At 40.9% G+C, this 71,305-nt stretch overlaps 4 protein-coding genes across 6 annotated transcripts; 3 read left to right on the top strand and 1 right to left on the bottom strand.

Moving 5' to 3' along the window:
- The first annotated feature begins 16,028 nt into the window (after positions 1-16,028).
- LOC122090606 lies at positions 16,029-31,845 on the top strand. 2 transcript variants are annotated; one of them, XM_042660243.1, is made up of 4 exons: positions 16,061-16,563; positions 30,731-30,853; positions 31,008-31,121; positions 31,486-31,845. In XM_042660243.1, exons 1-4 carry the CDS (start codon positions 16,266-16,268, stop codon positions 31,611-31,613), a joined length of 663 nt encoding a protein of 220 aa, XP_042516177.1. In that variant the 5' UTR covers positions 16,061-16,265; the 3' UTR covers positions 31,614-31,845. The 2 variants fall into 2 exon arrangements, with proteins under 2 accessions (XP_042516176.1, XP_042516177.1); XM_042660242.1 differs by lacking the exons at positions 30,731-30,853; positions 31,008-31,121; positions 31,486-31,845 and adding exons at positions 19,405-19,853; positions 19,929-20,591 and having other exon boundaries at positions 16,029-16,563.
- A 537-nt stretch (positions 31,846-32,382) lies between these two features.
- LOC122091017 (pentatricopeptide repeat-containing protein At1g04840) lies at positions 32,383-35,037 on the top strand. Of its 2 annotated transcripts, none has more exons than XM_042660823.1 (2): positions 32,383-34,023; positions 34,153-35,037. In XM_042660823.1, exons 1-2 carry the CDS (start codon positions 32,814-32,816, stop codon positions 34,941-34,943), a joined length of 2,001 nt encoding a protein of 666 aa, XP_042516757.1. In that variant the 5' UTR covers positions 32,383-32,813; the 3' UTR covers positions 34,944-35,037. The 2 variants fall into 2 exon arrangements, with proteins under 2 accessions (XP_042516757.1, XP_042516756.1); XM_042660822.1 differs by having other exon boundaries at positions 32,423-34,023; positions 34,111-35,037.
- Positions 35,038-35,201: 164 nt separating this feature from the next.
- LOC122090648 (calcium-binding protein PBP1-like) lies at positions 35,202-35,832 on the bottom strand. Its single transcript, XM_042660288.1, has one exon. The coding sequence runs from the start codon at positions 35,630-35,632 to the stop codon at positions 35,279-35,281; it is 354 nt and encodes a 117-aa protein (XP_042516222.1). The 5' UTR covers positions 35,633-35,832; the 3' UTR covers positions 35,202-35,278.
- Positions 35,833-40,912: 5,080 nt separating this feature from the next.
- On the top strand, positions 40,913-57,792 carry LOC122091771 (GPI transamidase component PIG-S). Its single transcript, XM_042661902.1, has 13 exons — positions 40,913-41,295; positions 41,400-42,102; positions 43,543-43,627; positions 43,741-43,830; positions 48,106-48,179; positions 50,600-50,684; positions 50,786-50,875; positions 52,482-52,612; positions 53,745-53,826; positions 53,926-53,973; positions 55,682-55,754; positions 55,884-55,987; positions 57,406-57,792. Exons 1-13 carry the CDS (start codon positions 41,106-41,108, stop codon positions 57,520-57,522), a joined length of 1,872 nt encoding a protein of 623 aa, XP_042517836.1. The 5' UTR covers positions 40,913-41,105; the 3' UTR covers positions 57,523-57,792.
- The last annotated feature ends 13,513 nt before the right edge of the window (positions 57,793-71,305 follow it).

The following is a 71,305-nucleotide window of genomic DNA, read 5'->3' as shown; positions in this document are numbered from 1 at the left end:
GTAACACACTTTTGGAATTTTCTAACTTTTTTGGGCTTTCTTAATATAATATACATTATATATATCTTAGTGTAACTCAGCCACATGCAACTCGCCTCTCATAACTCCTGCCGTCCTTTCTTTCTCAATTTTCAGTTTTAATAATTGAATTAAGTTAAATGTAGCAAAACGAGGAGAGACCATCTCAACTCAAAATTTGACTTTAACTTGGATTTTAACCAAAAATTTGGGTTTCAGCAACCAGGGATTTGAAATTGCTAAACCTTATCAGGAATACTGAAGATTCAGAGAAAGAAAATAGGAGTTGTATACATATTTATAACAAAAACATATGCTATGTAGGTAACAATGGCTGCAGCCATGGCCTGGCTGCCCGTAGCTAGGGGTGTCAGCTGGTTGGGTCGGGTCAATTTCGGTTGGGGCTTAATCGTACCTGACCACTTGGAAGCCTTGCATAGTAAATGCCCATTTAGGTAAATGAGCTCAGCTTTGAGGGGCATAGTACAATTTATAATCGGGTCGGTCGATCTCGGACTTTAATTGGGCTTTCTTAAATGGGTCTTAACCGGCCTTAACCGGCCTATGGACATATTTAAGTATAAACGAGCTCTAAACGCGATTTAAATGTGCCTACCCGAAATTCTTTTCCTAAGTGGTTGAATGCCTAAAAATATGTGAAGTATATCTTTAATAAAAAAGAGAAATGATATGAGATATGGTTGTTCTTACAAAGAAAAAGAAGAGATTAGGGCCTTTACAACTTACAAAATAAAGCTTAATTAAATCAAATCCTATTACAATGTAAAGGGTAAAAAAGCTTAATTTATTTCTTCCTAATAGTGACAAAATAGGAATTTTATCCAGTATTAAAGGGGTTGGGCTAGGTCGGGCTGCAATGAGTCGGTTCAAGCCAGACATATAAACATGTCGGTTCGGTCGGTCGCCCAATGGCCTAGCTACTTGCACCATGAACACCCGTTTAATAAACGTGTTGAGCCCGACACATTTATTAAATTGGCCGGTGTCCAGGTCGGGCCGTAAATGTGTCGAGCTCGATCGGGCCTACCGGTGCGGCCTTAGAATTGACACCCCTAACCTCACGACCTTTTTTTTTTTTTTTTTTTAAATCAGAATCTTAGAGCACAACAGATAATTATAATTAGGGTAATTTACAACGCCACCCCTTGGAGAATGCCAATATTAAAGGAACACCCCCTCTCTTTCACCAAATTAGACTCGGACCCCCTGCCGTCAGTCACTGTTGAAACAAGAGATAAAATGACCGTTATACCCTTCTCACCAAAACACATTTTAACCCAATTCTTTTATTTTTGTTTCTCTCTTTCAGAGCGTAGGTAAACCTGCCGATGGCGGTGGTGCCAAAGTTGGTGGTGGTGGTGAAGGGGGAGCCTTTGAGCTGTCCTATGATGATGGGGATGGTTCAGGCCTTCATCTGCTCCCTTGGCTTTCTCCCGTTGCACTGATTGCACAACAGTAAGCGATGCCCTCCACATTCGTTGCAAACACCGGTCTCCGACACCAGGAAACCTTCGATGAACCTCTTCAGCTCTTCGGTCTCGTGAAGTTGTTGGATCTCTTCTGCTCTGCCTACGTACCTACCACTGATAAAAACTCTAGGTAGCATCAGCTCCTTACTACCTAAGATCGCATTTAGTTCTTCCAATAACCCAGCATCCATTGATAGATCCCTCTCATCTATGAAGACTTTGAACCCTTTTAGGATCGATCGAACAGTTCTACAGTTCTCTAAGGTCTTGCGGACCATGCTAAGGCTGGTGTAGTAGAAGACGATGCGTTTCTCAGCTCCTGGGAGAGAGATTGAGATTGGCGGCTTCCAAGGATCTGGTGGAGGCGGTGGCGATGGGGAAGGCAAAAGATTGGTCTTTAATGGAGGGAGTGATGCGGGGTAAGACAAGGTTACGGTGTACTACGTTGGCGTACTTGAAAGAAAGAACAGTTTTGGATGCAAAACCCATGGATCATCTTCAATTGTACTTGAGAGCTGGTTGAAATGCTCTCGCTTGGATACCATTCTGTGGATTCTCAAACTCAGCTTCGTTCCTTCCGTTTCTTTTTCTATTGCAGATCGTCTCTTCTTTTGGGTTACTTTTTATTCCCCTCTGTAGGTGTAAAGAAGTTCTGTTTTTTTAATCAAACTCGGGCGTTCTTCGGCTTTTGTTTCCAAACAGCTTTTGTCTATCAATTATTTTGATCGGTTTCTTTCAAAATGAACCATTGATGTAAGGACGACTCTGATGATTTTTCAAGAAAAAAATGTTTTTTTTTTTTTTAGGTTAATTGATTTTATTTGTTGATGAGAGAGTGGGAATCATGGGCGATAGATGCAGGGTACCTACGTTATCAGAGTTTCGTGTGGAAGAATATAATTTTGAATACATTGGAGTGGATTTGGACTTGGTGATCTTCTCCATAGTGGCCACATTAGGGGTGGAGAACATAAGAGAAAAAAGAAAAGACTCTCAATGAAAGATAGAAATCAAAAGCGAAACAGATAGGGAGAGGTAAATGGAGCTCTGCTTCCAATTTTTCTTCTTGCTTTAGGAGGCCTGGGAAGGTGGGGTTTGCTTAAAGTGGATGTTTTGCTAGGATGGGCGCAGTGGAGCTACGATCTACAAAAGGTAGGATGTTGCAGGTTTTGAAAGGTGAGGGTTTGGCTTTTTCTGTGAGGTCGTGCGGGTCGCCGGTCGTCGCCGCTTCTCTCAATGATCCCAGTGGAATGGGGAAAGAAATAGTAAATTATTATAAGGGTACTTTAGGTACTTCATATTTAATTAAGGGTATTTTTGTATTTTAAATAAAATATTATTGCTGATATCAGCATATATGGTATATTCTTTAACAGTGACTGACGGCAAGGGGTCCGAGTTTAATTTGGTGAAAGAGAGGGGGTGTCCCTCTAATATTGGCATTCTCTAGGGGATGGCGTTAGAGCACAACAGATAATTATAATTATAATAATAATTGAAAAAAAAACCCTTAATGATTTCCATGAGTAGGCTCTAATACCATTGATAGAATATAAATGCGGAAACGATTTATGGAGATCGATGAGCATGTACGATAAACACTACAAAGACATGTTTTAGGCATACCTGAATCTATGGCTGAAGAATAACAACTCCTCAAAGTCTTCTCGTATGCTCCTTGTACAACACGATCAATGTTGGTCTGGTCTACCCTCTTTCCCTTTAGTTTTAGGTCATTAGCCTCATTTAATGGGTCAGTGATAACTATACATATGGGTGAGGGTAGGGACTAACCCTGCACGGAAATTAGGGGTTTCTCCCCATTAAGGAAAACATATATTAAATCTACACATAGTAATATATATTTCATACCATTAAAGTGTGCTAATAAAATCCAATATCTCCATAGAGATCACTTACCATTATTGGATTCTTTCTGCTTACTCCATCTGTAGTCAATACCACTAAACTGATTTTTGGAAACAAACATTGGATTATGCTAGCCCATCTAATTGGAAATCTTACAAATCTTTCTTAAACCTTTATAAAATTGCAGAGGTATAATTTTGAGTCATTAATCCAACTTGGATTTGCGAAAGGGGGGATACATAAGGGTGTAGCTGCAAAATTATCCTCTACAGTGAGTGCGGCTGGGTAGTGAGCATCGGATGGCCGAGAGGACCTCGAGGCGCATGCCCGGATGGTCTCGACCATCTGATGCTCACTACATGGCCGCACTCACTGCAGAATATAATCACTCGGGTGTAGCTTGGTGGTAGGCATTTTTTCATTTTGCTCTGTGTAAAAGGGGAAGAAGGTATCTTTGGTTTATCTTGGATTTGGCAGTAATATGTACCATCAGCCATTACATTTTTTTAAGGGTAAGATATTTGTGTTTAGTGTCAATGGTCAATTTATATGAACAAAACTAGAAGCAATGGTTTTTGGAATAAAGAAACATGATGAAAATGTTCTCTATGAGCTGATAAAGGGTACCCGAAAAGAAACTTCACAAACTGTTCAGATTTGCAATAGATTTATAGCCATCATGTCTCACATCCTTATGAAGGCTTTAATTTTCTCAATTGATGATTCTCTCTCGCTGCATGTTGTCTTTGATCCTCCTAAAACCATATAAGCTTTCTTTGTTCGGCCTTTCCCATGCCCTGTAGTAGTACATGATAACAAAAAATTAATTTTTAGGGATCAATTTACACTTTTGTAGCATAATCTGATTAAGCATAGTTTAGTTATGTTAAGAACTTAATTAACCAGCATAACTATAGGTAAAAAAAATTATAAAGAGATAAAAGTTTAAAAAAAAAAAAATACTAAGGGAACATGGAAGTGTTATATTTGTGCCTCAAAATATTTGAGTCCCCAGTATGACAATTTCATTCAATAATGATGATGATGATGATGATGATGATGATGATGATGCTGATGATGATGAAGACGAAGAAGAAGAAGAAGAAGAAGAAGAAGAAGAACAACAACAACAACAGAACGACGATAACAACGGCAACAACATCATCATAATGTCATCAATGGAACTCTAAATAAAGTATAGATATTTGCAAAATTAGTTGGTTTTTTATTTCCTGCCTGAGACTCTGAATACCGTTGTATAATTTATAGCTTTGTAAATAGCCATCATTTTTGTTGTCTGAGTTAAACTCTCTTATTATTGGACGGTGCAGAGATTCCATGTGTGAATGCAGTATTTCTTGGACCAAAACCATGTAAGAATTCTATTACATTATGTCTTATCTTAATCTTCAATATTACCCATATCTATTTATAGATTATAGGAGAATTTACTATCACTCCCCTACGCTTGGCCTATATTTACTAAAATTTTCCTACCTTTTACTTTTTTGCTGATACTTCTCTGCTTTTTTATTTTACATCTCTTGTTCCCTTTCTCTTTTTAAATACCCAGATTACCCTTCATTTTCACTTGTAACCTGTTACATTTTTTTCAAATTGATTGGTTTAAAATGTGGTTTGAATCAAACCACTTACAAGTTTTGTCTCATCCAGTCATCAAGGATATTGATATAGCTGATGTGTCCTTAAAGATATTTTTATTTATTAATATTATTTTTTTATTTTTTCTCATCCAATCATTAGGGATGTTGTTTATTTATTATTATTATTATTTTATTTTATTTCATTTTATTTTATTTTTTGTTATCTCATCCATCATCACATATTTAGCAATCTATTTTTTATCGGTATTAGATTGGTATCGGTCTCAGCCAAAAAATTAAAAAACGTGTGATACTCTATTGGAACATATGATACCGATATAGATATAGATCGGATACAAAATTATTCTGTTTTGACTTTACAATATCCTCAATGATTGGATGATATAAAACTTGTTAGTGGTTTGGTTCAAGCCATGTTTTGAACCAATTAATTTGAAAAAAGCCTGATAAGTTACAAGTGAAAATGAAGAGTAATATTGGTATTTAAAAAGAGTAGGGGAGAAAGATATGTAAAAAGAAAAAAATAGGGGAGTAACAGTAAAAAAGTAAAAGGTATGGGAGTTTTAGTAAATATAGGCCAAGTGTAGGGGAGTGATAATAAATTCCCCATGTTTTGAAGAACTGTCCTTTCATTTTCTGTCAGTCTTACCAGTTTCCTCCATCAATTTTGGCTAGAGTACCTTTAATGTGATAGGTGTATTTAGATTGAAATTTTGAATGCATATTAAGGGTAAGGATGTGTTTGTAAAGCCACTGAATGAACTTAAGAGAAACTCATACAAGTAGGAGTAAAACTTGTATGTTTGGTCTCAAGAATCTTTTGATTTTGCTTTTCAAGAAAAAAAAATATAGTTAATCACAGGTTTCTGATTTATTTAGGGAAAATTACTTTCACTTAATTTTGGCATGCATATATATCAACAGATGATACCATACTAGTGATTTTTTTTATTAAAATGTCTACCAACTAGTCCAGGAAGGTCCTTGAGCCACATCCAAAAACAATCCCAGTAAAACCCTATCCATATGGCTAATGCATGAGATGCAAGTTCAAGTCCAACTTACCCACTAAATGCTTATGTTTCACAAAATCTACTAAATAAAGCCATGCTGCTTGGATATATGCAATTGGATGGGTGCGGGTGTGGGTCTAGGTCAAGAGGTATTTATAATAGGATTAGGCTACTATTGTTTTCTTAAGTTTATGAACTAACGTAAAATTCATAACAGCAAAGGCAACTAGTCTAATCGCTCTAAACAAGAGTTCGATTTTATGAATCCATATTCAATTATTTTGAAAATATTATAGTTCTGCTGAATTTTTCATTATTAGCCATATCAACTAGATTTATTGACCTACCTAAGTGAGCCCATTACCTGAAGGGTTTTGTATATTGTCTTGCATCAGAGTTCAAGTACATTGTGTATTTAGCAACTAGGGCAAAAGCTCAAAACCATAGCATGGTATTTAGATTTCGGATACTAATCCAATTAGTGATTGGTTAGAAAACCATAAATCAATTACACTGTTTTTTTGTTTTTTTCAAGAAAGGGAAAAAACAAAAAAGTTGCACTCTTTAGTAACAAGAAAAAATTGGTGAGCATCCATTAGACCTATACAATACTTCGCAGTCCTAAAGTGATGAGCAATCAATATGCAGACTCTAACTTATGCTTAGGACAATTAAAGCATCTTCAGCAGCCTCAAAATTAGAGCATATGAAAAAAAAAAGCAATGATCCAAAACAAAAAAGAAGCCAAAAACAAACAAAAAAAATGCACTTAAAATTAAACCAAGGTCCAAGTTCAATGGCATCTTGATCCCACAGTTGCCCAAATAGATAAGGACATGGGCCATATATACTATACAAGAACATTACTTGTTTCCTAAAACTAAACAAAAGAAAATGGATTTCAGTACCCTGTCAAAATATTATCACATCATACTATTGATATACAATTTATCAACATAAATACACACTAAATGTGTTAGGTCTACTAATTTGAACATAAGTAACATTTTAATGTCCTTAGAAGGATTCCTTCAAATATACCATTACATTCATTAATAGAAATAATTAGCGTGATTTACATCAACCTCCCCTGGCGTTTGTCTATATTATATAATCCCCCCTAAAATTCCATTTATTACATTTAAGTTCACCTAAACTAAACACCGTAAGAGAGGTTTTAGTTTTTTTAAATTAAAAAGATTATTTTACCCTTCTTCCCTCCTCTCCCCTATTTGTCCTGAACTCACCCCTCTAGTTTCTTTAACCGGCATTTGAAAGAACTCAGACTTTTGGGCCAAACTGAAGACATAAGAAAGCTTATCAAATATCAATGCAAATAAACAACGATGCGAGTAAGATTTTATCAACAGAAATGCTCAAAATCGTAAAATAATATCCAAATAGTAGAAGAGTGTAAAATAAAACGAAAACAGTGACAGTAAAGGACCTGAGGTCGCAGGAGTATCATAGAAGACAGTCGATGCCTGCACAACAATAGCTTGCACCGTCAGCAGGGGACCCTCCACATCAAACATTGTGACGGCTTTTCCTGCTGATATCACCGATTCAGCGTCGTCAGAACTCAGGAGCCGGTAGGAGAGCAATGACCCCAGTGCCATTACCATTGTCTTCAGGGTAAGCGATAGAGATGGGTTTGGGAGCAGAATCGTTAGTGGAGTTCCCAGCCAAACGTCTCTTGATGGAGGTGTTTTGGGCTTGGGATAACGAGTTCAGGACGAGCCTACTCCAAGAGCCACTGAATCGTTTCTTCCTTGGATTTGTGACCGAGTTTCCGAGTAAGACGTAAAATATACACCGACGATACGCGAACACTGAAACAAATCGGCGAAGTGCATGAGGAGACTCAAGAGAAAGCGTCGAAAGATGAGACAGAGATCCAAGTAGATTAGAGCAGTGGCAAGTGGGCTCGAAGATGGTTCGTTGTACACATTTCCTCTCCTCCTGTTATCACCTTCATGTTGTGAAGGAAGGAGGGATGGAGTAGTGGAAGGCGGGTCATATTCCCTCTTTTTTCTGTTTTGCAGTTTCAAACTGATTAGGCTGTAGCTTTAATTACGGAGTACAAACGTGTATTGAGTGGTTCTTTCTTTCAGTAATTTGTTTCTTATTATCTAGATTCATTAACTGATTAATGGAATCTGTGTTTGGGATTTTTGTTTCAAAAAATAAAAAATAAAAAAAAGACGGAAGATATCAGAAGCACAGGTTGCAGGAATTCTGACCCTCCGGTGGTGACCTTCGACCGTTATGTGACGGTTTATGTAAACTCGCGGGCGTTTTGCCGTTTGCAGAGTCCTAACCACATTTCCGACGGGTTCTATTTCCATCTCGTATCTTTCATCAATTCCTTCCCTCCCCACTCTTGTTCTTGATCAGATTCTCCGTTCTTCTCTTCGATACAGAGCATCTGGCCATTTGCGTTGCGTCAAATTATTTGTAATCTATTATTTGTCAGAGAATAAGAAGAAGATGGAGAGAGAGAGGTAAGCTCTGGGCAAATGGAAAGGAGGAGAGGGAGGGGTGAGTTCAGGGTAAATAGACGAGAGGAAGAAGAAGGGTAAAATCATCTTTTTCCATTTTAAAAAATTAACATCTCTCATGTTAGTTTGGGTTAATTTAAATGTAATAAATGAATTTTTATGAAAAATTATGTAATATAGGCAAATGTCAGGGAGGTTAATGTAAATCAATCCAAACAATTAATAAATTTAAACCAAACAAAAAATAACATATCCAACCATTAATAAAATGCGCCTTGAAATTCGTTGCTTGTTATCGTTGAGAACCACGTAAAAGTTTCAGAACAATATAAAATTTTTTAAAAATCAATCTTTTAGTTGTTTTACATATAAAGAGATAGACAAGTCAAACTCAATCAAAACTTGTTTTATGTTGCAAAGCTCAATATTTTAGTTTAAAAAAAAAAAAAAAAAAAAAAAAACCCCTCAAACTTTTAGTTGTTTTACATGAATCTAATCCCTCTTGTCTATAATCTTAAAAAGCTGAAATGTTAAAAACCTCTCTTTTCTCTGTTTTGATGTGGCCATTGGCCAATAATAATGAAAATGGGAGTCATGTGTCATGACCATGCCACTAAAATCATTGTACCTCTATTTAATCTTAGACCTTAAAAGAAAAAATGATTGTACCTTCTTTGAAAAGCTTATCCTCTCTATCATGAATCCTTTTACTGTTATTTTGCTCCCCAAGTGTTCAAAGATAATATAAACCACTACTTTATAAGTAAATCAACTCCAATGCACACAACTCCAAAAACAAAAGGAAAAGAAACAATGTTGAACCACAGATGGGACCAGACTTCACACCAAACACCAAAGCAGACACTATGATCATCAAGTAAGAATTCCAACCTCTAATAGAAATAAAACCATCAGAACCAATAACTAAAGTTGATCAATCTCAACTTGATAAGCAAAAAACTATTTCAAAAGAGGTGGATTTCAAATGAAAGAAACAAAATGTAAAAGTATTTTTAGGATTAAGCAAAAACTTCTGAAATCAAATAATGTAAAACAGAAGATAATTGATAAACTGAAACATAAACCAACAACTGAAAAATCCAATGTAAATAATTTCTATCCCAACAGGAAAAAAAAAATGAAGATAGTTTGATTGAGGTTTAGATATGTGCAACAAAGACCATAAATGCACCAGTGAGACCATGAATCCTGGTGCAAATTCAAGGTGGTAAAAGGGGAAGGGTGATACGACCTACTTGAAGTGGTGACAGGGGGTTAAATACTGATGGATTTAAACAAGTGTGTCTCAGAGCAACTTGGATCAGGACATGAGAAAATCAGGCTTAAATTTGAACTCCATGGATCAGGTCTCATTCTGGGACCTATTCAAAATTCATTGACTGCCCAACCCAGCTCAAGCAGCTCAAGTTGGACCTTAGTGGAATGGTGAAACAAGATTCATGCAGTTGACCTTAATTAGTTAAGATAAAACTTAGTAGAGTTGAACTGAGTTTTTGCTCATATCCATGCATCTGACAACAAACTAGGAAATTAAGGCTGATTAAGGTTAGCTATTGCCAAAATAAGTTTCACCGGAGTAGCACTATAGAGTTATGCAAAACAGAATGCCCATATATCATTCAACCATCACAATAAAACTACATAATTTCCTATGGCAAACATAAATGTGGAAGTAAAGCTTTGGTTCTTTAGTCCTTGTAAATTTCTGAAGACCTTCACAAAATCATTTCAAATATTATAGAAACTTGAAAGTTCAAATGAATGGAAGTTGTTAACAACACCTATCCTTACAAAAAAATGAACATAAATAGCCACATATATAACTCAAAAAGAGACACCCACACATGAGATCAAATACTGTTGATCCAAAAATCTCTAACTAAAATCGTTCTTCATTGTATGTGGTGTCCAATTCATTTTTCGGTGCCACTACTACCTGAAAAATATAAGGCATAGTCCCACATTATTAATATTGCACTAAACATTTTTAAAAATTAATATATACAACGAGATCTCTTGAAAACACACCTTACAAGTTGCCTTGTTATGCTCTAACTGCCCACAATTGCTACATCTATTCTTCCTTCCAGTTGCCATCTCCATTTGATGTTTAGCATGACCTAAATTAGGTTGACCCCTTATGATCACATCCAAAAGAATATGGATATTACAATGGAAGTCATGCATAACATTGGCAGAGGGTAGTGGATCAACAGTAGGAGTTTGTATGTTTGATGCACCCAGTTTTCTTAAGATTCTTTGATTCACAATCCTCAATGCAGTCGTAGCAGATTTATATGCTACCTGTGAACTAGTAACTGTGGCTATCAAATTCCTCAAGGTATCTTGAAAAGCCCATGCAACTGTTACTGATCCAGAAGCTTCATCACTTAATCTGTCTATCTTATTCGTCAAGTCATTTCTTATATCCATAGTCCATCTTTTTAGGATATACTGGGAAGGAATATCCTTGCGGTATGTCTTATGGAAGATTCTCAAGATGTGTTTGCATAACAAACCCATAAACTCAAACAATTTACAGCTATAAGTTACAACACCCGTATCGATGTCATCCCAAACTTCACATTTATGCTCGTTAAGAATGTCAAAGGGACAGACCAAATACTTTTTCTTTTAACATGTACTTCCTCTTCTGTGGTTGTCAATACCAGTGCTATAAACCAGTGCTTCTTAAATATTTCAAAAATCTTCCTTGTATAGACTTTAGATGGATGTATCTCCAAAGGATTACCAACTAATAGTGGAGTTTTTCTATTGATAATGGAGAAATCACTACTAGCTTCCCTCTCCCTTCGTTTCTGTATAACATTTCATATTGTTGTGCAAATTTGTGCAATGGGATTGATTGCTTAAAGTACCCACGAAAGTAATAATTCATCCCCTCACTGTGTTGTGTGGATGACATGCAAGCAAAAAAAGTACCTTTAAGATATAATGGTACCCAAGCTCGTACGTTTTCTTCAACCACTCATGTTCAACGAGATTATAAGTTATTAATAACTCTTGCTATCTTGTCTCAAATTCATTCTTTGTCTTACAACTCCCAAAATCTTTTTTATATAACGGACTCGACCCATACAAATGGCTCAGGTGTTTTATAAAGTGTTTTTGCACCTGCCATGAATAGTACCTATGCTTTGAGCTTGGAAACACATGTGGAATGGCCCTCAATATGATGGACTTGGGTCTATAATAATTGCCACATGTGTTCGATTATCCATTGCTTTCAACTACGTAGAGAATAACCAAATGGACGACTCAATCGTCTCATCTGCTATCAACCCACATCCAAACAATGTGGTTTGACCATGATGATTTATTCCCAAAAAAAACCCAAATGGGAAGTGATATCGATTTTTCTTATATGTTGTATCAAATATCAGGACATCACCATATACATGATGTGCAGCTCTTATCTGTCCATTAACCCAAAATATATCTCGCATTGTACCATCCTCTGTTTCGACTATTTTGCAAAAGAATTCAGGATCACATAGTTTCGTGTGGTGCAAGTATTCCAACAATCTTTGTAAGTCCACCTAACTCTGGCAAACCCACCTTGGAGGCTCCACCTGACATAGTTTTTAAAACCTTATAAATAGTTGCCGATCCTATACCACAATCATATAGAGTGGTCACAATCTGTACAACCAAGTCTGAGAGCCATTGATGTGATTGAAGCTGATAAGTTTTATTGGGTACCACGAGGTTATGGTTGTGACCTGAAATGAATTGGTTAACAATCAAGCCCCTTTTGGCTGATTTTACCTGCAGACGAGCCGGACAACCAATTCTAATATTAGCTCGAGGGTTGACTTCTTTTCCTTCTTGCCTTTTATCATTGCAGTCCTTAATACCTTCCCTCCTACAAAAATACATGCGAAACAAGACATCCCTCTCTTCGTTCATTCCTTCTTTCCTTTTTATTGACCTCTCCACTTTAGATTTTCGAACTCTAAATCCCATATTCTGAGCATAATTGTTATAAAATTCATGTGCATCATTTTCATTGGTAAAATACTTCCCAATGCATTGTTCCTCTATATACTCTACGGGATTGTCAAAGTGTTTTGTTGATTCATCAACAAACAAACTTTCATCCCCATCAACATGGTCACTTGTTTCATACACAAAAACATCATTTTCTATAGTTTCATTGGTTCCCCCATTTATATCATCAACTACCATACCACTGCTACTTAATTCATTTTCAATAGCTTATATATCTAATCCAATGGCTTCCTCCACATCAGTGGGACCTTCCCTAGCGTACACATCCTCTACAAAACAAAATACACAATTAAATACAATATTACTTCATATCCTTTGTCATATCAAGTGTTTTCTACAAAAAAAAAAAGGTGTTCTAAGGGAAAACTCACCTAACTCCCTATATGGTATAATATTATTCTCTACTATAAGTCCATCGACAATAGTATCTGATATTTCACCATCATGTGTCATTTTCCCCCCTAAAACTCTACAAATATGCAAGCATGTCATAATTAAAAGCCACATAAAACGAGTAAATGAATGCCTCCTAATTAAAAAAGTAACATCACGTGTAGTCAATATCAAATTCTACCAATTGTAATCCACATGATTAGGAGAATCTAAATAGGTCTCACAATACTCTATAGTATGTACATGGTAAAAATAGATGCAGGTAGGGACAAAAAAATTGGGTTTGTTGCTATTCTATTTTTTCAAGATATGCCATATCTTTTATATTTTTTTGGTAAAAAGATACATCATAATTTTGGCCTTGTGAGTAGATGTCTTGACATAATTCCGACAGTGCTTTCTGAAGTGCCTATTAGGCACAATATTGTCATGCTTAAAACTTATACTTAAAGTCAAGTTGGTTCATTGGGTTAAAGTTAGGTGCAAACCACATTGCCCTTGTGATGTTGGCTGATTGTGGTTCGCAAACGGTCAACCTTATATCTTGACCTATGAGTTAACTTATTGATCAGTCCTTTTGATCATATGATCAGAACCATCTAAATAATTTTTTTGGATTTTGTCCAAAGGCCCAGGCACCGGTCAATGTTATCACAAAAAGATATAATATTAAATATCCCACCATTTTAACTCCTCTGGCTCTCTCTATATTAATACTTCCACCTTATCTCTGGTTTTTATTCACACATGCACATAGAGAGAGAGAGAGAGAGAGAGAGAGAGAGAGAGAGAGAGAGAGAGAGAGAGAATATCTTCGATACCAAAGAAGAAATTAAGAGATTTTCCAAACCACCATCACCATGTGTAACCCAAACACCATTGGTAGTTCATCATCCTAACTACTACCACCAACATGGTTGTGATTAGGAAACCGGATGAACAAATTCAATACAAACATGAGAAGCTATTAGAAGGTAAAACAGAGACAAATATGAAATACAAGCTAACAACAATAATGAAAATAAGGCCATTGCACATTTTCACTCACAATGCAAATAGGAAGAGAGATCAATTCATGCAATATAAAGAAAACTGAGCTATGTAAATGGTACTTGCCAATATCCAAAACATAGGAAATACATGTCCCATTTCAATTGAAAAGGTCTTATCACCATATCCTAAAATTGTGATAATATAACAAATACAATAGAAAGCATCAATAAAATCCAGCTTCTCAACTTTGTATTTCAAGATTGTCTCAACCAATATTACCAACAAAAGAATGATCAAGGTCACAACAAACTTGTATTTCACTCTATTATTCTTCCTTTTTTTCCTGTTCAACTTCAGCCTCATATTTTTGTTCTTCGATTAAATATCCATACATCCACAATTTCAAATATAAAGAGAAAAAAATGATACCATTTCTTCAAAAACTGCTCAGTTAATCTCCCCTATGAGAACCTAGGGATTGATATATGTGCCACGAAATGCCAAAATATTTGTCCATTTATTTATTTATTTTGGTAGAAATCTTCATCCATTCACCCAAAGAACAATGGTAAAAAGGAAAAATGCAACAAAAAATAAAGAAAAGAAAAGCAGCCAACAAACAACAATACTTCTCACAGTTAGACAAATAAGTTGCTAATGTTGCATTTGTATAGATCAAATATGGAAATAAAACGTACAACTAGGAATCTAGAGAATCCTTGAATACATTAAAACTCAAACTTGCAAAAAATTAGTTGGATTTCAAACTTAAAGACTAATAACTAGAGGTATGATGAGACTGAACTTGCCCCTCTCAATCCCACTATTCCAATCCCCTTTTCCCCCAAGAAGATATCGTGGTGTTCTTTTGGGCTTGTATGTTCTAATTTGTAAGACATCCTTAATCAACCTGAACTAGAACATCACTGATCACAGCAACGAAAGTGAACATTTTTATCTTGATAGGACTATTAGTGGCTAATATTATCCATCGTAATTCCCCATTTAATCGGTAGTTGAGGCTACTTATTTGGACCACTTAATTATGAAATCAAATAGAGGATGGAACACCTAATTGTAGTTACAAATAATAAAATACAGAGAGAATGAGATCAAAGACGCCTCTTCTCAGATTCCATAAAGAGAAGAGGTTTCCTTCATTTTATCAAATTTCATCAACATGCCTCTATCGCATCGTCCCCCTTTTAAAAGACTGTTTATCAATCGCTGCCAATTTCCTGGGTATTAGGTTTCAACACATCCTTCGACAGGGCAATTTTGTGGCCGACTATCTTGTCGGTTATGTGGCTTCCTCCTAGACCCCTCCTTTCCTGTTTCGATTCCCCCCTCCCTCCTCTATTTCCCCTTTTCTGTTTGCTAATGTTCCCTCGTTAATAAAGCTTTTTTACAGAGAGAGAGAGAGAGAGAGTTTTCTCTGAGAAAAACTTGCAAAGAAGAGAGAGACTTGTGCAGTTGAATGGAGATGGAGAAGAAGAGGAAAGGGGCACCATGACAGGGACTCCACTAAATAGCTTCAGATGGAGACTTGCCGAAGAAGAAAAGCCGAACGAAGATGGAGAAGACGTTGCAATCATGGTTGTAACTTCATATGGAGACACAGTGTGCTCTGAGTAACTCAGTCCCAATACTTCAAGTCTCAAGGAAGGGGATGGTTCATTCTCTAACGACAAGAGCTGTCAGAGCGAGGGAAGAAAAACCCATGTGAACTGTAGGTCAAGGATGAAATAGGGTTTTGAGAGGAAAAGAGGGTTGCAATGTTTTGATTTCTTCAATCTTGATCCATACAAACATACAAACAAGGTCTACGTAACTATATTTCATACTACTGAAGTACTATATATTGTTTTATTCTAAATCAACACATCATATCCATGTGTTTTAGATCCTACGGTGCGAAAGAAACCCCTCAAAAGATTCGTATATAGGGTGACCAACCAGAAAACCCCAACCCATTTCTTTAATGGCAAAATGAATTTACCCAAAATTTACTTATTTTTAATTATTTTTCAACTCAAATAATTTTTAGTATGATCCATCCGAGCCATCCCTTGAGCAATATATGATCCTACACCAACGAAACATGCTACCTTTCCTCTCAAAGAATATGAAAGCATTCAAGTAAAACCTGTTGATGGAAATAAGCATTAGACACTTCCAGAATCCATTGGAAAGCCATTGGAACTTAAAAGCAGGAAGCTCTGTCATCTTCAATATCAATCACCTCTGTACTTGAGAGGAACGATTGCAGAGAGGAAAAATACCGATAGAAGAACACAGATTGAACCATAAATGTCTGCAAGAAGCAGAACCATCAAGCTATTTTGTCCCTCTTTGTCGAAGCTGATTCCTTTGGTGGCTGTGGAAGAGCAACGGCTCGACCTCGGCTCTATTGCCCGGACTTTTGGGCTTGACCCGGCATCGTTGAAGCTTAATGGTCACTTCGTCAGTAGAGGTGTCGATCTTATCTCCTCGTCTGTCACTTGGAAGTCCCTGCTTTCCTTCTTCTCTTCTCGAGGTTTGTCTACTGGAGCCAACGATGCCGATGCTCTCATCGTCGATGGCAAACTCTGTAAGGCCGGAACCAAAAGTAGGTTTCTTTCTTTCTTTTCTAAAAAAATTTCGGTTTCATTGCTTTGGAGCTTTAATGGGTTGTTTGGGTTTTTGAAGAGCTGTAATGAGTTCTTTAAGAATGCTTTGGTAAAATTTTAGCAGCTCAGGGTTGATTTGGGTAGCGTATGTTTGGGATTTATGCTAACGTGTATCAGTGAAATGGTTCTGCTAGGCTCTATGTTGCGTGTTGTGTCCCTTTTGTTTTAGTTTCCAGGATGTGCGCAATAGTGCATATTGGAGTTTACCAAAAAGTTCACAACATATTATTATGCTTGCTGCTTATGGTGGCACTTAGCAGTTTGGCAACGATCTTATTATGGCTTGCGATCTCATTTTGCACATTAGATTTGGTGTTGTAGGTGTGTTACTGCCGAAATCCCCAATGAGCTAATCTTGCACAAGCACAGAAGGCAGAGGCCCAGAGGTATCTCCAGGATTAGTCCTCCGATGCCTAAGTTAGTGACCGGCAGAATAGTGTATTCACAGGAGTAATGGTGGGTGTCGGCGTACCTCCCCTGGGTCCCTTTTCGGTTTCTTCTTATAGGGTTGCTGGTCCTAGGGTTTCGGAAACCCCCTTTGGGAATCTTCCCCTCACGTGGTTTGGAGCCTTGCGGCCTCTATCGAATGGACGACACGTGTCCCTCCCTCAGTTGCCGCGTGTCATCGCTTTATTCGGTGACAAATTCTGCCGTATCAGCAGCCCCCTTACTTCCATTAGGAGGCTCATTCAGTGGGAGTAACCATCTAATTTATCTTGAGTGCCCCTTCGGTCTTAGGTTTCGGCGTTCGTCCCGAAAACATGGCCTTCGGTTGGTTATGTTCGGTTCTGGCCTGAGACACCAACCGAGGTTCCGACCTTCGGTCAGGTTTACTCAGCTTTGGCATAAGCTCCTAACCGAGATCGTGACCTTCGGTCAGGTTCACTCGGCCTTTGCATGAGCCCCCCACTGAGGTAGTGACCTTCGGTCAGGTCCACTCGGCCTTTGCCTGAGACCCGTACTGAGGTAGTGATCTTTGGTAAGGTCCACTCGGCCTTTACCTGAGCTCCGTACCGAGGTTGTGACCTTCAGACATGTCCACTTGGCCTTCGCCTGAGGCCCCTACCAAAGTTGTGACCTTCGGTCAGGTCCACTCGGCCTTTGCCTGAGCCCCCTATTGTGGTAGTGACCTTTGGTCAGGTCCACTCGGCCTTCGCCTGAGCTCCCTACCAAGGTTGTGACCTTCGGTCAAGTCTACTCGGCCTTAGCATGAGCCCCCTACTGAGATAGTGACCTTCGGTCAGGTCCACTCAGCCTTTGCTTGAGACCGGTACCGAGGTAGTGACCTTTGGTCAGGTCCACTCGGCCTTGGCATGAGCCTCCTACCGAGATAGTGTCCTTCGGTCAGGTACACTCGGCCTTTGCCTGAGCCCCCTACCGAGATAGTGACTTTCGGTCAGGTCCACTTGGTCTTCGCCTGAGCTCCCTACCGAGGTTGTGACCTTCGGTCAGGTCCACTCGGCCTTTGCCTGAGCTCCCAACTGAGATTGTGACCTTCGGTCAAGTTTACTCGGCCTTCGCCTGAGCTCCCTATCGAGGTTGTGACCTTCGGTCAGGTTCACTCGGCCTTGGCACAAGGTCCCAACCAAGATTGTAACCTTCGATTAGGTCAGTGCGAGTCTAGGCACGGTGATACGCTCGTGCGCTTTGCTAGAGTGTACTTCGGGAATCGCACGTAGATGACGTGTACTGCATTTAATGATGCTGGGGAATTGTAGCGACGCACTGTTGCTTACAAATAGTGTCACACTCTCATTTTGTCATCTTCTACTCATTTCTCTGACCATTCGTCCTTCGTCCTTAACTTCCTCTAACTTTGGTTCGGCCAGTCATTCAGAAGTAAGTCATGTCTAGCTCTTTAGGTAGTGGCCCCTCGTCATCCGAGGGTGCGGTCTCTAGCCGTCGAAGTCCCGGTCGGGTTCGAGGGATGTCCTCGGATTCATCCTCCACATCCACATCTTTGAATGTCTCCTCGTCCTCTACCACCAGTGACATGAGCGGTGAAGGTATTAGGGAGGGGCTTCTCGACTCCAGGGACTAGGCCAATGAGTCCTTGGAGGTCGAAGACAGGAATATAGTTTCGACCATGACCGAAGAGGAGTTGATGGAGCTGCGCGTGTTATGTGGCATACCGGACGAGTTCGTCCTTTGGGTACCGAGGCCCGAAGATAGAGCAAGCTACCAAAATCCTTAGGAGCTTTGCTTTTATCGGGATGCCTTCAAGGCCGGGCTTCGGCTCCCCCTTCACCCTTTCTTCAGCCAGGTGTTCCGGCACTATGGCATCTCTCTAGCCCAGCTGACCCCGAATGGGTGGCAGCAAGTCCTGAGTTTCATTGTCTTCTTCTCTCGGATGGGGAGACTTCTCTCCCTTCCACTCTTCCTCAACTGTTTGTCTCTCGATTCCAGCAAGGGGGACTTGGGCTGGTACTACTTCTGCCCTAGGAAAGACCTCCGATTTCTGAATCGATACCCAACCTCGATACACGGTTGGAAGTTGAAGTTCTTTTTCGTGAGGGTGTCCGAAGGGTTCCCCTTCGGTAATACTTGGGACATCCCAGACTTGAAGGACGTGAACTCTACACCTACCCTCTTCGGGACAGATGCAGAGTCACTGTCGATGCCTAAGGACAAGACTCTTCGTCGGCCTGTCGAGTCTAGTAGCCTCCAGTCGGATGCCTTCTTGTTCCAGTTCGGGCTTAGCTCGGGTGAGTCCTAGGTTTGTAACTGCTTTTGTTTCGGATTTAGCATTCTCTTACTGATCTTTATCCTCTTTTCTGCAGTGCAAATTTCGAGAGCAGAAGCAAGAGCGGCCGCGGCCGCAGCTGAGAGGCAGGCCCAGCTGAAGGAGGCCAGGGCCCGAGACGTCCAGCAGAAGCATCCGAAAGGTAAGAAAAGAGGGGCTTCGACTTCCCAAGCCCTCCCAAGGAAGAAACCTAGATCCGAAGGCCCTACCATCGAGGTAGTTCGGACGCTTGAGTCCCCATGCCGCGGCGCATCTCCTCCGAGGGCCTCTTCCCTTGGTGCCGACTTCCGAAGTCCGAGGGGCAGTTATTCTCGGGCCAAAGTTGGGTTCGTCCCTCGGTGGTCCATTAAGGAGGGCGAGACACTGACCATCGGGCGGGTTGCCCGAGAGCTCGTCCAGAAGGGGAGCCTGCCAGGAGACGCGGCCGAGGCCCAAAGCCAAGGGACCAAGGCAATGATAACAAGCACTTGCGTGTTTATGGCAGCGGTAATCTTCGGTCTTCGGCCTTCAGAAATTTTTTCCTTTTTTTTATTTTTTATTTTTACTGTTGATCTCTTTCAGGCTCAGACCCAAGTCGGCCAACTGACTATCCGGACCGAAGCCCTGGCCAGGGACCTCAGGAGTCTGGGCATGAAAAGTCGGCCCTCAACAAGGAGCACACAGTCCTCCTTAAGAAAGTGGAGCATTTGGAGGCCGACTTCATCCGCGCACAACAGGAGAGCGATCGGAAGCTCCGCGAGCTGGAGGCGCAGATGGTCACGAAGTTGAGGGAGGCCGAAACCCGAGCCATCGAGAGCTATAAGTCCTCTGAGGACTTTAGGGAGGTGGTAAAGTGTGCCATCGCCCCCGGATTCATCATGGGTGCCACCGATGTTCGAGACTGGGTCCTTAAACATCATCCCGAGGTGTCCTTCGAGGGGAGTGGCCTTATCTTCGAGGACACCGATGCAACTCCTACCACCACTGATGTCGTAGATGGCGAGGACAACGACAGTGAGGGAGAGGGGGCCCATGCTTCTCATGAGGTCCCTCTTACTCTTGGGAGAGGAGACTCCGATGTAGACGCTGCCGACAATGCCGGGGGCTAGGCCATCCCTCTAGTAGACGCTCCATGAGGCCATTTTGTAACTTAGCCTTTGTTTTTTTTTTTTTGTAATTTTGTCCTTCGGGCTTCATGTAATTTTGGCCTTCGGGCTTCATGAATGAAATGCTTCCTCTTTTTTATGTTGTCTTCCTGACTTGCACTTTTTTTTTTTGCAATCCCAAAGACCGATTTCGAATCCGAAGGGATTTTCCAGATCTTTGGCCTACAGGTACAGTATGAAGGTCGAAGTTCTCGTTCAAGTTCTTTTTTATAATCCCGAAAACCAATACCGAATCCGATGGGGTGTTTTAGCTTTTCGGCCTACGGGTGGAGGTATGAAGGCCGAAGCTCTTATTTGAGTGGTTGTGGGAGCTAACCTTTTTCACGAGGTTCGGTCTTGTTGAGCCATTAGTCCGATGGTGGGGGAATAAAGGCCGAGGCTCCCACGAACCTCGGGTGTCTTCCCCCGCCGCAGGTGCTTCCTTCATAACACCTACCTATTGTCGACTCCCAACTAGGGTCCTATCTAAGTTGTCGGGTCAGGTTTGCTCTGCTTTGGCCTGAGCTCCCAACCAAGGTTATTCTTTCGATCATGTTTTCTTGGCTTCGGCCCGAGCGCCAGACTGAAGGGAGTGCCTTATATTTGCAACCATCGGGAAGCGATAGCCGTAACCCAGCTCATATATTTACGAGATGAAAATCCTTCGGAGTGTTTTGGATGGAGAGTTACAACTTGGAAGTGCTTAGGAAAAAATTACGAAATGTCAATGTAAATGTAAATGTTCTATTGGTAGAATTTCCTCAAGTTCTTTGAGTTCCATGATCGAGGTACCTTTTCTCCCCCTGTAGTCTCCAGGTGATAGGACCCTGGTCGTATTATCCTCGAGACTCTGTAAGGACCTTCCCAATTTGGAACTAGCTTTCCTTGATGCCTCGGGTCTGACATTTCTGCCCTTTTGAGGACGAGGTCACCCATTCTGAACTCGTTTCTTGGGACTTTGGAGTTGTAGCGCCTCGCAACCCTCTGCTGATAGGCGGCGATCCTTTCTTGCGAGGTGTCTCTGACTTCAGTCAAGAGGTCTAAATTAGCTCGGAGTCCTTTATCATTTTCTTCTTCATTGTAGTATTGAATCCGATGGGTTACGGCGCCTACCTCCACTGGGAGTACAGCTTCGGTGTCGTAAGTTAAAATGAAGGGTGTTTCTTCGATGGCTGACCTCTCAGTCATGCGGTAAGCCCAGAGGATGTTGTAAAACTCTTCTGCCCATAACCCTTTGGCATCATCCAGTTTCTTCTTTATTCCTTGGAGCAGGGTATGGTTGGTTACCTCTGTCAGTCCGTTGGTCGATGGATAACCGACAGATGTTTTCCTGTGGTCAATGCCGAGGGCATCACAAAACAAGCCAAAGTCGGGTTGTCGAACTAAGTTCCATTGTCCGTTACCACCACCCGAGGGATTCCGAATCGATAGACTACCGCCCTCTGGAAGAAGTCCCTTACATTTTTTTCGGATATCGTCGCCAGTGCTTCGGCCTCTGTCCATTTTCTGAAGTAGTCTACCGCCACCACTACAAACTTTCTTTATCTCGTGGACAGGGGTAACGGGCCCAGGATGTCCATTCCCCACATGGCGAATGGTATTGGGCTTGATAGGGATGAGAGCTCGGTAGAGTGCTGCCTGGGGATGGGGGCGAACATCTGGCACTTAACGCACTTCCTGACGAACGATTCCGCATCCTTCCTCATTGTCGGCCAGAACAGGCCCTGCCGTAGCACTTTATGGGTCAAGGCTCGGGCTCCCAGGTGTTGGCCGCATATCCCTTCATGCACTTTTCAGAGTGCGTACTCACCATCGACAGGGTTCAAGCACTTGAGGTACGGCGTGGTGAACCCTATTTTGTACAGCATCTCGTCCTTCAAAAGGAAGTGTGTTGACCGCATTCGTACCTTCCTTGCCTCGTCCCTGTTCTCGGGGAGTGTTCCTCCCTTCAGGTATTCGATTATGGCATTCATCCAGCTAGGGCCATATTCACCTACGGGTAATGCCTCCCGGGGTTCTTCGGTGTTTGGATGGGATAATACTTCAAAGTACACAGATCGCCCAAGGTCTTTGAAGTCGGAGGTGGCCAATTGTGACAGCGTGTCTGCGTTGGCATTCTCCTCCCGCGGCACCTGCCTTACCTCGAACTCCTTGAAGGTTGTTACTTTCTCTCGCACCGTCTTCAAGTATTCGGCCATCCTTTGTTCCTTGGCTTCATAGTCCCCATTCACCTGTCGCACCACGAGCTGTGAGTCACTGTGCACTACTAACTCCTGTACCATCAAGGTTCGCGCCAGATTTATTCCGGCTATTAGAGCTTCGTATTCAGCTTCATTATTGGAGGCGTTGAAGTCGAACTATATTGCATACTCTATTTTGAATCCTTCGGGCCTAACAAGTATGATCCCAGCGCCGCTTCCCACGCTGTTGGATGCACCATCCACGTACAATGCCCAAGTCCTTTTCGCCCGAGTCTCGACAGACTCTTGGGGTTCATCTGGGAGTGTTGTCTCGGCTATGAAGTCCGCTAGAGCATGTGCTTTTATTCCGGTTCTCGGCTTGTATTGGATGTCGAATTCTCCCAATTCTACGGCCCAGTTTACTAGGCGGTCAGACATATCCGGCTTCTGTAGTATCTTCTTCAGTGGTTGGTCTATGAGCACACACCGTGTGCGACTAGAAATAAGGCCTCAGTTTTCTTGCCGCTATCACCAGGGCGTATGTTACTTTTTTCACTTTTCTGTATCTCGTTTCTGCGTCCAAAAGCGTTCGGTTGACATAATATATTGGTCGTTGTTGTCTTCCTTCTTCCTTTATTAGTACCGCACTTACTGCCACTGCTGATATAGCTAGGTATAACTGCAAGGTATCCCCCGTATTTGGCTTCGTTGGCAGTGGGGGAGCAGCCAAGTACTCCTTTAGTTGTTCAAAGGACTTTTCACATTCCTCTGTCCATTCAACCTTTTTGGATCCCTTCAAGGCTTTGAAGAAAGGGAGGCACTTGTCAGCCGACTGAGACATGAACCATCCTAGGGCGGCGACTCTACCTGTTAGCTCCTGGACTTGCTTCACATTCTGTGGTGACCTCATATCTCGGATGGCCCGTATTTTCACCGGATTTGCTTCAATTCCTCTCTCCAAGACAATAAAGCGGAGGAACTTTCCCGATGCTACTTCGAATGCACACTTTGTCGGGTTCAGCTTCACGTCGTACCGCCTCAGCACCTGGAACACATTTTCTAGGTCTTGAATATGGTGTTTTGTCTTCAGGCTTTTCACAAGCATGTCATCCACGTATACCTCCATGGTTTTGCCAATCATCCCCTTGAAGATCTTATTCACTAACCTTTGATAGGTGGCCCTTGCATTTTTTAGTCTGAAGGGCATGACTTTATAGCAGTACAATCTCCCCTCGATCACGAAGGATGTCTTCGGGACATCGGCCTCAGACATCTTGATCTGATTGTACCTGAGTACGCATCTATGAAGCTCAGCGCCTCCTGTCCTGCTGTGGCATCGATGAGGAGGTCTATCTTCGGCAGGGGGTAGCCGTCCTTTGGGCAGGCCTTGTTCAGATTGGTGAAGTCGATGCAGATCCTCCACTTTCCATTTGCCTTTGGGACCATCACCACATTGGATATCCACTCCGCGTATTGGAATTCACGGATGAACTGAGCCTTCAGTAACTTCTCTACTTCTTCATCTATCTTCCGTTGCCTTTCGGGGGCAAAGGTCCTCTTCTTCTGCTATATCGGCTTCTTAGTCGGGTTGACACTCAGATGATGCTCTATTACTTCTTAGTCTATTCTAGGCATGTCCAAGGCTGACCAGGCGAAGACGTCAGAATTGTCTCGTTAGAGGAATGAGATGAGTTTTTCTCATTGTTGCCTTGGCATTGTAGCCCCCACTTGGAATTGGTGAGTGTTATCCCCCTCTTCGGCTTCAACCTGTATCAGCTTCTTAGCTGGTTCCCTCCTTTGATAACTTGTGTCGTCGCGTAGATCTTCTATCGGGAGCGCCTCGCCCGCCTTTTCTTTTCCCCATAAGGAGGTGGCGTAGCACCTCTGGGATGCCTCCTAATCTCCTCGACATTCACCGACACCGTTCTTGGTTGGGAACTTCATATTGAGGTGTGGAGTGGAGATGACAACCTTTAGTAGGTTTAAACCAACTCTCCTTAGTATGGCATTGTACGCCGAAGTAATGCCTACTACCAGGAAGTTGATCATGATTGTTACTTGGCGGTCTCAAGTGCCGGCTCTTGCTGGCAACTCAGTCGATCCCTCCACTTTGATCGGGGCACCGGAGAATCCTTACAACGGGTATTCGACCTTTTTCAGCTTTCCCTCGTCCAGGCCCATCTTCTGGAAAGCTTTAAGGAACAGGATATCAGCTGAACAGTCGTTATCCACCAAGATCCTTTTTACTCTGCAATTGGCTATGGTTATGGTGATTACTAGGGCATCGTCGTGTGGCGTGTGCACTCCTTCCAGGTCATCATCCGAGAAGGAAATAACCGTCCCCCGTCTTCGCCTTTTTGTTTGACCATTCAGCCACATGCACGCTTCTCGCATAGGCTTTTGCTTTCCTAGGCTGAACTTTCTCCAGCGGCTAGGCCTCCACAGATTGTCGCTATAACCCTAGTTGGGCTTTTATTTTCGTCCCGGAGGTGATGGTTGGCTTCCTCGGGTGTCCGGTCCCTTTGTCGTTCCTGATTGCCTCTGCAGGCTGGTCCCCTTCTTTCATGGCGGCCTTTGCCGTCTCTACGGCGGTTATCCCTGCGGTCATTACCATCTTGGGCATCCTCCTTTTCGCGGTCTACGAATCCGCCTAGATATCCTCTTCGGATCATTCCTTCTATTTCCCCTTTCAGGTGCCAACAATCTTCGGTGTCGTGGCCGTGGTCCCTGTGGAAGTGGCAATATTCCATATTGCGTCTCTCAGGGTGTCGTCCCATCTTCCCTGGCCACTTCATGGCTCTGGCGTCCGGGGAGTCCTTTATCTGCATTAGCACATCCGTTCGTTTCCGATTCAGGGGCGTGTATTTCTCGAACTTCTTCGGTGGACTGGGTGCCCGACCACGTTCGGACTTTTGTCTTTTGCCTTCTTCGGAAGGTTTGTCATCTGCTCCAGAGATCCTTTTCCTTCGCGTCTTCTCTTCAGCTTCTTCATCGGTTTGGAGGGTTTCTTCCATCTAGATGTACTTATCACACTGAGCCCTCAACTCGGCTAGGTTCCTCGGTGTATGCTTCGCCAAAGACCTTTTTAGCTCCTTATTCTTGACGCCTCCCAGTAGGGCCATGAACTCTTCTTTCGGGTCCAGACCTTTGATCGTGATCTTCTTTTGTTGGAAGCGCTTTATGTAGTTTTGCAGTGACTCCCCTTTATGTTGCTTGACGTTAGTCAGGTTCAACGAGGTCTTCTGAAGGGGTTGGCTACTGGAGAATCCCTTCACAAAGAAGTAACTTAAATCGCTGAAGCTGTGGATCGATTTCGTCTGCAAGCAGTTGTACCACAACCTTGCCACTCTTCTGAACATCATAGGCAAGGCGCGATACATGATGTTTTCCGAGACTCAATGGAATTTCATAGCAACCTTGAAGCCTTCCAGATGGTTGACGGGGTCCCCAGACCCGACATAGGTGTCATATTTGGGCAAGCGAAAACTGATCGGGAGCGCGTTCCTCGTGACCTCATTGGCTAGAGCCGTGTCATTAGTGAGGTCTGGCTCGCGAGTTCTTGTTTAGTTTTCCGCTACCTTCCTGATCTCGTTTTTCAGGTCTAGGATCATTTGCTTTAACCCCGTGTCCTCGTGTCTCTGTCCGTCTCCTTGGCATGGTTCCCCATGCCTGGTCCTGGCGGCTCATCGCGTCCTTTCTTTGGGTGTGGGGCTTTCCCTCATTGCTCGGTTTTGATGATTTCGACTGGACCTTATCGATCTTGTACCACTCCGGTCCTCGTCTTGAGCGCGCTCTGGCTGGATATGGGGGCCTTGCGGTGCTCTGCCGGTCTTCTGAGAGACGGCTTTGAAGACTTGCTTCATTGCCTCGGCCATTCGGTCATACTTCTCTTGAAGGGCTTCGAACTGCTCCCTTATCACATATTCCTGCGCCCTAGGAGGGGGTGGAGGATTACTAACTCCGCGCACCGAATATCTGGCAGAACGATGGTTCCTCGCGGAACCTTCCTGATCATCGTTTCCCCGTTCTTCTCCGATTTTCGTCGAGAAAGGGAGCCCTCCTGGAGGTTCCTCCTCGTCCATGTTTATGCTCAGCGCTGCTCTTGTTTTCTTACAATTGTAGGTTTTCCCCATCATTATTGTCATTCCCACGGACGGCACCAATCTATTATTGCTGAAATCCCCTATGAGCTAATCTTGCACAAGCACAGAAGGCAGAGGCCCGGAGGTATCTCCGGGATTAGTCCTCCGATGCCTAAGTTAGTGATCGGCAGAATAGTGTATTCACAAGAGTAATGGTTGGTGTCGGTGTACCTCCCCTGGGTCCCTTTTCGGTTTCCTCTTATAGGGTTGCTGGGCCTAGGGTTTCGGAAACCTCCTTCGGGAATCTTCCCCTCACGTGGTTTGGAGCCTTGCCCCTTCAGGAACCTTCCCTTCACGTGGTTTGCAGCCTTGTGGCCTCTATCGGATGGGCGACACGTGTCCCTCACTCGGTTGCCACGTGTCCTCGCTTTATTCGGTGACAAATTCTGCCGTATCAAGGTGTAAGTACATTATTAGAGCTTATGGTATTGTTTTTCGCAATTCGCTTTTGCTAGTTGTTTTAGCATTATGGCTGTTTGTAATGTTATAGTTCTAATGAGCTTGTATTGGATTGGAGCTGCTTGCAAATTTTGTCATTGGTGGGTTTTGGCATCCATCACCATCTCCTTGTTTGGTTATACCTTTTATTTTTATTTTTATTTTTATTTAAAGGTGGTTCCTGCACCAGTGTTTTCTTCTCAGGCATTGCTAATTCATATGTCTTCATTAATGGTATTACCAATGCTAATATAAAGGTGACCTGATGTACTTAAGTTGTATTAAGTGTACTAGCAATTTTAAGGGCAAAAAGTTTGAGAGGGAAACCCCCCTCACGTTTGCATCTTTGAAATTGGATCCAAATATTTCAATCATAATTTTGTTGCAAGGTGGAGTTGGTTGAAATGTGGATTTGCTTTTGATAATTTTCCAAGCACTTAGCCTGACCTGGTCTGAAATTTGAAATGTAAAAAAGTTCAGAAATAGCCCAGGAGGTTTGAAAGGAAAACTTTATCTTCTTCTTCCCCCTTCCCCCCCCCCCCCCCTCCCTTCCTTTTGGTAAACATGTGTAAATTCACTAAGAAGCATGTGCAGAAAAATTCAGTAGACACTCTTACAAGCTGCTTGGTTCATTTATGTAATTCATAACTTGTAGAAACAATAACCAACTAGATGATTAATATTGTCAAGCAACCAAGAAATTAAATCTATTGGAAGGTTAATTGAGAGAAATATGTTTTATTTGAATGTCAAGATTTGATCAAGCTACTTTTTGGCCTCGCATTGGACAATGTGGAATGTTGGATCTATGATATGATTGTGTTGGGAACTGTATTTGTTTATGAGATGCAGAACATGGGAGTGTGAAATTGGATTAGAATTATTTTCCTTCCAGTTATTTGCAGTTTATACATAAGTCGACCTTTCATGAGATTCAACAGAAGTGGGAGAGTCTAGAGAGAGATATATTATTACTGGGAGGAGGCAGAGCCTATGATTCCATTAGCTACAAATTCAGAAGATCAATATGTTAGTCTCCATTTCTCTTCTGGGTTCTTAATGGATCTATTCATCAAAATATAGAGATGCTGTACAAAACTCTGCTTAGATTAATTAGATCTATAATATTTTGTGTGATAAAACACAGAGAAAGGGCTGTGAAAGAGAGATGGAGAGAAGAGGTGTGGTGATTGGAGAACCCTGTTTCTGTATAAAGAGAGAGAGAGAGAGAGTTTTATGCATGTGTGAGAAAGATAACATAGTTTTTATTCTTTGAGGTCAAAAGGACATATATTTGGCTGATTGATTGTTTTGTACAAAGTTATGACGTTTTCAGTATCTGCAAATTATCTGCCAAGGTACTATGTTTGAGACCTCTGTTGCAGTGAGTAGATTTTAATTGACAATTTATTTCTATCTTATGCTTGTAAGTTGAAATGAACCACCCTAACTGTCTCTAGATTATGCACCCAATTGTTAAGTCAAGGAAATGGAATGATGGGGTCAATCTGATTGGATATTTTCACCAAACATATATCCTTTTTGAAACTTAGGGGAAAATTGTATCGGACTGTCGTGTGCCAGGCTATGATGTACGGGTCGGAATGTTGGGCCGTTAAGAAGCAGCACATTGATAAGCTAGGGGTAGTGGAAATGAAAATGCTAAGATGGATGTGCGGGAAAACTAGAAGAGACAAGGTTAGGAATGTGCACCGGTAAGGAGGAGTGACTCGATTCAGATAGAAGGATCCAAAAGAGCTAGAGGCAGACCTAAGATGACCATAGGAGAGGTTATGAGGAAAGATATGCACAAATTAGGCGTTGTCCCAAGTATGGTTTCGAATAGAGCAGATTGGAGGGCTAGGATCCAGGTAGCGGACCCGCTTTAGCTGTGTTCTACTTTGTTAGTGTTTATCAATCTGTCCCCTTTAACGCCTTTTATTTTCTCTTCCTTTGGCTTTCTTTGGATCCATGTAGCGACCCCATTAAGTTGGGACAAGGCTTTGTTGTTGTTGTTGTATACTTTTTGTGGGATCCAACACTGGTTCCTTTAACCTGCAACTGTCCTCATCTACAACATAGGCAAGGATGTTAGCTTTTTCTCATTCATATGCTTAGTATTGGAATCATGCTAGCTTTTGGAGATGCTCAATGGGCATTACTTAAGAAAAAGGATGTCCCTATTAGAGGTGTTATTTTCATGTCTTGCTTTTATTTTTATTTTAAATGTTTCTTGGAGTAAAATGATTACCTGCAAATTATCTCAATGCGCCATTTGTTTTCAGTTGGAAGAGGGTGAAAAAAATTCAAATGCCCACTTTTTCTTATGCATGTAAGAAAATGTCTCATTTCAATTTCTTCTTTCCTCTTATCATTTGCAATTGGTCTATAAGAGTTCTTATTGGAGAATTTTAGAGGTGTCTTTAGGAATCGATATCAAGGGGCTTCCCAAAAAGCTTTTGAACACAGTAGTGATTTTTTTTTTTCCTGTTTTGCTCTTCATTTTTGGATTCCTAGTGATCCAGGAAGTATTCCTGGACGTGGGAATGAAAGAATACAAAAATGGAGATTTCTCGGTTTCCTTGCTTGATTTATGAAATTTCTTATATTTTAGATCATCTGCTCAATGTTTATCTCACCAAATTATGAGTTGAATAGATATCCATTTAAATAGCCAATGTTTCCACTTAATCAACTTATTTTTACTGAATTAAGTAACTTAATTCAGAACTTTTAACTTGACTAGACTGCCCTTGCCAGCTTGAATCAATCAACATTTATAATGAGAGGTGTTGGCACTTCTTCAGCCTCAACTACCCTATCTTGTCTCTCTTTACTTGAGGGAGTCACGGGGGACCACCCCAATGGATATCATATCAAACCCTGTTTGATGAGGTTGGTGGGTTTAGGACCAAAGAGGTTTACTTGAACTTAAATCATGTCCTTTGCAACTCAAACAAGCTGGCGTTTGCAAAATATATGGTGTACTGATATTGTAAGCCGCTGCCCTTCTTCCCCCCCCCCCCCGCCCCCCCTGGTGAGTATCTTGAAGCTGCTTTTTTAGGGTATTGATAACTTATTTCCCGTTACAAAATTAATATAATGGTGGTGTTGATGAGTTTTGTACCCTCGTACACAGATTTTCCCGATGTTGAAAGCTGAAATTTATTTCTAATAATTTACTAGCTCATATATTCTTCTTTGTTATGGTTGATGGGTTCAATTTTCGTGATTATATATTCTCTACCCAGTTTTATTCTTATTGTCTACATAAAACTCACATAATTGAGATTGTACATTGCTGTCCACATGCTTCAAACTTTTAATACAACCTCAATCATTTTTAATGTCAGAGATGCCATAGACTACTGATGTACCAACATATTCATAATGCTAAATATTTCCCACCTAGTCAGTAATCTTTGTATGGAATTTATCAAATAGCAGCTTTGTTAACCCCCCCAGTTGCATCTCTTCAGGGTCATGTAACCCTTCAGATGGAGAATACGAGGATCACCAAACAAATGAAAACAATGGTTTTGGTGGTAAGAGAAATCCTCAAGTGGAAGATGACAACCTGCTGAAGAAGAAAAGAAGCTTAGGTATAAAGCTTGATTTATTGTAGCAGTACACATTCAGTAATGTGAATTGCAGTTCTTCCAAGCGCCAAATGTGTCATTTTCCGTGGAGGATCATTTGAAATTGAAATTCATTAATATGTCTGACAATATTAACATTTTTTCTATTGTTTTTCAGGAAAACTTGGTGCTCATCCAACAGTTGGGTGCAATGACCTTGGTGTGAAAAGAAAGCCATGTCTGGAAAACATAAATCTGCTCAAGAGGAAAAAGATGGACCAAACAAACTCAGGTACATTTAATTGAGTGGTTCGTCTATAATGCACCATGGGAACCTTGTTTCTCCCACTGTGAACTGGACCGTCGAATTGTACAAATCATTAGATGATAGGCATGTGGTGTGCCAAATGTATCTGCAATGATCCTAGTCGGCTATATTCCTTGGATGATCCAAAAGTATGTCCAATTTGTTAGTTGTTACACCCAAAAGAAACAAACTTGTTGAATTGGAGTGACCTTATATGTCACTGCAATTTCATTTTTTGCTGCTAATAAAGCTTTGGTGAATTGATTGGATTGGGAGGTTCTGGTGCATAGATTTTCTTCACTGATTCACTTTTCAGAAAATAACTTGTGTTCTTTTGTGGCATTTTTAGATTCTCAAGAGAGACAACATAACCCATCCAATGCCATCTCGGGTACTCAATTCACATGCGGCCACATTTTGAAGCGGTCCAGAGAAGATGAGATAGTTTCTACCTCTCCTTGTAAAAGAGCAAGATGATGGGTTCTTCTCCTTATTGTCGTGATAGTGCAAATTATGGGTCTTTCATCTCTCTCCAACACAAGAAAGAGGCAAGTTCTGCAAGTTTTATGGTGGTGTTGAAATCCTATTCAAATCTGGAATAGAAATGTAAAAAAAGTCAGGAATCCTTGAACCCTAGCAATGTATGGAGAACCTGGTTTATATGTAGTTAATCTGCTTTATATATTGAGATGAAGGGAATGCCTGTAACCATATCTCGGTAGTTTCCCTTATCCCCCCCCCCCCCTCCTTTCTCATTCCATTGTGTACTGGAGGGGGTTTGTCTCCATAGATGAGATTGTCACATTAGGCCCCTTTTGTTTCCCGGCCACACACCATTCCTGAGACCACACATCCCCCTTCTCCCAACCATGTCCAATTGACTGCAATTGGCAATCCTTGGAGCAAAATCAAAACCAAATAACCAAAAGCATAATGGATTTCAGAGCCTTTGAGCTGACTTTACCAATCAAGATTTCTGGAAAGGAGGAAAATATGAGAGTAAAACAGCAAGGCACAAGGAAAGACAAATCTGCAGGTCTTTACAATTTGAAAAGTGCTTTAGAAACAAATGGTACGTTTTTAAGATCTCATATCACTAATATGGGAGATTGATCTTACATTGGTTTCAAAAGAGATTTTGACATGGGTTGTTATTGTCTTGGGTTGTTTCACCTTGTAAGCCGATTTATGAGATTGAGTTATTCCTTTATGTTTTTTTGGTAGAGGAGGTTGAGTACATTGGAAGGAGCCATGTGGTGCTAAAACCCCTATGAAAAGGCTATGAGAAATCCCACCCACATTGAATCAAGCATCCTATATTTTGAAAATTCTAGAGAATAGGATTGAATCCCAGTATGGCTGTAGCGTTTCCCCGTGCCGAGGTAATGGGGGGTTCCGGTTTTCTCCAACAACTTGGGCATCTGATCATTAATACCTTCAATCCATTAATCGGTTGGGATAATTTGGATACGTACAAATTGTCCCAGCTGTTAAATGGTGATGGTGGAAGGTAAATGGTTGATATTGGAGAGGATCTTAATAGAGGCATTCCCTTTCGCTGGAGAGGATAATGGTATTGGTATTTTTGTAATAAACGTAGAAATAGTGGGGCTTTAGTTCACGCTTTTCACTGTCTCCATTTTTAACGAATTTTCGAATCGAAGCGTTACCGTTGACATGAGAGTCGTTTCCTTTCTCTCAGAGGCGAAAACTGCCACCGCCAAAACTACTATTTCCAGGGCAACTGCTCTCTTCTCTCAATCCTCATCAGAAACCCATGTCAATGGCGATTTCCATCCTTCGGAAAATGAATACATTTCTCTCGTCCACGCTTGTAGAACCACCCGACAACTCAAACAAATCCACGCGCAGCTGTTCGTTCATAACCTTTCACAAAGCAGCCGGGTCATAACCCAGTTGATTTCAACTTGTTCTATGTTTAAATCCATGGAGTATGCACTATTGGTTTTCCGCCATTTTCATGATCCCAACTCATATGTCTTCAATGCATTGATCCGAGGTCTCTGTGAAAGTTCCCAGTTTGAGAGCTCAATTGGGTATTTTATTCTCATGTTACGCTTTAATGTCCAACCTGATAGGCTCACCTTCCCCTTTGTTCTCAAAGCTGTGGCATCACTGGTTGCAGATGGATTCGGTGGTCCTCTCCATGCACAGACGATCAAGTATGGCCTTGAGCTTGATTCATTTGTTCGTATTTCATTAGTCGATATGTATGTGAAGCTCTGTTCATTGGATTTCGCATTACAGCTGTTTGATGAAACTCCTGAGAGAAATAAGCTTGAATGTATACTCCTGTGGAATATTCTGATTAATGGGTGTTCTAGAGCTGGGGACTTAAGAAAAGCAAGGGAGCTCTTTGATACAATGCCGGAGAGGAATACTGGTTCTTGGAATACTATGATAAATGGGTTCATAAAACAAGGAGATCTGGAGCAGGCAAGGATATTTTTTGATAGGATGCCAGGCAAGAATGTAATTTCTTGGACGACCATGATATCTGGGTTGTCAGAGAAGGGGAACCATGAACAGGCTTTAGACCTGTTTAGTAGGATGCTGCGTGAAGGTGTGAGACCTAACGACCTTACTCTTGCATCTGCACTTTCAGCTTGTGCAAAAATTGGTGCTTTAGAAGCTGGAGTTCGAATACATGAGTATGTTTCAAGACATGGTTTTCGGTTAAACCGAACGGTAGGGACTGCTTTGGTGGATATGTATGCAAAATGTGGCAAAATTGATTGTGCCAGTCGGGTTTTTGATGAAACAGTAGAGAGGGACCTTCTCACTTGGAGTGCCATGGTTTCAGGATGGGCAATCCATGGATGCTCTGAGCAAGCTCTTCAATGTTTTGAGATGATGAAATCGGCAGGTATGAAATCAGATAGGCTTCTACTGATGTCTCCTCTAATTCATATTGTTAATTGAAAAAAAAATTAAAATCTCCACATATTTCCAGGAATTTATCCCGACGAGGTTGCTTTTCTGGCCGTCTTAACAGCATGCTCCCACTCCGGATTGGTAGATCAAGGGCTGCGTATTTTCAATAGCATGAGAGATGATTACTTCATAGAGCCGAATGTGAAGCATTATACATGCATGGTGGATTTATATGGTCGGGCAAGTAGGCTAGAGGAGGCTCTTAGTTTCATCAGGAGCATGCCAATCGAGCCTGACTTTGTGGTATGGGGAGCGCTCTTTTGTGCATGTAGGCTTCACAAGAACATAAAAATGGCAGAATTAGCATCAGAGAGGCTCTTGCAGATGGAACCTAAGCATCCAGGGAGCTATGTCTTCTTGTCCAACATTTATGCAGGGGTGGGGAGATGGGAAGATGTGGAGAGTGTGAGAATCGCAATGAAGAATAAGGGTATTGAAAAACCCCCTGGTTGGAGTTACATTGAAGTGGCAGGTCGAGTGCATAGTTTTGTTGCAGGTGACAGGGCTCATGACTGTGCTGGAGAAATTTATGCTAAGTTGGAGGAGCTATCAGCTAGAGCAAAAGCACAAGGGTATATGCCCAATACTGAGTCAGTACTTCATAACATTGAGGAAGAAGAGAAAGAAGATGCACTGGGAAGTCATAGTGAGAAGTTGGCACTTGCCTATGGGCTTATTAGCACTCCTCTTGGGACGACCCTTAGGATTGTGAAGAACCTAAGAGTATGTGGGGATTGCCACTCTATGATGAAATTTGCAAGTGAGATGAGCCAGAGGGAGATCATATTAAGAGACATAAAGCGTTTTCATCATTTCAAAGAAGGGGTGTGCAGTTGTGGAGATTACTGGTGAGCATGGCTTGTTTTCTCAAATTACAATTTCTTTTTCCAAGAATGATATAACAGAGCTTCATAGAAGTTTAATTTTATAAATTATGTTGTTCAAAGTAGTTTGTGTAAAATTAAACCAAACCCAGAAAATATTAGGAGACTCAATTCTGATTCTTTGGTTAAAAGCCAGGTTCTTAGTTTTTATCGTTTTGGTGTTTACTCAGATATACTATTACTTTCAAAGAGACTAATCTTGTGATAATCATCATAGCTAGTTATCGAAGAATTGGGTATCAATGATTTGCATAAAGAAAATTTACAACATAAGTTCCTTCCCCTAATGGGAAACCAATGTGTCTAGAACATAGAACAATCAAACTCATTTACAATAGCTTCTTCCAACCACCTCTTGGACTCCTCCATCAGCTTAGGACTCAATCTGAACATGAGAACACAGAACTCCATCTGAGTTAGAGCACCATCACCATCCAAGTCTCCTTCTCTCAACATACTCAACAGTTCATCATCTCTCAATTCTTGCAACCCCAAAAGAGAAGAGTTTCTCTTCAAGCTCTCGAATGTGATCAGACCCTTATCCTTGTCCATCAGCAACTCAAACCCATTACAAAGCTCTCCTATCAATCCATCTGCCCCCAACTTATCAGCCATTGTTGGGAGGAAATCTTCAAAACCAACCACATTGCGTGCCATCGCGAAACAATTTGTATATAGTGAGGGGGGGATAACTAGTGCAGAGAGATGAGATGAAGGAAGGGATCAAGAGGTCTTAAATAAGAAGAGGGAGCTCAAAGGAAGAAGAAGAAGAAAACATGGTAGCTGGCAAGAAAAAGTTCGTGGAAGGACGTTAGTTTCCCACGGAAGCCAACCAAGAAACAGAGAAAAAAAGCTGTCGTAGTGGGTTTGCTTAATGGATGTGTTTTCTTAAATAACTCTTTCCATGAAGTTGCATGGCCATTCAACCTTCTACAGGGAAACTTTAAAGTCCCTCACCTGGAAATTTAGTGAAAATTCCATTCCTTTAATAATTAATATATTATGAGAATAGGGAACCTTTGACTGATATATTTAAGTTAATAGAGAAAATTGCATTGCCACCCCCTGAACTTCGGTCCTTATTCAACACCACCCCTGGACTTTTCAAAACGTCAAAGTCACCCCCTAAAAATTCAAAAAATTCCAAATCGGTCCCTGCCGTTAGCCGACCGTGATAAATGAAAAAACCAGTTAGTTTTTTTATAATATACCCAAAATACCCCCACCTATTGTGAGAGGACAATATTGCCCTCTTTTATTTCCATCTTCTAAACCCATCTCCCATCTCTCATCTCTCATCTCACTCCTCTCACTCACTCGGCCGGACAAGAAGAAGAAGACGACGACAGTACGCCACCCCCTGCAACTCGATTCTCTTCCCTCCGGCGTGCGATTCTCCCCCCTCCGGCGTGTCACAGTGAGATGATCTCATCATCATGAGGAATTTGAGACTTTAAATCCTATTTTTTCCATGCTTTAGTTTTAGTTGAACTAGATGTTGACCAAATTACAGTAACTCTATTAAAGAATGAGAACAACAATTTGAACCTGTCCTCGCAATTTCATGCTTAACACACTGCCCTTCTGGGAATGGGAAAAGCATCCGAAGCTTCACAACAAATCTCTTCCATCCACTAAATTCCTTTAACTCAAATTCACTGCTAGGATAGCAATCATCTTTGGAACCTATCAAGCTTCCATTATCACCCAGAGACTTTGCTTCTGATTCATCACAAGTTTCGGCATCCTTCTTACTCTTCTCCTTCGTAGTTGCAGCACTCGATTTGAAAGCTTGAACTCACAAGTACCTATGAAAATTTGAACCGGGAAATAATTGAAGAAGAAGTCGTCGATTCGACAACAAGCTAGGGAGAGACATAGCTAATTGCGATTCCAACTCGAAAAGAAGATGAGGAGATGAAAAACTACTTCATTGAATCAGAAACGGAGAATTCAGTAAAACGACAGAGAAATTCCGGCGACGGAGAGCCTTCAAATGCGAGTTGCAGAGAAGCTTCGACATTTCTCCCCCCCTCCCCTTCCAAGACACAATCCACTATAGTAAACACTGGAGGGGGGAGAATTGCACGCCGGAGGGAAGAGAATCGAGTTGCAGAGGGTGGCGTACTGTCTTCATCTTCTTCTTCTTGTCCGGCCGAGTGAGTGAGAGGAGTGAGATGAGAGATGAGAGATGGGAGATGGGAGATGGGTTTAGAAGATGGAAATAAAAGAGAGGGCAATATTGTCCTCTCACAATAGGTGGGGGTATTTTGGGTATATTATAAAAAAACTAACCGGTTTTCATTCATTTATCACGGTCGGCTAACGGCAGGGACCGATTTGGAATTTTTTGAATTTTTAGGGGGTGGCTTTGATGTTTCGAAAAGTCTAGGGGGTGGCGTTGAATAAGGACCGAAGTTCAGGGGGTGGCAATGCAATTTTCTCAAGTTAATAATATATACTATAAACCTTAAACATGTCTATTGATTATCACTTTATTTATAATAACATTTGGAATTTGGATCATCACATGGTTAACAGTTAAGTACTATTAAAACATTCATCTCCATTGGGAGGACATTCGAATGTTTGCTTTACATGGGAAAAGGATTCATCATATTAAATTTTCCCCCTACTTTCTTTGCTCATCCGATTGAAAAATCTGACAAACATAGTATGAGCTTGTTCTTGCTTCTTTGGGTTGCGCTAGTTTTCACAAGATTGTTGGGGCCTAGTGCCTTTTGGTGATATTTTGCCTTATAAATTTTTCTTTTCCATTCTAATATATTTAAAAAAAAAAAAATCATCTCCAATTATGATTTCCTGAGGTTATGGCTTAGTTTTCTGTTTAATAAAAGTTGAGCCATATAGTTAAGTTGTATTGTGAAATTTGACATGTGGCCATTCAAGGGGATGATGTATCAATCCAATGATTTGGATTGTCCAAATGGACCATCCATGTGGCTAAAGGCTAAAGTACAACCATTCTTATTTTCATGAACTCTTACATTTCTAGACTCAAGGAGATGATAAAAAATAAAATAAGGTTATATAATAGAAGTCATCTAAGATCCCAAACAAATCCATGCACATTTGCGAACACCCATAGGGGTCAGATGAGTAGAGATTTCACTTGATTGGCCCTGACCATGTGGGTAAAGGATCCAGACTCCATATTCATGGGTATAGGCATCTAAATAGCCGACGGATTTGTATTAGACCCATGAGTTTTGGTTCATTTTGTTTTGTATTTTAGGGTTTGGATACAAAACCCACACCAATAGGATTGAGCATCGAGTTAACCCGATTGGTCTCCATCCTTTCTTTGCACTGTTTATGCATAAACTCAATTTTTTGTACTGCCTTATGTTCAAGTAAAGTTCGATTCTGCATTTCCAAAGGATTGTATTTATAAGGTGGTTTTTTATGATGTTAGAATGCACAATAATAATATAAGATAATCCACAATATATATATTGAGATGTTATATAAGTTATTCTAAAATTATCTATTCATACTCTCAAATTGGAAATGCAGAATCGAACTCTAAAAGGAATCGAATTAAATGACATAAAGGTGAAACCCAATGTGAACCAATACTGCAAATCACATGTAAACCAAATGTGGACCAGAATTAAACACATTACAAACCGGAATTGCAAAACATTTTCCAAACACAGGCACTACAAACTGCATATAAACCAGATGTGAATAGGCTAATGGAAACCAAATATAAACAGGTAAAACCGAACTGAATACAAAATTTTAGCTGATTCCTATTCGGTCCGATTTTTATTCTCACATTGTCAAAATGTAAATTGAACCAGAACTGAACCGATTGACACCCTTAGCTTATGCCAACCAAAGAAATGAACATGGGATCTCATTAAGGGGTGTCGATCGGTCGGTTCTGTCCAGTTTTGATCAGGTTGAATCAATTTCACGCTGATAATTGGACAAAGAGAAATCAAATTATTAAGCCAAAAGGCAATTTCGGTTAGTTTCAATTTTGAACCGGTTTAGATAGGTTTTTTTAATCAAGTTGACTTAACCTGGTTCTTACAAACTTGTTATTGGATTGCTATTGGTTTGGTTTCAGTTTTTTATATATATGCGTTTGAAAAAAAATTAGTATTGTTAATATTAAACAAGTTTTAATAGATTCACTGGCAATGGTTACATCAAACCACATTTAATTTAGGGTATACCTCTTCGTTTCATATTTTCAGCAAATAAAGCTGCCGTATGTACAATGAAGTAGATGATGATTCATCAAATTCTAGTGTTCTTTTGCTGTGCCTGCCATCTTTTCACTCAAACTACCTATTTTCAAATCGAATAAATCATATATATAATTTTAATGTTCTAGTCAATGTGGATGATAAATATAATGTAACGTCTTGGCCCATAAATTTTGCATAATATTGTTTTCTTTAGCTTATGGACCTCAAAGCTTTAAAACTCATTATGTCATGTTAAGGATGCAAGATGTTATTAACTAGCCTACTAATCTCTCATTATGCGATATATGACTAAAGGTTGCACACTTTCACCAATATTTCAAAACCCATGGTACTTGCTGTATTCTTGGTGGGGGATACTTCATCGATCTCCCAAGCAGGTCTGGTAATTACCGTATTCTTGGGTGTCATATTTAATTACTGTTATTATTTTTTTTAATTTTTGAAAAAAGTTTGGCTGATTATGGACCTAACAAGTAAGAGGATTTGTTTTTTGGTGGTTGAAGATGTTCTTCTAAGTTGGAGAGGTGATTTCTTGTCCCAAGAAGAAACCATTTCTCTTTTATTTAATTGGGAAAATAGAGGAAGATTCTTGTATGAGTTCAATCACATTTGTAGGTAGGGGTGTCAATTCTAAGCCCGCATCGGTAGGCCCGATTGAGCCTGACATGTTTATGGCCTGACGTAGACCAGCCCGATTAGTAAATGTGTTGGGCCTAAGCTCAGCTCGTTTATACATATGTAGTAAATGGTGCAAGGGGTAAGCCCGATGTGCCTCCCAACTAGCCCGATTGAGTTACAAGTCCAACTTGGACCGACACGTTTAGCCCGACCTTTTATATAGGTATTTTGATTTTTTTTTTGGATAGAATAGGGTATATATTGATATTTTTATCAATTATTGATTGAAATTAAGTGTAATATATTTTCAAAATTGTTGATGATTTAATAAAATAAATTAAAGTATCTTAAATATAAGAAAAGTCAAGACCGTTTAAGGCCCGTTTAAGGCCCGATTATAGTCTAATTAGCCAGATTAGGAGAAGCCCGATTAAAGCCCAGAACCCGACTGAGCCTGACACGACACCAACCGAGACTGTCTCATTCCTTAAATAGATAGGTCATGGTCTGAGGACATAGGCCCAACCAAGACCGGCCCAGCCCGACTGATTAACACCCCTATTTGTAGGGGTAAGAGTCAAGACATTGTTAGATATGGATTTAGATTTCAGATCAGGTTGACATACAAGAAGATTCTTGTACGCCCTTGATCTGAACACATGGACTCCATAATGGTAGATGGGTGCTTCTAAGGTCTATAAGGAGTGGTTTTTTTCATTGAGAGAGAGAGAGAGAGAGAGAGAGAGAGAGAGAGAGAAGAACTCATAACTCCAAAATTTTGGTCTATTGACATTCTCCTTTAATTAGAATCTTCGGTGTTGTATTACCAAAAGTCCGGATCAGGTTCTCGTATGCCCCTATCTGAACACATGGACTCCATTGAGTTTCTCTTTCTCCGTAGGAATCTATGTGCCCAGATCAGATCAAGAACGTATGGGAATGTTTTCGTACAAGAACCCCATAATATAGCTCCAGCAATACCTGCAACACCCAAGATTCTAGTTAAAGGAGTTCTGCTGAGTTCTCTATCTCAGAAAGAAGCCATCGTTTATAGAACTTGGAAGGGAACCACCCACCCAACATTACATGGGTGGTCCAACCATAGAATCCAACCCATTGAAGGAGTGCCAAAGGATTTTGGTCGAACCGAAGTAACCCGAGCCACCCGACACGGCCATTAAATGTAGCTTGTTCGTTATGACGTCTCTCCTTACCTCTCAGGCTCGCAGCGGGAGCTCAGTGGCTCCGTCGCTCCAAGAAGCTAGGCAATGGCGGAAATCCCAGAAGCTCCACCTGTTGAAACGGGTGACGCCGGCGTTCCTGAGCGTGAACCCCAAATATCTGAATCTTCGAAAAGAGATCCAGTTGCAGAAATCGATCCAAACAAGATGCGAAGAACGAAACCAGGAATCAAGCGTCTGATTTTGATTCTCTCTGTCCTTTTCTCTTTCTTCTTAGGTGACAATTTACTCTTCTCTATTGATTTATTATGGTTCCTTAATTTTATATTTTCTAGTGTTCAAAGCTGTAGTTTGATGAATTCCTATATTCCTTCTTTGTAGGGTTGCCTTTTTTGCTGAAATCTGTAGAGATATATCGAGCTCCTCTCCCCTTTCGTGCCATTGATTCCTTATTAAACCAAATTGATTCAAACCCAGTAGTACTTCCTTGTCGCTTCCAGGCAGTGTTCGTGGGTTCTGATGGCGAGAAGTTTAGCAACTCTCGAGCAGAAAAAATTGAACTTTTGATTTTAGAACGAATGAAGAAGTTGACTGGTAGTGATCCAGTTTGTGGCGGTTGTGGAAATAATTATACTGTTTCAGTAACTATGGAGTCGGGTAAAGATTGCAATCGTAATCGAAATGCTGGAAATGGGTGTTTATGGCCTTGTGGGGAGATTGATTTTTCTGCTTTTAGTGGTAATTTGAAGGACGATGAGGTTGTTGATGAACTTCTGGATTCCGTTTTGCGTGGTGACATGGAATGTACGGATTCAGGTGGAAAGGTTTATACTGTTGTGGTGATGAATAGAGATGAAGAGACTAGAGTTGTGATAGGGAAACATCGACATGCTTGGTTACTAGGTAAAGTCGAGGAGATTGAAGCAGTGTCAATGATTACGGATATTTTTGTCAATTTCTTTATGAATGGTGGGAAGAAGGATGGATTGATTCAACCGGAATTCATGCCTGTTGGTGCTGATGGAAGGGTTGTTCTGTCTTTTAGCCTTTTGAATGCTGATCCACATGATTGGATTTATGACTGGTGAGAAAAGTTTATCTCATTCCTTATTATTTTCATGAAAAAGCTATGAAACTTTTTAACATTAAAACTTGGATGTATTTCTTTGTGGGTAAACTTTTTGATATGAAACCCAAAACGTTGCTTTGTGAAGATTGGACAACTTGATTCTTTTTCATCTTCTCTCTGTAGTTCTCTTTCTGAAGTTAGGTAGCTTTCTTTCTAAAGCTCTTCCATATAGTAGCAATCCTGAAATTCTATTTTTTTAGCTTCATCGTTACGATGCTCGGAGGAAACTCATAAGATAGACCACACTAGTAGAGAAAGAAAGAAAGATCTGAATAGCGGATGCAAACTAGGGAGGAGAGAGAAAGGAGAAAGGGAGATTTGAGGAGGAATTTAGTATAGATAGAAAGCCCAAAAAGCCCATGCTCACCAGGAGGTCTGCAGTTCGAACCTCCTCACTGTTATCTACTACCCCTCCCTACCTATCAAAAAAAAAAAAAAAGTATAGATAGAAAGTAGGACCATTGATTTAGATTTTGAGATTCAGAATAGATTAAAAGAAAAATAAGTAAGCCTGTTCTTTAAGATGTGGTGGTAAGGTTGAGAGTTTTTTATGAAGGATTCCGTATTGATGGGGGGAAAGTATGGGCAAAGGGGGAGAGATTTTGAGGGATTTTTTTTGGTTGGGGGGGGGATAAAATTGATATATCATGGGAGTTTTCTAAAATAAGAGAAGTGACAACTTACTACAATCTTTTTATTTCATATCTTAATTTAGTTTTAAAAACTAAGAGTCTTGAAAATTTTGGTTAGAATGATGGGGTGCAGGTTGGCATGGGATGAAATCAACTTCTTTGTTGACGTAAAGATATGCCAAATCCAACAGTCCTTGTCCCCCAGAAAAAAAGGATACCTTTCAAAGAAAGCTCACATTTTGCATGAATATCCTTGCCTCGTCTTGGTGGGTTTCTACCTTCTTCCCTGAAATCAACTGGGGCAGAACAGATTAACTTGGAAGATAAGTCATGGATAGTTGGATTAGTAATTATGATGATATCTCAAAACTCAAATGGTTCTCTCTTGACATAGTTAATCCTCACATGCATAGAGAATGATGTCTCAATACATCACCATTGTGCGAGGAAAATTAAAGAAAAGGAAAGGTTAAATTTTTTTCAGGAAATCTGTGTAACTTGACATTTAGGTTTAAGAAAGAATGTTGTAAGAATACTGCTAGGAATCCTCTCTACTGGAAGCCTTCAGTACTCAACTCAGCCCAACTAAATCTGTCTCACCTAATTCGGTGGTTACAGGAATCCATTTTTCACCCATTCAACTCTATTCAGAGTTGCGGGTATTTGCAGTAAATTATCAAAGACCTGATAGAACATTTAAATACTCATTGAAGCGGTTAGTTTTTGTTTCTTCTTTGCCAATTTTGTTTCAATATACCTACAGGGATTTTCAAAGTATAGATGAGATTTTGTTGACACCTGTGGTGGCGGCGTTGGCTCCTATTGCAAAAATAAGTGTGGAAAGTCAGGTAATAGATAATCTTACCTTATTCCAGTACTTGGTATTTGGTCGAGTTTTTCGGATATGCTTATATTTTCTGCAATGTGATGCTTTAATTAAATTATTCTTTCCTGTGGACAGGTTTTATATCACACTCCAAAGTCCTCATTTGCTCAGTGGGATGAGAAGTTGGCCAGCTACATCTTTACAACCAAGGACCTCCCCTTCTTTGTATGTTTCGTATACTTGTTTATGAAATCCATTAATACCTTGCATTTTTTATTTTTTTTGTGAAAAGGGGGTGGGGGGAGTTGGTGTTCTGTTACAATCCTGGATATTACTCCATCAATCCTCATATAATTAGGTTTTATAAATGAATGATCAGTTATACTGAAACTAAGTTTCGGAGCACTTCTTAACTCCTATTTTAAGAACTGTTCTTTAAAAGTGGGGAAATACTAGGGGAAGCTGTTAGTGTGCATAGTAGAGCTTTATACTGCTGTCAGTGTTTAGATATCGGTGCAACTTTCTTTCCAGTCTCATCTTTCTGGGTTCAGTAGTATGTCGTTTGAGAATTTTCCAAATATCAGTAATTTGTTTTGATGTGCTGTCCTCCACATATTGGAGGTTTACTTCTCAATCTGTGTATTCTCTCTCTCTCTCTCTCTCTGAGACTGCACAAGTTAGTAAATTTGAATGCTTTTGCCATATTATTTGCATGCGTAACACATTTGTTAGTACAGATCGAATTCTTTATTTTCCAAAGATTCGGAAAATTTTCCTACCCTCTTGGATCAGATCAAGAGCTTGCTGATCATCTAACTTCCTTTCAAAGTTAATAAAATTTGCCACATCTGCACTCATAGGAGGTAAATCTTAAGAACCCAACAGCCCTATTTTACTCCTTAGGCCATTTTCTTAAGGTTAGGCCATGCTCACTAACTTTTACCTTTTTATTCCAATTTCTTTGCCATATTTTTAATTTTGCTCTATATTTCTATTTGAAAACCCATATAAATAACGTATAGAAATAGACATGTTTATATATGGGAGACACTCATTCTCATGTCCCATGGTCAATCCTCATTTTGCCACAGTTTTGACCATTGAATAAAAAGTATGTGGTCCGGATTAGTCACGTGTCAAATTTCATAGCATAACTTAATCAAATACCCTCCTATGTATTAACATACATCCCCATGTATATCCATGCACGCCTACAATACTCTGACCGCTACAATTCAATCTTCCATAGTGCTGAATTTTCGAAGCTCTACTTTGCCACTTGGAAGAATCTGTTTGGGGTGAAATTTTACATAAAAGCAGTGGACCTTGGGGTCTACCTGTCTACAAATTTTGGGTTCAATCTGATCGGCCACATGGCAAATATTTGGATCACCTTGATATTTTTGTCAAGGCTGCCCATTCTGAAAAGTTTTACTTGTTATATATATGCCAAAGTATTCAGTGATCATACCAAGATGTGCCCAAACTTATACCACATTGCATTTTTTTGTTACCCAAGTTTTCCATCTATGATCCTGCATATCTCTTTTACAAGTTAGATATCTAGAAGCGCATTGAAGATTGAAACAGGAAGAGAATGAAAAAGAGGAATGAAAAGGGGGAAAAAAAAGGAAATGAAAGGGAAAAACTCAACCTTGAAACTGAAAGTGAAACTCTATTGTTTAAGCATTCATATGGACCTGTACCCTTTTGGTAATCTGGTCATATTTTGCTCAAATCATGTCCGAAGCAGCTTTCTAAATTCATCAAATTGAGGCAATCCAAAAATTCAAGCTACTCTTTTAGATAAAAAGTAATTCCATAGAGAGTTGTAGTCCCATGTAGCGTAGGCCAGATCTTACTTGCTTGCCCATGGTGCTTACGCAGCAAGGCATCCAGGCTCTTATTGATGAAACAAGTTGATGTAGATAAGTCACTTGGACTTATTTTATTGCAAATAGGCCTTGGGTTGTGTTATGTATGTATTGGTCCTTTGATCCCATGGGTTTTCTTTGAAATGGGTCACTTTAATGGGCTTAAAATATAGGTAGGAAGTAAGAAAATGAGATTTATATTCAGTGCTTTTATTTAAGTTGTTTTAATACAATAAAGGCCCATTGGGCCCATCAAGTGTAATGTTCTATAAGGACTATTAGTTAGTCAGTCCTACTCCATGTTGGAGTTAGAAGCTTAGTCCTAGTTCTATTTGAAGTCCTAGTTGTAGTAGGAGTGTCTAGTCCTATTTGGAAACTAGCTCCTAGTTAAGGTATGATTGTAATTCTACCCTCTTTAAATAGAGGAGCCTATGCACTGATATTTCAGAGATTTGAATGAAAAGAAAGTTTGCAATTAAATGCTCAGAGCAGCCGAGATGGCTGTGGGTGAGAAGTCCAGGCTGAGATAGCCATTTCCTTTATTCTCTTTCACCCTTCTCAACCCCCATCTGTTTTATTATTTTCTATTTTATTTTGTCCTTTATTTACTGTTCTTATTTATTGCTACTGTGAGCATATAAGACCTGCCAGAAACACTAGAAATCAGAATCGGCCATCTTGGAATCTTGGATTTTTGAGACCTACGAACTCTTTCCTCTTCCCCATTCTGAGATCTGATTGGAGGGCTACTGTTGGGAGGTGTTCAGGGGTGGTATAGGACCAATTGGTTCTCTTCTTGACTCTGTCCAAGTCGATCAGATTGCTGGTTCTGCAGAATCTTCTCAGTTTCTCTCTCCTAGGTCAGAAAATCAAGAAAGCTTGTAACTTCACAACCAGCCTTCAGAATCCTCTCAAGTTTGGGGGTTTTTGTACCCTCCCTAGGGACTATCTACGTCCAAGAGTGCAGCTCAATCGGATGCCTACAGACCTGGCCGCACTTCTCTCTCTCCAGCTTTATAGCATGTCTTTATCTCTCTTATCAGGTTGACTTTTGGACTAATTTTGCTCCTATATGGGTATTATATCCTTGGGGGTTTATTTGATGATCTTATTTCTTTGTTTCCTAGTCCTATTTGTCTTGTTTGGGGTTGTAAACTGCTGGGGTAGTTTCTTGTAATCTACTCTTGCATTACAAGTATGTAGATGTCTGGGATTGGGACTTCGGTCATGGGTAGTACAAGCCTTGATGTGGCATTCTGCACTCCTGGCACTTGATTCAATTTGTTTAATTTGCTTTTTTGAACATCAAGCAACAGAGGCAGAATCTGCACAGAAGTACAATTTAAGTAGCATCGTCTCTATGGACTTCAGTAGAAATGAAACAAGTCTACATGACTTCATGTTACATTGATCTTGTTAGTTGTTGCTACAAACAAAACTCCTGTTATTGATTCACTGTGGAAATTTGAGTTAGCTGCCATTGCAAACAGATTAGTAAGAAGAACTCCAAACTCATTGGCAGCAAAATTAAGTTTAATGGTCCAACAAGGGGTTACTTCAAACGTCAGGTGGTGTTTGCATCTGCGTTCATTACTTCAACTTCTCAAGCTTCACAAATATCATGTTTATGATCATTACATTGATAATTATAAACTCCAACACCCATATTTATGATCATTACACTGATAATTGTAAAATCCAAGACCCAACAAACAAAGCATATCTCTACACTATAGTTTCACATGAAATTCTATTTTTCTATTTTTTTTTTATTAAGCTAAATTCTCCACCACTAGTTGAAAAATACCCATATGACCTATTCATAAAGATCAACTTGTGAAACTCTGGAACCTGCAGAGTCTGTTAGAAGCCTTTTCTTCATTATCTTTTTTTCATGTGCAATTTAGGCTTACTTCATGTTGATGTTTAGGATCACTAGTGTTATTGTGCTTGATGTTGATTTTTCTATTTTGTTTGCTTTATGCTGGCCAAGTCTCCCTTTGACTTGGTCTTCTTCCACTGTTTTTCGATATGACTATAATCTGTGAAGTGTCTTTCTTTCTGATAAATTCAAGAAGGGTTTTTTTTTTTTAAATTATATATATATATATATATATATATTTTAATATTGAATTCAAGAAAAAAATCAATAAATTGAGAAGGAAGAACCATCTAGCTACAAACATAGGAGGAAAGAATTACGTTTCACCTAAATGACCCAGAAGGTAACTCTTTTGATAGAATCTTAAGACATCATGTGTTTACTTTTTATCTAATGTTTTAATTTTGTTTGTCACATAAAGTTGCTGATGCTTATTTGGGATATATTTCTTAAAGTCCTTCAGAAGCCCCTTTTCTGCAACTTTATTTGTCGAACTTTTTTTTTGTTCTTTTTTTGGGTGATACTAAGGGCGTTAGCTGAGCTAATCTTTTCCTCCTGGGCGGCTTGCCTTAATATGATCATGAACTTGATAGATACTATTAGTCTCTGTGATGGCATGTTTCTTGACCCATAAATTATATCATCACCTTATTTCTCTTTTTCCTTGATTTTTAGTTCTATTGCTATTCCTTCTCGAAAGGTTTTGGATATGCTCTTACTAATACCATTTGAGGGATTTAATAGGTAAATTCAAATGAATGGCACTTGGATACTTCAATTGCTGCTGGTGGGCGGTCAAAAGTTCTGCAATTTGTGGTGTATATTTTTCACTCAGTATCTTGTGTCTTAAGTTTCTTTTTGTTGAAGTATTTTATATGGTTAGAATTCTTGCTATTGCTTGTTAAAACGTGTTGTTGAATTTATCCAATCGTCAGGTGGACTAAAACATAGCTATTTTATATACTTAAAATTCCATGAATAAGTGCCAAATGATTTTATTTCATAAAATTGTATATCCCATTATTAAATTTGGATGAATCAGCTCTACTCTTAAGTTCAAAAATATGCCTCTGTTTGTAAATGTTCATGTACTTTGATGTGCAACACATGCAAAAATATGCTCCACTGCAGGAGCTGTGATACTAAAGCAAATATGAACTGTAGAGTTTTGGCAACCTTAATTTTCACTTTTGCTCACCATTTTGGGTAGTTTTTTTCGCTGGAGTGGCTATATTTGTTACTTAATCTCAACTTCCTTTGACAGGGTTTGCATTCTTGATACGATCATGGAAGAGCAACAGTAGAGGATTTCTTTTCTTTTGCATGAAAACTCTCTTCAGTGTGTCACTTTCTTTCTTCCAGCATAATGACTTGTTGGAAAAGTAGCTTCTCTGAAGAATGTAACTGTGCAACAACATATACAAGCATATAACTTCGTTGCAGTTTCCACTTTTCATTTCCTTGGTTAAGTGGGTTGTGTTCGCTTGATTGATTGTGTTTTTTGCATCTGCACTTTTGACGATTCTGACTGGTAGAAATAATTCCCCTAGTGGGTTGGGAACATCTATATTTCTTTGCCAAAAGTTGAGGCCTTGTCATTTTTTTACTTTTTTACTGTGCATCCTGTACATTATTTTCCTGTGGTCATTTCAATCATAGTGCTTTTAGTATAGATTTGAAGGCCAGCATCTTTATGGCTCTGCAATTGGGGATTAAAATTCGTTCTCTTCTATGTTACAACTGATTGGTTTGGATTCTTGTTTTTGGGGAGTTTTTTTTTTTGCTCAAAGGTCAAACTTTATTAAGTTGAAAATATAAGGGAAAATATAAAAAACATCAAACCATAACCATAATCAGCTAAAGCAATGGAAGAAAGACACCTCCACTCCTCTTGGAAGAAAGGGTACCACCACCTTCGGCATGACCATCAGCGGGGGCCCAAACAATCCAAACGGAAATTGTAACGAGGTCTGCTTGTTGCATCAGCTGCCAATTCTCCAGAAATATTTGACGGAAAAGCAATCATTGTCTCTGAGACTCCAGTTTTTGAAGCCTTCCCTCTTTCTCTCTCTTTTCTTTTTCTCTCTTCCAAGAAACTAAGGAGAAATAGGTGGGGTTCAGTTTACTATCTCAATTGGCTTAGGGAAAACACTGCCATTACAAATCCCAACCCAGGCTATGAAAGTTATGTTCTTATACATCTTGGAAATTCAATCCCTTAGCCTCTCAAGCCTGAAAGACACATTTTTATTTTTTCACTCCAAACATTCAGTTAACATGCCTGGTATCTGAACCTAACCAAGATACGGTTTCCTATAGGCCTTGTCAGAATTTTTTTCTTCATATACCTTTCTAGGGAGGAAGAAGCTTTGCTGATGTCTGATTGTTTGTCTCCTACTTCTGATCTTGTTGGAGGCACTATAGCAGAACCTCTACAAGTATACTTGAACATCACTTTTAGCATAGGATCTGCACACTACCATCAAATCATTTGAAATTTCTTTCTACTGTACCTGGAGAAGGGGGAGGCTTTGGGCTTGGTTTTGATAAAGGCTTAGCATGCACTATAAATCCCTTCCTCTTTGTATTTTAGACAACCATGAATTAGAAATATATTCTCAGAATTTAAAAGTTGGGTTCCAGTAACTTTAATGTACCTTGAAGAAGAAAAGGGAGGAATTATGGAGGGAGACCCTGTAATTGCTTGGAAAGGTTATTAAATGTTTGAACTTAACATATTAAACTATAAATGAGTTTGGAACCTATTCACTAGGCTTTTCCTTAAAAAGGATATTGTAAATGGCTTCTCTGGTTCTCAAAGCTGTCATCTCCTCATAAATGATTTTTTGGTTATTTTCCATGGAACATTCTGGGGACATTGAATTGTGCAGGCACTCATTATAGTACAGCCTGTGACAACTGACGACCACACATGTTGATTTGGGATAAGCTCAGCTGGATGTCATTAACCTGTAACCCTACCCATTGGGGTTGCTTATGTCCGATTCTGCTATTTCTGAAATTTTGATGTGTGATCATGTACCTAGCTCATTGCCTCTTGATGGGTCCTTATATCACCTGTTTGGAAGGAATTTGTTTATTTCTCACCCTGTTTAAAAATTACTTGTGATTAAATTGTAAGATCCAATGCGCATATTGAAATGTGTCATAGGTAAATACTACCATCCATCTTAATTGACAGTATGTTACATGATTATTTTTTCATGTATGTCACCAGATACATACCATCTGCAAAGGAGTGCCCTCTTCTGTTACGCCTTCCAAATGGAAAGATGTCAATGACCAATGGATTTATATCTCCTGTGAGTTTTTTCACATCAAACATCTTCTCCACCTCTTTGTCAAATGTCAGTATTATAGAGATGCCTTTGTATGACTAAGCCGTAACTGCAACATGCTGTAGATGTGGGGAGGTGTTATCGTCTGGAACTCCCCGAGCTGTTTAAGGGATTCCAAAAGTAAACTTCCTACCATGCATACATTGTCTTCACAGGTTAGATATCTGTCCATCAGTTTTGACCCCACTATATTCTCTCTTAAAAAGTTGACTTGGTTCAAAGTTGAAACCTTCTAGTTGATTCTCTTAGCAGTATGGTATTCTTTCAGAACAGATCTTTTGCCATACTCGTATAGTTCCATAAGACTCCTTCAAAATGTTACAAATTTATCAATTAATGAATGTGAAATGAATCTATTTATGCTTTCATTTTTTTTTTCTCTACACGTGTATAGGAAGACAAAATTGTGCTGTTTCACATGGCTTGTAGCTCATTTATCATATATATTTTTTGACCATTTACACTCATGTTGGACTTTTCCTACATATACCAGCATTATAATACAATTTTACCGTGTTTATCATAGGTATGAGGGAAATTTTTGGGGGAAGTCGGGGACAAAGGTTCAAGCAATAGGGGCAACTTCAGAAGGTCATCAGTGACCCTATGGAAATATCAGATTATCTTTATGAGCAAGTTACAGAGTATGTGGATGTTGTGTATTGAGTCAGAGAAGCAGATCATTTACTAATCCAATGGTAAGTCTGATCCTAGTTGGGGATGATGCAATCCTGGTTTTGAAAACCTGTTTTGGGATTGATGTGGGCCTACAAGAATACTAGATGGCTCAAATCAAGAGTTTAGTGGCAAATTTGTATATAAATAGAAGTTTCGGAAAGAAAAGAGAACAGGATTGATGGGAGGAAAGGGAAACCAGCAATCCAATCAAGAAAAGTAGGATGTGGGGAATAGAGAAATGCATGGCCAGCTCTTGGCAGCAACCCATTGAAAATTTCTTTCCAATATTCATCATCATCCCATCATAAGGTTACAAGTATATATATATATATATATAAATAAAATAAATTGTACCAAAACAAGGAAACATATAGTAAACTTAAATGAGGAAGCTAAACAAACTAGGAAACTTGAAGCAACTCCTATGTAATCTAATAGCTAACACAAAATAAAAGATTACATAATATCCTCCCAAATAAAATAGATCTCTCTAAATATCCTACTGATCCAACAACCTGGTTTGGAATTGGTTCCTCATGGCCTAGGAATTCCGAAACCTGAAGTCCTTAGAATGATGAGGTGAAATAAGATTTATAGTAAATCTTGGCTCACTAAAACAGTAAGGAGGAATGCACTAAGATTTGTTAGTGGGAGGGAAGCAATAACATTATGATAAAGGTGCTAGCGCATTATCTAAAAAGAAGAAGATTGTAATGCAGTACATTGTATACTCTTTTTCCTTTTTCCCCAGCTTACTGTACTTACTATACTAACAGAGTCCTCATAAGTTTGTGAGACCTTTTTGAAGAAGCTATGTTTTGACATGTTTTCCTATCCAAGCAGACTTTTGATTAGTCTGTGAGACCTTTTTAAAGAAGCTATGTCTCAACATGTTATTTACAAATTTATTGGCTTTGTTCACTGTCAATTTGGCTAATCATGGAGAAATTAATTTTCTTCATTTCTTTTAGTTCTTTCTGTACAGGAAATGAGAAGGAAAAAAAATAATTTCATCATATCCTACTATTACAGATGACTTTTGCTTCATTTTCTTAAGATTGATGAGTGCAAATTCTGAAACAGGATCTTCATGCAGCCTTCGAGATTTTTATGGGACAGATTCGTCAACTTTTCGGTCTTAACTCAGATAGTGTTCAGTTTGCTGGTTCAGGCATTTCCAACGTTTTGGCCAGTCAAAGGGGATTCACAGAATGGTAAAAATCCATTCATTTGAAGTAAAGCATGGAAAGGAGAAAAAGATGAAAACAAAATTAATTTACTTGTACTGCATTTACAACCTGGTCTTCTCATTTGATCACATAAAAGGTCATAACCTAATAATACTCCAGCTTTTTGGTCCCTGGAGGGGTGAATTGTTGTCAGTCCTAAACTTTGGCACTTTTTGCAGAAAGTGGATGCCCTTGGAATTGACTGCGTGTCTTCATGCTGGAAACCCAAGCTTTTACCTCTGCACCAAGCACCAGCCCAAGCCCTTTTTTTCATTCTATCACATTAAGTTGAAATATCTATGCAAAGTATTTTGACATTACCTGATTTAGAAGTTGGAGAGACTAAGAATATCAGACTGGGATGGATCAGTCTCAGGAAACACAAATCAAATCATGATAAGGATCAATATGGACGTACTATTGAGACAGGATTGACTGATTCACTATACATGATGGATCTGATCAGTCCTGGCCACTGTAAAACCATGATGGGAAACTGCATGTTTACTACAAGGATAATTATGCTTGAAGAGCATGATGTAGTGTCAAGCTTGGTGCCTTCAGATGGTTATGTGCAACTGAATTGTAGTTTCTCCCCTTTTAAGAGAATCTGGGAGAGGATTTCAAGTTATTGATCTATGTCACCAGTCAGTTGCACGTCACCAAATCTGACTTATTTAGTTTCCTTCAATTCTAGATCCATCTCAATGACTCTTTTGAACATCTAATCACATTAAGGAAGTGAGGGCTTGGTTTGTTAAATCGTAAACTACAAGAAGAGAAGACTGCCTTATCCCTAAGGAAGCCATTTACCACCAGCTGCATTTAGTCTGTTGAAAGCCATTGAAATTGTGCTCATTAATATCCTTAATTGGTTGATGCCAATATTGTTTTGGATCAAAATCAATGGTGAACATCTTTAAATTAATTGTGTACTAAAGCTTGCAAGAGAAACACTTTAGTTGAAGATTTGGTTATTCCGTTGGTTATATTATTCATCCATTAACACTTCTGCTCTAAGGTCCTGAAAGTCGAAGGAGTCATATTTTATGAGTTCATGTGATTTCTTCAGCATGAAGTTACTTGTACTGTGTTCTTGATGCTTTTAACTTTGTAGGGAATTGGATGCATTGTCTCGGCGCCACACATGTTTTAATCTTCGCTCATGTGCCACAACCCTTGGATCTCTATCCAGATTGGTATGCCTTTTCAGAATTTCTCTTGTAGGATTAAGCAATAATTACTTATCTTCTCATTGCATGGCCGATTCTCTCCTATGACAAGAATTAACAGTGCAGGTTCAATCGCTTCCAAGGATGATTATAATGGATGAAATTGGCAAACAGGTATGGTTGAGGTCCGAGTTTTTCTTGCATTGACCACCTTTATATCTATTTCTGCTGAAATTTTATTGCTGCGTAAAACAACTATGCAGCAAAGCAAGTATTCATTTTCCCAATTACCACAGTTTTAGGGCTTACTTATATTTGATTTTCCTTTTTTTAAACCCCTTATTTAACTGTTTTTCCACTCCCCCCCCCCCCCCCCTCTTCAAAGATATGATAAGCTGCAATAGAGCATACACCATACAGTTATTTTCTTTAATTTAAGACAAAAATAGTGCCAGCCTAGTTCAAAATCTGGCCAAGCTGTAAAAAGCAAGGTGAGTGGAGGCATTACCCATTCTTGGCCTTGGGGCCTAGGCAAGGCCTTGACAACTATGCTAGAGACTTTGCAGATCATAGCACAACTAGAAGTATAAACATCTGAGCTGTTGGGTGCCGCTGTAGTTGATCGTTGGACACCATTAAAAAGCCCCATCCCTCCACATGTGCCCCACATGTCCAGTGTTGGTGAAATTGTAATATCAGTTTTGTTGATTGAAAAAGGGTGGGAGGGAGAGTCACTTCCTGTCTTCACCTTGAAATTCATTTTATCAGAGTAGTTTGCTCCTTTGTGTTCTTCACACTGAAAAATCCCAAACACCTTATCTCTTTGTCCTTTCTCCAAAGTCCCCACTCTAGTAAAACGCTCATGGATGTTTTTTTACCATGCCAACCCTCCCCCGGTCCCCTGCACTCTCATCTTCCAATTGTGATTATTGAAGTAATTACTCCCTAAAACGACAACAACAACAACATCCAAAACCTTATCCTAATTTAATGGGGTCGGCTACATAAAGATTCCAAGCAAGGACAAGCGCAAGGATCCATGCAAAGAGATCGACGGGTGCCATTTATAATAAGTTCCGGCTGTCAACCTGACGCACCACTGCAAATCAGCCACGGGCTTATAACGACAGACTATAATAAGGTACTGGTTGTCTACTTGACGTACAACATGGGTATGGATATTGGATGTGTATGGCATGCAATCAAAAGTTGGACATTTGGACATAGCCGTGGAGAAGAAGAAGAATAACTCCCTTCTTTTGAGAAATTAAAACCCCCTGGCACATTTAGCCAAGTCCCTGTACCCATACCCATTTTTGGACATATATCCCTGTATTCTAATATCTAAGTTTTGGGAACAGGTAGATCTGACTTCTTGCCACATATCTGTACCTGATCCCTGCTTGTTTTGCCAATCATATTTGTGTTGACCAATAGAACAGGCCAGAAAGTCAACATCATTGAACTCATCCAATCAATTTTGGAATCTCCCCCGTATCCCGTTTCCTAAATGTTGGAAGTGAAGGATTGTTTAGAGAAGGCAGCTTTGCCCTTGAAATGATCTGCAAAGATCTAGCCAGAGAAATTCCTTCTGAAATAGTTACTCCCTATAGTTTAATAATTTTTTGTGGATTAACTTCGATAAGTAATATTAAGATTTGTTTGGTTAGGGCTGTTCAGTTTTTGCATTTGTTTTTTTCATCATGGACTTGGAACATAGTTATATTCCAATTTTGATATTGTCATCTTAGTTATACATGCTCTGCTCTTTATTTGACGTCATATTTGTAATTTCCTTAACTTGAAGATTGTTTAGGCTTCTACTTCACCCAAGTGATAAAAATTAGCGGTGTTCTGATTCTGTTGACATCTGCTTGGACAGGTCAAGTATTCACTTGAGGCAGCAAGTTTGGCTCAAAGCAATTCCTCTCTTGGAATCTATGATGGTTCAGCTGGTACTTTTCTTGCCAACAAGGCTTTGAATTTGGAATTTTACTGATTGCTTGAGCTGCACTTTTGATTCTACTTTTCTCAGTCGAGCCAAGGTGTACATATGGCTGATGTCTTCTATTTTCTGAGTTTAGTGTCCTCAAGGAAAGCAAGGACTCTGGCAGAGGATGCATTCTTCCACCCATCTATCATGTCTATGAGTTACTACTCTTTTGAGCATTTCTTTGCTATCTACACGGTTAGTTACTGCACCTAAGACCTGTTTGTGCTGCTCAAATTTTTTTCTTTATGAGCTTATTGAATATATGAAGTAAGGTCTGGGTAGACCATAGAATGAGCAATCTACCAATTGCATCTTGATGTGTGATGCAGGGGTGGGACCACAATTGATGGATCATCCCACCCAAAAGCTTATACTGGTTATGCCACCATAAAGGTTAAACCATATGCTCTCATATTCTTCTTAATGGTCAAAGATATGCTTGTGGATTGGGAATGGAAATTGTTGTCATATGTTGCACTCCCAGCATACTCTTTCAGTTCTCAAATTCTTGCTGAAAATAATAATTTCCATTACAGGGACAATATTCAAAAAGTATTCATATAAATGTAAATAGTGTACAATTTAGCTACACTGGAGTATATGAATTCAACACTATATATTAGTTGAGTGATCTCTGTCATGGGAATGTACTGTCTACAGTTCTACGTAGTGTGGGACACTCATTCTGATCCAACTATATTGTGGGGTTCCCACAGTAAGAGCTTTCTGATGGGTGATGACTTTTTTATTGAAAAAAAAAAATTAGGCCTAATTTTTTTTTTCGGTGAAATTTTTTGGCCTAATTACTTTGTTATATTTATGTGCAGCATGTGATTTTTTTAATATAAATGTAGCTTAGTGTACACATTGTATGGTGATGGAGATTTTACCAAGAAATGTATGAAACGACAGAAAAAAGATGCCATTACAGGACTAAGGGATGTCCAAAATTTCCTCGAGTGTGTTGCCCATCAACATAGATCCCTGTCTAGAGGGGGCAGAAACCCTTGGTGCTTGAATATCTTTTTGTTCCTGTAATGGCCCTACCCGACACCAAGCCATGATGTACCCTCACGGCTTTACGTGTTATAGCCTTGGAAGGGGTGTGAGAGGTTATCAACTAGCCCTATCTCTTCCACCTAGTCGATGTGGGACTAAAAAGTCTGCCCCCCATCAATTCCTCTCCTGTTTTTTGCCAACCTTTGGAGCTATCTTTTGGCTGTTTCTTGGAATCTGAAATGCCCTAGCCAGCCAACTACTGTTCTATTTATTTTTATGGCACAATTGATAATATTTTTCCATTTGACGTGTTAAATTTTAGCTGGATAAATCCTCTCATCTAGAAAATGATAATATTTCTAATTTTATGAACGAATTCATATAAATGTTGTATATCAGTTATGAATGCTTCTATGGGTACTAATCATTAGCCAAATCTGCAATTTAAGGTGAAATGATAGATCTATCTTGGTGTCCCTAATTAACTAATTTGACTGAAAACTATGTTTCAAGATTTTTTTTATGTCCTGGAACACATATTTAAATACTTGGGTGCTGCTGATTTCAATTTTGTGCATGGTTCTTGTACTAATTTTCCTTTTGCAACTGGACAGCCTTTCTTTCTGCCGGTTTCGTTGCATGTAATTCTTGCTGCTGTCAAAGAATGGAAAAGATACAAGCAAGAGCGAGCGAAGTACTTGGCATGGAAAGCAAATGCAGGGGAGTCCTAAGTTGCCGTGCAGCAAGTCTCCATTGATGACTGTAAAAGAACACAAAAGGATTAACTAAGATGGGAGATTTGATTCCACTGAAGTAGAAAGTTATACGGTTGCAATGGATCTTGGGTTTCCGTTGTTTGGTTCTATGACCTGTTTGCTGATTGGTTCTTGAATTGTAAAGCACTTGCTGATGTTGTATTTAAATTTTAAATTTTAAAATTTTTTTGAGTGAAATACTGGACATTCAACTGACCAATGGGGCCAGTTGATCTGCTTTGATAATGGAGAAGCCCACTCAGCCAACTAACAATCAGGTCACAGGACCTAGAGCTTGTCATTCTCTTATGTTTCCTGAACCCATAATGCCGGCCTTTGCACGACTTCATTAGTTGGGGGGAGGGTTCTCTAAATGGCAGCGTGGCCTTTACACTAGTGCAGGTCAATGGGAGCATTAATAGAAGCATCAACAGGGATGGGATTTTCGACTTTCATGAGGGGTGAGGTAGTTATTTTGCCCTCACTGTATCTGAGTGTAGGGGTCATGTTGCCTTTTACGTTTCTTTTTACCCTATAATTAATCAAAAAAATAATGAAGCTGTTTTCATTGTCATGGTTTATGGAATTCCAAGAAACTTGAAATTTCTAGGGAAGAGATTTGTGTTGGAGATACCTTGATGGCTTTTGGAGTATATTTGATGACTTAGAAAGGATTTGTCTGGTCTGGCAAATTTTCCTTTCTAAGTCAATCAAAAAAAAAAAAAAAAAAAAAAAAATATATATATATATATATATATATTGCGTGCAGAGGAATGTATATGTAAATGTTTTCTTCTTATCGTGGCTGGAGCTCTTGGAATATATTTGATTGACTTAGAAAGGATTTGTCTGTTCTGGCAAAGTTTGTATTTGTTAGTTGGCATTGCCTTTTCACTATAGACATTTAACTTTGTAGAAAAGTAATCATTGATTTATTTTATGAAAGGAAAGCATTTTATAAGATTATATTCAATATCATAGAGAAAGAGAAAGCAACATCAAATCCATTTGGGTCAGGGCATTTGGTCAATAATTTTTTTTCAACATCTTATGTTACAAGTGAGGAAAAAACAGAACATTTAAGTCATAGTTTTTAATTGATGTTTAGTATTTATTTAATTTTATTAAATCATAGAGGCAACTTAAGATCCATTTGGGTAAGCATTTGGATCATTTCACCTAGACGACACGTTGGAAAAAAATACTCCAAAAAGCTAGGTCAAATTGTTTGTAATAAAATCCATTTGTGTTTACTTAAAAAAATAATTAGAAAAAAGAGAGGTGTCCTTTTCAAGGATGCTCAATGTGGATTTTTTTTCCTATTTTGTTGTCTTTTTATTGGATCCATGTAGACGACCACATTAAGTTGGGAAAATGCTGACTTTATTATTGTTATTGTCGTAGAGGAGGCATTGTAAGATCCAATCTAGTAGAGATTTGGATCAATTCCCTAGTCAACATGTTGGCACTTGGTTTAGGGTTTAGGGTTTAAGGTAAGGGTGCAACAGAGCCGGGTTGGGCTGGGCTTCTTAAAACCCTAGTCCAACCCTGAGTCACCTTAACTAGGCCCAAACCCACCCTAACACTGACTTAGGGCCGCCAAACTTCAACCTTCAGGGATCAACCCAGCCCTTACCCGCCCTGATTGGTCCTGATTTTTCAGAGTCAGGCCAGGGTGACCTTGATTGACCCTGACCCTAACCCTAAACCTGGTTTACCATCAAGGGCCGGGTATACCGTAATTTTTTTTTGGTCAGAAAATCAAGTGAGATTGGTGAGAAGATATATTAGGGGTTTTGAGGTGTCAATGACTTAATGTCAAACAATATCTAAAATTAGGTTAATATTAGGGTCACAACCAGAGTCAACATCAGAGGCAAAAACCAGGGTTGGGTCAGCCCAAAACCAAGGCCAAGAGTCAAGGTAAAAAAATCAAGACCGGGTTTAGGGCTGGCTGGGCGGGCCAAAGACATCAACCCTTATTTGCCCTGACCCTGACTCAGGGTCAAAAATTTCAGAATCGGACCAGCCCTCAGGGCCAAAATTTTTGGGTCGATATTTATTCGGGATCAGGGCAGGTTTGGGCAGTCAGGGCCAAACCTGCACCCCTAGTTTAAGGTTTAGTCCAAATCATCCATTTGATTTATTAGATCTAAAGGAGTTTATAGATTAGATGGTCCCAAATCAATCTTTAGGGCCATTGAGAAACCTTAGGTTTGAGAAGACGGAATTGGGGTAGGATCGATGAAGGCCAATAGCGATCCGATCCTGATCATTTTTATAAGATAGAAATACTGAGAACCCTGTTTTCTGCCTTCTCTCAAAAACAGTACATTGTGCTAGTCTACAGGAAAAGTCTATGTTGTTGCCATGTTATGATCATGTCCAACATAGTAGTGTTTTAAAATTTAAAATTTAAAAATTCAAAATTCAAAATTCAAAATTTATGTAAAGGCCACTGGCCTAAGAAAGCACTCTCTAAATTATCCACTCTTTTATTTATGTAAAACCCCTTATCCTATATGCATTAATCCACAACCCATCTCATCTTGCTATGTTCGTCCAACTGCAAATGGTTCATTACCCATCAACTCCATGAACAAAAATGATGGACTAGCCCATGCAAGATTGATGGAGGAGGTGCATCAACCCATCAGCTAGCCAAAGCCCACATCAAGCAGCCCAGCTAGGCAAGGCCACATCAACAGGCCAAACCTAGCCAGCAGAATCCCCTTGTGTAACCATATTTGAGATTTTATTTTATTTTTTATTTTTTTTTATGTATTAAGGAAAAAGAAAAAACACATAAAAACATAGAGAAAGGCAATCCCTATGATGAGGCCAAATATGTCCCCATCCTCAGCACGGTTGAAGCATGTATACAAACTTGCCACCTCGGTCTCTCCCCAGGCCGACCTGCCACCTTGGTCTCTTCTCAGGCTAACCTGTCACCTCGGTCTCTCCTTAGGCTGACCTGTCGCCTCGACCTCTCCTCAGGTCGACTTGCTGCCTCAGCCTCTCCTCAGGCCGACCTGCCACCTCGGTCTCTCCTCTCATGCTGACCTACTGCCTCGGCTCGGCACACACAAAAAATTCGCACAAAAGCTTACGTACGTCCATTCCTACATTTAAGGAACGTGACCCCTGATTATAGGGGCAAGACTCAATCCACTCACATCACCAGAAGTGTCCACCCTTCTCACGACTTGTATTTTCAAGATAAGAGAGGAATATCCCAGAACATATCTTGGAATTCGGAATATTCTTAGAATCATAGAGCCACTCCCCTCAAGGACTCTATGCCTAAAAAGAACTTTCCACAAACGTTCCTCCCTCTCTCTTCATTAGCAGCTTATAAATATCAAGGTAAGCCTCCATCACAAGGGATCGAACATTTTTTCACTAAAAGCTCTCTTGAGTAACTGTTGTGGAAAGATCTGACTTAGGCATCGAAGAGTCCCCCATCAGATGAGCCCGACTCTCCCCTGTCTTCTCTTATGTGCAGATCTACTGGAGCATCAGGAGCTATAAGGAAGATCGACTGGTCAATTTTTACCACATCAGATTGGCGCCATCCGTGGGAAATTGATACAGAAAGCTACTATAACCAATGCATCTAAGAAGTGAGAAGGTCGTCTCCTCTACTACAACACAAGTAAGATCTTCTTGTGGTTTGCCACCTGAACAAGTAGAGGAACCTCGCCGACCTCCAATGGCAGATCAAAAGAATGTCATGGTAGAAGGGCCCTTGCCAAGACCTTCACAAATTCAGACTGACGTAGGAGTTACTCCAGGAGAAGGAGAGAAATGCGATCGAAACCCTCAACAATCTTGCCAAGGACCTTCATCCTGGATAACCCACCCGATCATGGAAGAACAAATCCAGAGTCTGCAGTTGCAGGTGTTGGCAACCAACAACATGGTGTGGGACTTCATACGCTAGTTCGGCTCGGTGCTTCCTGTACCCTACATAGGCTTTACTCAGCTACCTAGGCCAGTTCTGGATAGGCAAGCTCAGGAAGAATCACCTGATAACAGTGTGGCCCCTCAATTGACAGCAAAGTGGGGGTCTGTTAGGATGTCACGTACGATTCACTCGATGCCACCCCGATCTCCCATTGAGAGACGTCAACGAGGGCCTTCACTTACCCAAAATGGGAGGGCACATCATTCAACTTGCGATCGGAGCCCCGAGAGATGAGATGCCCATAGATCCCCACCCAGGGTGGAGGAACACCAGAACTCACCACACAAGCCAGCTAGGGGCGCACATCAATATGAAGAGGACCGACCTGACAGATGCCATAATCGAGGGAGAAGCCCAAGATGACCTAAACGAGAACGTCACTCCTAAAACAATGCATCCAATGTCTCACTGAGAGGATCGAAGGAATGTAGAGGCAGAGGCACCCGACTGACATAACGGTGACCCCAACCCACAATGCACTATCCGATGAGTTGATAGAAACTGAGCTACCTCCAAACTTCATGGTACCTATCTTTAATACATATGACGGCACCACGGATCCCTATGATCATCTTCTATACTACAGTTCAGCCATGACAATATATGGGAGATAAGACACAACTCTTTGTCGAGCTTTCACAGCCTCACTGAAGGGTGCCGCACTGGTATGGATGTTGAACTTGAGGCCCTGGTCCATCCATAACTATGAAAAATTGATGAGGGCATTCCTCACTCGTTTCCAAGCTAGTATGATGCAGAAGCAGACCTCATAGAACGTAATGAACATGAGACAGAGATCAGGGGAGACTATATGGGATTTCCTTGCCCAATTTACCAAAGCAACCCTGGAAGTAAAAAATCTACCAGAAGGAGTAGCATATAGCTCATTGTGCAATAGAATTACATACCCCGATCTGGTCTGATCTCTGGCCCATGACTTACCAGATACAATGCCCGAGCTCCTAAGGAGGTGTAATCAGTATGCCAACATGGAGGAGGTCCTAGCCACTAAGGGGATAACCGACATAAATGAGCTACCAGAAAAAGAAAAGAAAAGACCCCCAAGGCCTAGGGAAGACTCCCGGGAGCCAAAGAAGAACAGGACGGATCGATCGCTTGACACAGATGAACCCGAGCTATACTAGCTCGACCGCTCGTGGACTAATTTACTTCTGGAGATCTAAGACTAGAAATATTTTTGCTGGCCTAGACCAATGGTGGCTAAGCCAAAGAAAAGGAATCTCAACCGGTACTGTCGATACCACCGAGACCATAGACATAACACTGAGGATTGCAAGTCTATGAAAAGGGAGATTGATGAGCTCATTAAGGCAGGGTACGTTAACAAATACTTGAAGCAGAAATATAGTGAAAACTGACCCAAGACGAGGAGAGATGGGGCCGAGCCGAGCAGAGCCGAGCCGAGTCGAGACAGGACAGAGAAGCCCAAGGAACCAGGCACAGATCGATCCAACCTATATGATAACCAATCTGTGGGTCAGACCATCCTAACTATCATGGGAGGACCCACCGTGGAATCAATAAGAAAGGCCAAGGCTCACGCTTGGTTTGTGTGCATTATAGAACAACCAGTCAAGACTCTCAAAGCAGATCCTCCCATCTAGGACAAGGACCTAGAAGAACTGAATTGGCCTCACAATGATGCCATTGTGATCCAGTTAGTGGTGGCCAACCACCCCTTCCACAGGGTGCTAGTAGACATGGGAGCATCCATCGACCTTATGTCTTATGAAGCCTTTATGAATCTAAGGCTTGGCGTCGGATCCCTAAAGCTCACCCTTGGACCTCTATATGGATTTTTATACACACCTGCAGAGCTAGAGGGAGTAGTCGACCTGCCAGTGACCATCGGTCAGGGAGCTAAAACGGTCACCACCATGGTCACATTCATGGTCGCCAAGGGCCTCACCTGACAATGCAATCCTTGGCCGACCCAGTCTTAATGGCCTAGGAGCAGTTATGTCTACCAAGCATATAAAGGTCAAGTTTCCCACTAGCAAGGGAATCAGAGAATGTAGGTCCAGCCAAGAGTCCCGAGAGTGCTATGCCAACTTCATAAAGTCTGTCAAAAAATCATGTTCTGGCCTAGCATGTATGGTAGAAATCTTCGATTACTACAAAGAAAGTCTTCTGCACCGAGCCGAGCCTGTGGAAAAGTTGCTCACTATCCCACTAATTGAGGCCGAGCCAACAAAGATTATCCAGCTTGGGGCATTGCTGAGCTCTGAATGTCGTGACAAAATTCTGAACTTCCTCAATGAAAACTCTAACATCTTCGCATGGAAAGCTTCTGATATGCAAAGCATCCCAAGGGACGTGGCTTAGCACAGTCTGGACATTAACCCTAGCTTTAAGCCTTTTCAACAGAAGCACATAAACTTTGCGTCAGAGTGAAACACAATCTTCAATGAAGAAGTGGGTAAACTCCTAGCCGTAGGGTTTGTGAGAGAAGTAAAATACCCAACCTGGTTGTCTAATGTTGTCATGGTCCCAAAGTCCAACGGAAGATGGAGGATTTGCATAGACTACACAGATCTGAACAAGGCTTATCTTAAGGACTATTATCCCTTGCCTAAGATCGACTCCCTCATAGACTCAATGGTAGGCCACGAGATGCTGACCTTTATGGATGCATACTTATGATACAACCAGATAAAGATGAAAGTTGAAGATGAGGAGAAAATGACATTTCTCACAACTTAGGGTAATTATTGCTACACTGCGATGCCCTTTGGCCTCAAGAATATAGCCACATACCAGAGAATGATCAATACTATGTTCCGAAGCCAGATCGGAAGAAACATGAAAGTCTACGTCGATGACATGCTAGTTAAGAGTGCAAAAGACACTAATCATATGCTAGACTTGAGGGAAGCCTTTGATGTGTTGCAACAAAACCAGATGAGGTTGAACCCTACAAGTGTGAATTCGGAGTGACTTTTAGGAAATTCCTAGGCTTTCTAATATCACAAATGGGAATAGAGGCAAACCCTTCTAAGATTAAAGCCATTCAAGAGATTCGTCCGCCAAGGAACATCCACGAGGTCTAGAAGTTGACGGGGTGCCTAGGTGTGCTGAGTAGGTTTCTTTCCTGAGATGGAGATGAGTGTCTCCCTTTCTTCAAGCTATTAAAGGGAGAAAAAGGACACCAGCAATTCAGCTGGACAGAAAAATGTGAAGCGGCATTTGAAGAAGTCAAAATTTGCTTGGCCAGGCCACCTTTGCTGAGCCGACCCAAACTAGGTGAAGTGCTCCAATTGTATCTCGCTATATCCCCGGTGGCCATTAGCGCAATTCTTATAAGAGAATAAGGAAAACTCAAAAAAACCTGTCTATTACGTGAGTCATGTGCTCCTTGGAAACATGGTACCCAAGAATTGAAAAGCTTACATTGGCATTAGTCATGGTAGCTAAGAAACTGAGACCTTACTTCCGAGCACACACCATAGTTGTATTGACGGATTAGCCATTGAGAAATTCACTCCACAACCCTAGTGTTTCAAGGCGGATGGTGAGCTGGGTTGTCGAGTTAAGTGAACATGATATAAATTTTTGGCTAAGAAGCGCAATCAAGGGTCAAGCACTAGCAGACTTCTTGGTGGAGTGTTCACAGGCAGAGGAGGGATTAGACATAGAGGGCGAGCCGAATAAGAAGTGGAAGCTCTTTGTTGATGGGTCCAACACCTCGACGAGGAGCGGCATAACACTTGTTTTGTAGAGTCCAAGGGCATTTGCAATACAGTATGCCCTCAAATTTACATTTCCTACAACAAACAATGAAGCAGAGTATGAAGCCCTGATAGCAGGAGTCAGGTTGCCAAAGGCAGTAATGGCAGATAACCTAATCATGCATAGTGACTCTCAACTGATTTTAAACGAAGTCAACGGGCACTATGAGGCCAAAGAAGAGAGAATGATCAAGTACCTGAAGGAAGCTCATCACTTGATCACCGGCTTCAGCACATTCGAAAGTGCAAGTTCTGCGAGAAGAAAATGCAGTGGCAGATGCCCTCTCCAAATTCGCCATAGCAGAACTTAATGATTGTGCAGGTTCGGTATACTTAGAAATGCTGAAAAAGCCAACTTTTGAGCAAGAAATGATATGTAGCAATGATCCACAAGCAGCCGAGCCAAGCTGGATGGATCCCATTGCATCCTACTTGTGAGATGGGCACCTCCCGGGAGATCAGATAGAGGTGAGAGCAGTTAAGAGAAGAGCAGCCAACTACACCCTCCAGGGAGGAATACTGTATAAAAGAGCAATATCATGCCCCCTGCTGAAGTGCCTCACACCGAGCCGAGCTGAAGAAACACTCCGAGAGGTCTATGAAGGGATTTACGGAGGCCATATGGGAGGAAGGGCACTGGCCTACCAGGTATTGTGCTAAGGATTCTATTGGCCAAAGATGCAGCAAGATACGATGAAGTGTCTGACGATCCTTTAAATGTCAGATACATGCCCCAATACCGCATGCTCCGGCCACAGAACTAAGCTCCATAATCTGTTCAATTCTATTCGTAATGTGGGGGATGGACATCCTAGGACAGTTCAAGAAAGGCAAGGGTGGTGTATAGCTCTTAATCGTCACCATTGACTACTTCACGAAATGGGTGGAAGCACATCCCCTGGCAAGGATTACCGAGTAAGTAGTGGAAAAGTTCGTAAGGAATGATGTCATATACCTCTACGGTGTTCTAAAAGTACTGGTAGCCGACAATGGGCGGTATTTCGACAATAAAAAATTCAGGCTCTTTTATAAAAGCTTCAACATTGATTTTCGAAACATTGCAGTCGCACACCCACAATCAAATGGCCAAGTGGAGAAGGCCAACCACACGCTCCTGGAAAAAGAGGCTGGACCGTGAGAAGAATAACTGGGCCGACCAACTACTTAGTGTGCTCTGGGATTACTGCACCTCAGCTCAGACCCCCACAAAAGAAACACCTTTTTGACTAGCATATGGGACTGAAGCCTTAATCCCTATGGAGATAACTCAAACCTCGTTCCAATCGGTGGTATTTGATGCATCACAGACGAGGCAGTACTTCAACCAAACATCGACTTCATAGACGAAGTCTGAGAAGAGGCACTAATACAAAATGAAGCCTACAAGTAAAAGGTGCAACAATATCACAACCGAAAGGTTCAGCCACGAGAATTCCTAGTAGGTGACCTAGTCCTTAGGAGAGCAGCGGCAGGAGACCCAAGAAATGAAGGCAAACTAAGTGCAAACTGGGAAGGCCCTTATATAGTCTCTAGAGTGGTTCGCCCCGGTACTTACCACTTATAGACTCAGGGGGGTACAACCATACTAAGGGCATGGAATGTCAAAAATCTCAAAAATATTTATCAGTAGATCACATTTTATTTTGTAGTCCCGTACGTCTGGGTATTAGTCTTGTAGGTTTCGTGAGTTCAGTACCTTAGTTTCATTTTTAGTTCACATTATTCAGTTTTATTTATGGAGTGGATTTGACTCTATTTTAAAGCAATGTATCCATTACGAGTACATGCCATCTAATAATAGACGAAGAGTTCTCCCTCAATACTTGCTCACTGTTCAAAAGACCTTAGCATCTAAGGCATAAAGACCGAGCCCCAGCTCGGCATTCTCTAAGACCGAGCCCTAGCTCGGCATTTTCTAAGACTGAGCCCTAGCTCGGCGCTATCAAGACCAAACTCAAGTTTGGCACTTCAAGAGACCTTAGCATCTAAGGCAGAAAGACCGAGCCCCAGCTTGGCATTCTCTAAGATCGAGCTCTAGCTCGGCACTACCAAGACCAAACTCAGGTTTGGCACTTCAAAAGACCTTAGCATCTAAGGCACAAAGATCGAGCCCCAGCTCGGCATTTTCTAAGGCTGAGCCCTAACTCGGTGCTACCAAGACTAAACCTAGGTTTGACACTTTAAAAGACCTTAGCATCTAAGGCACAAAGATCGATCCCTAGATTGACATTCTCTAAGACCGAGGCCCAGGTCGGTGCTTCCAAGACCAAACCCAGGTTTGGCACTTCAAAAGACCTTAACATATAAGGCACAAAGACCGAGCCCCAGCTCGTCATTCCGTAAGACTGAGCCCCAACTCGGCGTTACCAAGACCAAACCCAGGTTTGGCACTTCAAAAGACCTTAGCACCTAAGGCACCAAGACCGAGCCCCAGCTCAGCATTCTCTAAGATCGAGCCCTAGCTCGGCGTTACCACAACCGAACCCAGGTTTGGCACTTAAAAAAAAAAAAGTCATTTGGAGCCGTGCTTGAAGTATAAAAAAACAAAGAAAGAATCATAAAATTTTTGAGAGGTGAAGACATAAAAAAAAATATAATATTTTTCATTTATCAAAGAGGGGTAAAGGCCCTCAAAAGTACATCACTTCCAAAGGAGACATTCACATAAAAAAAATAACAAAAATACAAGGATTAGGGGGCTAATCTACGGGCCTAGCTCTTCACTTGGCTGTCCTTGGGGTCAGCCTGGGTCACCTCTTCACCAACTTGGGTCTGGCTGCCAAGCTGCACTGAAGGAGTGGGGGCAGGAGCACACTACTCATAGTCTGGCGTCTTGCCCAAGATGAACTAGATAGCATTGTCTGAGCTGACGTTAAATGAAGCGATATTGACATCGACCAACCACTTTTGACTAACTGTGGAGTTCAGCCACCTCTTAGCAGTAACTTCGTCATTCGCCTCTAGCTCGGCCCGGAGCTGCTTTTCCAGCTTGTGGATCCTAGCTGCATGCTCCTCCTCCTTTCTATTGGCGTCCTGAGCCTCAGATAACTCACTTTGCAGAGCATCCTTCTCCTTGATCAAGTTTCTGTTGGCCCTGAGTTGCTTGGCAATCTCATGTTCCCGCTCTCCAGCCCTTTGCTCAGCATCATAGGTGCGGACCTCCTCAGATCGAGCCCTCTTCTTCTCTACCTCCAGCTGCCCGTGGTAATGTGTAGCCCCCTGTGAAGGAGCTTCACCTTTGCCTCCACCTTCGAACAAGCGACGACCATGTCCTCATACCGGTGAGCAGCCTCGACCGAGAAATTGAAGCCCTGCAAAGATCCAATAGAACGGTTAGAGATACTCAAAACTCAGGAAGTACAAGTTAAAGGCTGTAGAAACTCACATTACCAATTTGCATATATATATATATATATATCAGGTCCATGAACTTGATATTCGAAGGCTTCTTTGTACGGGAAATGTCCCTCTTAGGACGGCTTCGACCACACCAGACCTGGGCATTGTTAGGGTCCAACATGGTGCCACTCTCAATCAGATCTTCCCAGGTCAGTCGAGTCCTCTTCCTCGTTTGAGCAGCCTTGGGAAGGTTGCCGGGCTATGTCCCCTCATCAGATGAATGCCTTCTCTTCTAGCCCTCCTGGCCACCTACGGTTCAGCCTGACTTGCCGGTCTACCCCTGGGCCTTGTCTCTCGAAGGACCCTCTGGCCCCCTAGACGAGCCTGGAGTTCCTTGCCGAGGCATGTACTTGATGGGCTCCGCTTTGGATTTGCCCTCAATAATAATTGGTGAGGCCTTGTGACCTACACCAGTGGGTGGAACGGTCTTCTTGCAAACACCTAGGCTCAGAATGGCCTTGCCCTTATCTGCACCCTTTTTGACTGCCTGCTCGATCGCTTCCTTCTATGCCTCTGCCACTGTAGCAACAAGAACCTTCGGATCTACTTTCATGTTCACCACTGCAAAACAAAGACAAGCCGAGCTGAATCAGTACAAAGACCATGCTGAGAAAAAAAGGAGTCTGGACTCAATTAGACCTTCACCCTCTTTAGGGACCTCACTCAGTTCCCTCTCCCGGAGGAAATCGTTGTCCTGCAACCTCCGAACATCCATGACCTTCCCAGCCAAACACATCTGATAGGTTTGGGGTCGGCCTCTGACAACTTTGGATCTTGGTTCAGCTTCGACAAATTAGGCTTTGTCCATTGGCCCTTGAAAGGGTTCCCCTCCATTACCACGTAGAAGAACTGATCCTTCCAGCTCTTCACAGAGGAAGGCATGTGGGTGAACATCTTCAAGTCTTTGTAGGGACCATCTCTATCCCTCTTAGTAAAGTAATACCATCCTGAGGGGTGCCTCTTCACTAAGAACAACTTGCGAAAGACCTCTAGAGTTACGATTTGGCCCAGCTTCAAGATGAACAGCTCAAAACCGAGAAGAATAAGCCAAGAGTTGGGAGTAATCTGACTCAAAGTGAGGCCCCAATACTCTAGGGCCGAGCTGACCAGTTCAGGGACCGGGACCCTGAGGCTATTCTGAAAGGCCACATTATAAAGAGCCACCTCATCCCTGAAAGTGTCCATGTGCTCATCATTGTCAGGGGCACGCATCACCATGTACTCTAGGATACTATATTGACCCCGAATTAGGTTTAAGACCTTGGGCGTAAGGATGCTCCTTGTGTTGACGATGGTCCTTTTTTTGCCAACGAAAGAGGCTGAGCCCTCCCCCTCAAATCCTTCTGGGCCTCTTTCAAAACCTACAGTGTCGGACAGTCCAACCATTGAGGCACCTGCTGTCGCAGCATTGGGAGGCTGAGCCAGGGTGCCTGACCCAGGATCCACCCTGGTTGGGTCAACCACTGGCGAGGTTCTGTCAGTAGACTTAGAGCCTAAGCTACTGCTCGAACTTGAGCCACTGTTGAAGTTTGAACCGCTTGAAGTATCATTGCTAGAGGACGAGTCGTTAGGGATAGGGTACTCAAGGTGGTTCTCCCCAGGCCTTACGACTGTCAAAGGGGTTGGTTGGATAGGGTCGAAATCACGGACAGATGGCATGTTGGAATCACTAGGCCAGACACTAGGAAGAACGGAGGGTTAAGCAGAAGAATAAGTCAAAACCATAATATAGAAGCTACTTACTAGTTGAAAATATGAAGTCGAGCTGAGCTAATAACCCTTCCTAAGTGTCGAAGGACGAACTTGCTATGAGTGAGCTGAGTTGACTTGATCTCTCGAACAAATACGAAGTCTTCTGTGAAGAAAAGTGCCATATTTATAGGAGATGAAGGTGGTGAACGAACGACTAGATCTGGCCAAAATCAACGGCCATCCAAAGCGGTCTTTTCGCCTGCCCGAGGTGAAATAAAGGCGGGGTGACACATGGCAGAAGCAGCGCATTTCTCATCGAATAGACAGCGCACGTCGTATGAAGGCCGAGATTGAATTAACTGCTCTAGCAGACCAATCCAAACTACTAGAGTGGGAGGCTGGTGATGAGGCCAAATATGTCCTAATCCTCAGCATGGTTGAAGCATGTATACAGAGCTACCACATTGGTATCTCCTCAAGTCGACTTACCACCTCGGTCTCTCCTCAGGCCGACCTGTCTCCTCGGCCTCTCCTTAGACGGACCTGCCGCCTTGACCTCCCCTCATGCCAACCTACCATCTCGGCCTCTCCTCAGGTCGACCTGCCACCTCAGTCTCTCCTTAGGCTGACCTGCCACCTCGGTCTCTCCTCAAGCTGACCTGTCGCCTCGGGTCTTTTCTCAGGACAACCTGCCTCCTCGGTCTCTCCTCAGGTTGACCTATCGCCTCGATCTCTCCTTAGGCCGACCTGCTGCCTCGGCCTCCCCTTATGTCGACCTACCACCTTGGCGCGGCACACACAGGAAAGGCACCCAGAAGCATGCATACGTCAACTCCTACATTTAGGGAACGTGATCCCTGATTATAAGGGCAAGACTCAATCCACTTACATCACCAAAAGTGTCCACCCTTCTCACGACTTGTATTTTCAAGATACGAGAGGAATATCCCCA

The sequence above is a fragment of the Macadamia integrifolia genome, chromosome 10 (assembly GCF_013358625.1).
Source record: "Macadamia integrifolia cultivar HAES 741 chromosome 10, SCU_Mint_v3, whole genome shotgun sequence".
In the NCBI taxonomy this organism is placed as follows: domain Eukaryota; kingdom Viridiplantae; phylum Streptophyta; class Magnoliopsida; order Proteales; family Proteaceae; genus Macadamia; species Macadamia integrifolia.
The sequence above is the reverse complement of the archived record's forward strand: the minus strand, read 5'-3'. Positions and strand labels throughout refer to the sequence as shown.

Bases quoted from the DNA above. Each gene is read 5' to 3' on its own strand.
- LOC122090606 (XM_042660242.1), top strand. From the start codon at position 16,266: ATGTCTGCAAGAAGCAGAACCATCAAGCTATTTTGTCCCTCTTTGTCG. The intron at 16,564-19,404 runs GTAGGTTTCTTT...TCTTTTCTGCAG, and splicing joins CTGTAAGGCCGGAACCAAAA to TGCAAATTTCGAGAGCAGAA. The intron at 19,854-19,928 runs GTAATCTTCGGT...GATCTCTTTCAG, and splicing joins CTTGCGTGTTTATGGCAGCG to GCTCAGACCCAAGTCGGCCA.
- LOC122091017 (XM_042660822.1), top strand. From the start codon at position 32,814: ATGAGAGTCGTTTCCTTTCTCTCAGAGGCGAAAACTGCCACCGCCAAA. The intron at 34,024-34,110 runs GTATGAAATCAG...ACATATTTCCAG, and splicing joins TGAGATGATGAAATCGGCAG to GAATTTATCCCGACGAGGTT.
- LOC122090648 (XM_042660288.1), bottom strand. From the start codon at position 35,632: ATGGCACGCAATGTGGTTGGTTTTGAAGATTTCCTCCCAACAATGGCT.
- LOC122091771 (XM_042661902.1), top strand. From the start codon at position 41,106: ATGGCGGAAATCCCAGAAGCTCCACCTGTTGAAACGGGTGACGCCGGC. The intron at 41,296-41,399 runs GTGACAATTTAC...CCTTCTTTGTAG, and splicing joins CCTTTTCTCTTTCTTCTTAG to GGTTGCCTTTTTTGCTGAAA. The intron at 48,180-50,599 runs GTATATTTTTCA...GTATGTCACCAG, and splicing joins AAAGTTCTGCAATTTGTGGT to ATACATACCATCTGCAAAGG.